At 46.8% G+C, this 71300-nt stretch overlaps 2 protein-coding genes across 5 annotated transcripts; one reads left to right on the forward strand and one right to left on the reverse strand.

Moving 5' to 3' along the window:
* Positions 1–9015: 9015 nt before the first annotated feature.
* On the reverse strand, positions 9016–12733 carry LOC134407754 (interferon-inducible GTPase 5-like). Of its 4 annotated transcripts, none has more exons than XM_063139691.1 (2): positions 12646–12733; positions 9016–11310 (listed from the first exon to the last, which is right to left on the reverse strand). In XM_063139691.1, the coding sequence occupies exon 2, from the start codon at positions 11295–11297 to the stop codon at positions 10074–10076; it is 1224 nt and encodes a 407-aa protein (XP_062995761.1). In that variant the 5' UTR covers positions 11298–11310; positions 12646–12733; the 3' UTR covers positions 9016–10073. The 4 variants fall into 4 exon arrangements, with proteins under 4 accessions (XP_062995761.1, XP_062995762.1, XP_062995763.1 ...); XM_063139692.1 differs by having other exon boundaries at positions 9016–11327; positions 12646–12720; XM_063139693.1 differs by having other exon boundaries at positions 9016–11307; positions 12646–12713.
* Positions 12734–19393: 6660 nt separating this feature from the next.
* Positions 19394–35944, forward strand: LOC134408279 (heat shock cognate 71 kDa protein-like). Its single transcript, XM_063140502.1, has 9 exons — positions 19394–19525; positions 26099–26308; positions 27231–27436; positions 27911–28063; positions 28773–29328; positions 30836–31038; positions 32105–32303; positions 33301–33533; positions 35502–35944. The coding sequence occupies exons 2-9, from the start codon at positions 26104–26106 to the stop codon at positions 35679–35681; spliced, it is 1935 nt and encodes a 644-aa protein (XP_062996572.1). The 5' UTR covers positions 19394–19525; positions 26099–26103; the 3' UTR covers positions 35682–35944.
* The last annotated feature ends 35356 nt before the right edge of the window (positions 35945–71300 follow it).

Consider the following 71300-nt stretch of genomic DNA (forward strand, 5'->3'; position numbering starts at 1 on the left):
CAATGGCGACAAGATTCTTCTTTACCAAATGCACCAAGATGTTTTACCAAATGCACCCCATGTTTTGGGCAATATCCTTTAGGTATGATTTTTACCAACCCTATGGTCAAAATCATACCGAAAGAATCTTCCCCCAAAACATGTTACAGTTCCTGGTGTGCATCTGGTAAAACTTCTCGGTAACATCTGGTGGGCAACTGGTAACACACCTTGGTGCCTTTGGCAAAGAACCTTGGCAAGAATTTATTACATTCCCATCAAGTTTGCTTTTTGGGGTGGGCGGTGATCAACAATATTTTCATTTGTTTCTTTATTTATTTTCACAGTGTCTTCTTCTCAGCGTCCATTTGTGCACCACTGATATGTGAAGGCACTGACAATTCTGGATGTACTAAACAAAATCCTGAAACTATCATCACTACCACTAGATTCCATCAGATTCCAACAAGAAGCAATGCACAAACTTGGATGCGTACATTCTCTTCACCATTGGAACCTGCTTGTTCACCTGCCTATTGTTCTGGTCCAGGCAATGGTGGTCGTGAGGAGGAGGAGGAGGAAATGCCACAGCCTACTTGCTCCCTGGCACTCTGCAAGTCAAGTGGTAGCAATGACGAGAAAGAGGATGAAGAGCAAGAACAGCTGGTGACCAAGGCAGTAAGAAGGTAGGGAGATCACCCACGGAGGGTGTCTTGCCTAAGGGTCCTCAAATACCTGGAGCTGGTACTGCTTCCAAGGATTCCCACCCTGTTAATACAAGAGGAGGAGCTCAAGCAAACAAGGTAGTCATGTTGACACAGAGTTTCCAACACCCTCTTGGAAAGGAATGAGTCATTGGCCTAGGTGGCCAGAATCCAGTATCAAGCTCTGCTTGTCCACCCATGTTTGTTCACTTTGTGATGGAAATTCAGGTCTTTGATTCCTGCTGGGAAGCAAGTATTGAAAGGAGAACATGGCAATCAAGGGGAAGGATTAAGCCCCCTCCTCCACCTGTTGATCCTCCGGGGGAAACCCAGTCCTCCTTTGCAAAGGAGAAACAACAGCCAGGTATTGAAAACATGTTGTGGAGGTGGGATATCTCTTTATTATTTATTTATTTATATCCCACCATTTTTCCTCCTTAAGGAACCCAAGGTAGCATACGTTATCCTCCTCCTCTCCATTTTATCCTCACAACAACAACCCTCTGAGGTAGGTTGGGCTGAGAGTCTGTGACTGGCCCAAAGTCACCCAGTGGGTTTCCATGGCCGAGTGGGGGGACTAGAACCTGGATCTCCTTCTCTCAGGCCAACATTCTAACCACTACACCACACTGGCTCTCCCTCTGTACCCTTCTCCCCACCCCTTTATTTATTTATTTATTGCATTTTTATACTGCCCAATAGCCAAAGCCAATGACAATTGGAAGGTCACTGCAAATTATGACGATCCAAGATGGAGGATAGATCATTTCAAGCAGTGGAATAGCATTTTCCCCAGTGGCATATGCAGGCCCGGCACCACCAGCTGTACTAGAGCAGATGTCAGGGCCCATCAGGGCTGACAACCAACTCTCCTACTGTCCCCCATTGGATACCTACCCAGCACAGGCACTGCCATCAGGGCTCCCAACCTGGTGCTGCTGCCACCGCCAGCAACAGTGCCATCATTCTCTCCTCCAGCGTTCTTATTCAGGAGGCAGTGCTTTTGAATGGGAGCCACAGTGGGCAGCTGCTATGTGAGGTTCCTCAACATGCAAAGCCCAACGTTGACACTGGGCCTTGCGTTTTGAAGAATCTAAGATGGCGGCTGCCTCTTGCGGATTGGAGCCAAGTAGCAGCTTCTCTCCTACCCCAAAGCATTACTGCTTCCTATTGGGTAAGCCTGGGAGGAGGAGTGAGTGACTGGTGGTAGCAGGGGTAGCAACAGCATCAAACAAGGAGCCATTGTGAAGGCAATAGGGTGGTAGAAAAGCTGGATGGGGACCATCATCAGCACTGTTCTGAGAGCACACTGAAGTCTGCCTCTGGCCCTGGAGGGAAAGGGCTGTAGCTCAGTGTTAGAGCGTTTGCTTTGCATGCAGACTGCCCCAGGTTCAATCCCTGGCATCTCCCGGTGGAGCTGGAAAAACTCCTGCTAAAACTCTGGAGAGCTGCTGCCAGTCAGTGTCGACAATACTGGACCAGATGGACCAAAGGTCTGACATAGAACAAGGAAGCTGCTCATGTTCCTGAGACTCGCCTGTCTAGCCCTTCGTGCGCTCTCAAAATATCCGCCTCTATCTCTGGGCTAGTTAATGACTGACTCCACGTCTTGCTTTTACAAGCGGGTGATATGTACATTGCACACACTTTTAATGACACGACGTGTTGGAAACCAGGAAGGCTGGCTCAATTTTCTCAAGAGGGGAAATTCTGTGCGGCGGAGGAGGGCGAATCCACACTCACCTCCAGAAGCGGGTGGTGCTGCTTTCTGCGCGCCCTGGACCAGCGCCGGTGCTCCTGTTTGCCCAGCCCTGCTCCATCCCTCCTTCCCCCACCTTCCAGATCCAATTTCTGAACCAGAAACAGAAGAAACCGGCCTTGTGGCATGCCCCTCCCCCACCACCTTTGTTCTAGATGGAAAAAAGCAGCCGTGACATCATGGCACAGCAAGCATTCACGGGAGTGGCATCTATAGAAGGCAAGAATCACGAAGGAGACTTTGGACTCATTTTGCATTTTCTGCAAACATTTGTTCACGGCAAACGTGAGAGCCTCCTCCTAGCTCATAAAAGCACCTGTATGAGCTATAAAAAATAAATTAAAATTCAGAGAACCAGGCTGCGGTAACATACCCATGGGTCTTAATAAATATGAAATCTATACTCTGTTTAAGAACAGGAAAACTCTTGTCTCCACCCTACTCTTTGAGTCAAGACCTAATTCTGGTCTACACCCCATGAGGGTGTACATTAGCAAATGTGCATCACATTCAAATGCAGGCAGAGTTTAGGGGTGTGAACTTGCATGTACCATGTATGCCTGCTTATTCAAATAGTTGTGAAATGCTCTCTACCTGTGTTCATATCTGATTTGTACCCAGGTACCAGAATTCAGGGTACAGTTCATGGGCTGAATGAACACACACAGAGTTATGTGAACTGATGAACCATATGTAAGGTTTAGGGTTAATGATCAGGTTAGAGTTTAGGACAGACAGCTCCCTGGGCAGGAGCCAGGGTCATGTAAGAGCCTAGCATGGCCAGACAGACTGAGTGGGACACCAGGATGGCTTGCATACTGACTTTTAGTGACTGGAATCACATCTCGGATGTAAATTAGGGTTAGGGTTAATGCTCATGTTATGGTTAGGGTTGAGGAGGGACATCTCCCTGGGCAGGACCCGGGTCCATGGAAGAGCCTAGCGGGGCCAGACAGACTGAGTGGGTCACCAGGATAGCTTGCCTTCCAACTTTTAATGAGTGGAGTCACATCTCAGTGGTAAATTAGGGTTATTATTTGCACACAGAATGTTGAATGCTGTGTGTGAATAATTGTACAAGTGTACAGATTGGCAATCTATGTACACAGTCTGTACATGCATTGCATGAGACCTGCAAACGTTCCTAATGATATTTGGAAAGTTGAAGTCATTCTTATATATTTGCAAGAGACAAGCAACATTGGATGGGAATTCTACCCACCCATCCACCCTGTTATCATCAAATGCCCAAGTTCTTCAAAAAGCAGCCAAAAGCAGCAATTTTCTAGCTATGAATATAGAAATCTTTCTTCTAACAGGACAGACTATTTGCCCATCTAGTCCAGTATTATTTCATTATTTCATATTACTTCACCTGCCACTTGGACCTTAGATGTTTGGGACTGAACCCGAGCAAAGAATGTATTCAACCACTGAGCTACACCCCCTTTCTGAGAGGTACTTTTGTATATCTGCTAGCCCCCCAATATCATGGCATCCACAAGTTGTGGTGGACAGCTCAATGAAAATGTCCACCCAGTGTGCGGCCACTGTAAAGAAGGCAAACTCCATGTTAGGCATTATAAGAAAAGGAATTGATAATAAAACAGCCAGTATCATACTGCCCTTATATAAATCTATGGTGCGACCACACTTAGAATACTGTGTACAGTTCTGGCACCACACCTATGGAGCTCGGAAAAGTGCAATTAAAATGATTAAGGGGCTGGGGCATCTCCCCTATGAGGGAAGGTTACATCAACTGGGATTGTTTAGCTTGGAAAAAAGGAGGCTGAGGGGACACATGACAGAGGTGTACAAAATAAGGCATGGACAAGGAGACATTTTTCTCCCTCTTTCAAAATACTAGAATCGGGTGACATCCCATTGAGCTGATTGGTGGGAGAACCAGGACAAATAAAAGGAGTGGTTGGCCACTGTGTGAACGGAGTGCTGGACTAGATGGACCCTTGGTCTGATCCAGCATCAAGGCACTTCTTATATTCTTATGTTCATAGCGATGTCAAGAATCCAAGAAAATGAGAAATAACAGCAACTTAAGGGGTGGATGGGAATTCTTCTTTCCCCAACAGCTGCATTAATACAACAACAACCATCTATGGAAAAGTCTGGGGAAAATGAAAATCAGTTGGGAAAGCCTAGGGGGAAATGAAAACCATTTGTTCTATGAAATACATTATTATTTATCTAGCTTTTAAATGTGTGTGATAATTTCAGACCAAGGTGTAATTTATGCATAACTACCCAAAGGCTGGTGGTTACAATGAGTAGGGGAAGGGGTGATAAAGTGAATTCCTAGGGTGACCATATGAAAAGGAGGACCGGGCTCATGTATCTTTAATGGTTGTTTTATGATGGTTTTAATTTTTGTGAACCGCCCAGAGAGCTTCGGCTATTGGGCGGTATAAAAATGTAATAAATAAATAAAATAAATAAATAAATAAATAAATAAAATGGTTGCAATTATCTTTAATTGTATCTTTAATAGAAAAGGGAATTTCAGCAGGTATCATTTGTATATATGGAGAACCTGGTGAAATTCCCTCTTCATCACAGCAGTTAAAGCTGCAGGAGCCCTGACCTCTTTTGTATCTGGTCAAGAGGGCAGGGCTCCTGCAGCTTTAACTGTTGGGATAAAGAAGGAATTTCACCAGCTTCTCCATATATACAAATGGCACCTGCTGAAATTCCCTTTTCAATGCAACTGTTAAAGATACAGGAGCCCTGTCCTCCTTTTCATATGGTCACCCTAATGTTGTACCCCCAGTTCCTTAAGGGAGGCTGGTGGTAGTGGCAAAGACCTCATTCTCACTGACATGCTACCCTTGTGTCAGGACTGTACCAGTTCGAACTATGGGAGGGTTATGTGTTATTTACTTAAAACATCCCTTCAGTTCAGAAATTCCAAGAACAGTTTACAATAACCAAATAAAAACTCAGTAAAACGTAACAGGGCAGTGCTTCGAGATAGGTACGGTCAACCGCACCCTAATTTGCCTGCAAGGTGTAAGTGTTGCAGATATCACATATCAACTAGATAGCTTGGTAAGTAGTGTCGGGGTGCGTCACAGGTAAATGGTGCATGTTGGTATCAATGACGTAGAGAAAAGGAGTCCTGAAGTCCTGGAAGCCAAATTTAGCTTGCTAGATCTTGTGGTCATGAGTGGAGATACCACCAAATTTTGTAATTATATTTATTTATTTATTTATTTATTTATTTATTTATTTATTTATTGCACTTATATTCCGCCTTTTTTCCTCCAAGGAACCCAAGGTGGCGTACATAATCCCCTTCTTCCGCTCCATTTTATTCTCACTACAACAATCCTGTGAGGTAGGTTGGGCTGAGAGTCTGTGACTGGCCCAAAGTCACCCAGTGAGCTTCCATGGCCGAGTGAGGACTAGAACCCGGATCTCCTGACTCCCAGTCCAACACCTTAGCCACTATACCACACTGGCTTTATTCATTAAATAGTATTAAATATTCTACAGATTTAGTTAGGGGTGAATCCTCTATGGTACACACATGGGGTTGGATCCCCTTGCACCACATCTATTCAGTTGTTCCCCAAGGTTATGGTGGGTACCTTGCAGTGGTGTGTTGCCTATCTGTTATTTCACTTAGTATATGATTTAAGGTTGTGTGAGAGAGTTTACTGGGGCTACAGCTTCAAAACACTGAAAAAAGTCCAATCAAAAGACAAAGAAATCAAAGTTACTAACTAGTATCCCAAGTTACTAAGTATCCCATTTTGCTTATTCCCCCCGCCCTCCAACATTGGGATTGGAGGATGCTTCACATCAGGTGATCACTTATCATGATTGGGCGTTGAATCTGTCAATCATCAAGGTGGGGAAAAAAGCACTTCCCCCTCCCGTTTTAGCCATTCTATAAAAATTAATAGCAAGCAAACCACATGATGAAAACTTCTGAAAATCGACACAAATGACCCCCAATCATCACTCTCTAAGCACAGTAAGTTTCAAGGATGTAGCTTGAAAAACAAAAAAAGTTATATGTGCTTAGTTTGTGCAATGCAATCCTATGGGAAAAAATTCCAAAATGGTGGGCAGAACTTTGCAACAAGCGGATCGCTCCGTGAGTGGATGGTCCGCTTCACAATGCTTCACCCCACCCCAACTCGCTTCTCCTCCGCCTTTAACGGAGGCGAATCAGGCCGCTCCTATGACCCGAAACGGAGTGGAGCACAGCCCTAATAATCCATTTGGGCAAAATTCTCCTACCGCTGGTCGTGAGACCTGCCTTATAGGCTCAGAGTCAAGAGATGGATCTGAGTTGCAGCTGGCTTTATGTTTACAGAAATAGGGTTAGCCATTGGGGTTTTTTTTTGTCCCAGAATGCCAGGTCTAATTCTATATCTGCAACACCTACCAGTGACTGGTTCAATCTGCACTCACCATTTTGAAACTGCCTAGAAGCTGCAGACCTCACGGCCACAAAAGCTGACCAAATTTTCAAACTTTTCCTGGTTTCCCCCACCTCTTCTCCCTGCCTCTTAAACCACCTAGCCTGTTGAAGAGAACTCAACCGCTTGCACGAACCTTTGCGCCTTTTTGGCTAGTCCTAACTTGGCATTGCCTAATGTGGATTTTGGATTCCCCACCCCTTGGATTTTAGATACCACTAAAATCACACTCACACACATACACACCCTTGTTGATTTCAGATCAACCCACCTTTCTGCAGCCATGTATATTTCGCCATGGCAGAGCTGTGACCGTTTTTATTAGTTGCCCATGTGTGATATTCATTATTAGTGCTTGCTCTTAAAACAACATTGCAAACCAAGTGCCTGCTCAGGTTGCATTGCCAAGAAGATGGGCAGTGCTTAAATATCTTCACAGGCATCTTAATTCAGCTCCTGTGCTAATTCCTTTCTAGTAAAGACGGGATTCAAGCCACTTTGGCCAGAATTTACATTTGCTAGATTGAGGTAGCTATTGGCACAGCATCCCCTGGCGATTAACTAAACACATTTCATTGGTAGTAAACAGGAAGGGCAGAGCTCCATCTAGTGGGTTCCAGAAGCACTTACAGTATATCCATCTGACCCACTTGAAGCCAAATCAACTCAATATAGAAAGTTTCAAAGAGGATTAGGCAACCTTTTTCTTCTCTTTTCACTGACACTAACGTTTTAAGTCCGCTGTAGAAAGAAGCTGCTTTCCTGTAGCTAAAATGTTTGGAACCTGCAACAAAAAGTTGCAGCGTGGAGTGCAGCTATTCAGAATTCCAGCCACTCCATTCCATTCTCTCCCCTCCCAGCTTTCTGTGCCCACCCCCACAACATTCGGTTAGCATTCCACGAACACTGAACATGTTCAGTACTCACTGGGCTGTTTGGGGGGGGGGTTGTTGTTTTTTTTGGGGGGGGGGGGCTTTGGGCTTGTTCTTTTGTATTTCTGCAAACCTCAGGACTCCACCAAGTCTGCTGATAATTTCTTTTTGTGGGGTGGTGCCACTTTCTGTTAACCATGGTTTGTTCTTTTAGCCATGAATTGTCTTGCAGACAAGCAAACAACCCATAGCTTTGTTTTCCCTACTCCTCCTTTAAAACGAAATAAAAAAGCGACATAACACTTAAGTGTGGAATTTCTATTTGTTATAGCTTGGAAATATTTTGGTAGAGCTACCAGATAAAATGGCTCCGGACCATCCCATCCAGCTCTCAGGGTTTCAATTTGCTGTACCTGTCTGAAGCAATGCCTAGAACCTGTATACTCGTTTGTAGTCTTCTAATGTTTCCCACATATGCTGTTCTCTTTTTTCTACTTCATAAGGAGCTACTTATGGATCCAATGAATAGGTTGCAGAGACAACAGATGTGGAAGAATAAACAATTTATTGAATACATACATCCTTCACTCTGGAAAATATAGAAGAGATATTTTGTCTTGCTAGTTAAATTAGGATTATCCTGCATTATTTCTTAGATACTGAAAGTGTTAGTTCATTAGGAAATCTAATCTTTAAAAAGCATAAGAATTGGTCGACATATAAGGTAACAGCCCACAAGGTATCTACTCATACAAGTAGTACGTCTGAAGAAGACTGCAGTGCCAATACCCATGATCAAAGTGTTCCATTTCTCTTTCCCTGAAGTAATATTCCAGTCTTCCATTAATAGCTCCCTCTGGTGGTAGCGTTAACAATAATTCCACTCATGTGAGTTTTTATTTATGAATACAGCATGATCCTGTTCACCAACAATGCAGCCTCAGATTCACGATGTGGCAACGTGGTCCCTGCTGAGATTATGCAAGTGAAAACAGAGAAGACTGTGTACAGTTCTGGTCACCACACCTTAAAAAAGGATATTATGGAGCTGGAAAAAGTGCAGAAAAGGGCAACTAAAATGATTAAGGGGCTGGAGCATCTCCCCTAGGAGGGAAGGTTACATTGTTCAGCTTGGAAAAAAGGAAGCTAAGAGGAGACATGATAGAGGTGTACAAAACTATGCATGGTATGGAGAATGTGGATAGGGAGATTTTTCTCCCTCTCTCAAAATACTAGAACCCGGGGTCATCCCATGAAGCTGATTGGTGGGAGATCCAGCACAAATAAAAGGATGGACTTCTTCACACAGCACATAGTGAAATTATGGAACTCACTACCACAGGATGTAGTGATATCCAGCAATTTGGATGGCATTAAAAGGGGGTTGGATAAATTCCTGGAGGCGAAGGCTCTCAATGGCTACTAGCCCTGATGGTTGTATGCTATTCTCCAGTATTCGAGACAGTAAGCCCGTGTGCACCAATTGCTGGGGAACATGGGTGGGAGGGTGCTGTTGCACCATGTCCTGCTTGTTGGTCTCTGGCCAATGGCTGGTTGGCCACTGTGTGAACAGAGTGCTGGACTAGATGGACCCTCAGTCAGATCCAGCATGGAAAGCTCATGAATTCTGACTGAGATTACAGTGAGGGCAAACAGTTAACCCCCCTCCCTCCATACCACAACCCTGTGCTGGCTCTCTGTGGGGGGAAAACACCAACAATCATCCAAGGGCAAAATAAGTGACAAATATGTCTACATTGGCCCGAAGTTACTACTCTAGAATGCAACACCTAAGTCTGCATTGTTCTGCTGCCATGGCAGGGTTCCAAAGGGTTCATACGGGCCACCGTCCATAAGATTCTTGTAACTTATTCTCCTGCATCTTCCATCAATAATGGAGTGAGGATCCTTCTCCCCACTGTTTAATCCCACTACATCAAAGAGAAATTCTGAGAACGTTCTCAGTTCTTGTAGCACCATTCTTTGAAGGCCTCTCCCAAGGAACGATCTCAGCGTTCACTAGTGGAATGTTAACACGAGGAGCATACGGAGGCTTATGAGTGCAGTTTTCCCCATCCTGGTGCCGTCCAGATATGCTGGACTGCAAGTCCCATCAGCTATGTTGGCTGGCAGTGATGGGAGCTGAGGACCAAGACATCTGGAAGGCACCAGGTCGGGGAAGTCTATATTAATACCTTTTCCTGGCTAGCTGGACCAAGAGAATGGGAAAGAGAAGCAAGATGAGCATAAAACAGAGAGAGCTTTGGTCAATTATCCATAGGCACCCTTAGATGGCTTTCTTGGCTTATCCTCAGTCATAGATGAATCCAGGTTCTGGAGGGTAGCAGAGGGAGCCTTGGTCCTCATCCTCCAAACCGTAGGCTCTTTCTAGGACTCTCTGGGCATCTTGTGCAAAGCTATCCAGGGCAGTATGCAGCAGGTAATAGGCGGCTGTGAAAGAGATGGCCCCAGCTACCATGTTATCGAAAAGGGGCACCTTGTTCTTCACCAGCCGGGCGGCCACCTGCCCATAGAGGGCAGCTTGGCCCAGGATGGCCTGGACAGCATTCTCCGAGAAATCCTTGCCTAATGTTGAGCACACCTGGTTTTTCAGTACACCATGGGACTTGGAGGCCGTGATGGCCAAGGCCCCGAGAGAGTCATCGTCCAGGCCAAAACTCCGGCGGTAGGAGCCTAGGGTGTTCATGAGCATGGGGATGTTGAGCTGGAGAGGAAGGCCGGGCAAGGCCGAGACAACGCACGCCAGCAAGGCCTTCTTCCAGATGTGCTTGCGCAACGCATCTTTCTTCTTCTGCACAGCCACAGCGGTGACAGAGGGGAAAGAAAGCAGCAGAGCATGCCGCTTGTGGCTCTCCAGCTCTTCAGCCAAAGTGTCTTGCAAGCGCTGGAAGTCAAATCTGTGCAATTCAAAGCTGGAGACCAGGAAGACCTTGGGAGAATCCAGGCCTTCTTGCTTTAGTTGGCGGATGCAGTCTGCCTCTATCTCCCGCAGCACCTGAACCTCCTGGAAACGGGTTGGCCTTCGTCGCTGTGAAGCCCGCAAGTCCTGGTCCACCTTGGAACGGACAAAGTAGAAGCGCTTTCCCATGGCATGCACAGCATGGGCCAGCATAACATGGTTCTGCCGGAACCGCTCCGATGCCACAATGATGAAGAAGTCATATCTCTCAAATTCCATCTGCTGCAGGTAAGTCTTGGCTTGGAAGCACGGGGTGCCAATGCCTGGCAAGTCCCAAAGGCGGACGCTGGGCAGGCGAGGATGCTGGTAAGGCGTGGGTGAAACTGTGGTCTCAACTACGCCAGTAGGGGCAGCATGGCGGTCGCCATCGTTAAGCCCCAGCAGAGCATTGATGAAGGTGGACTTGCCAACACCTGAGTCACCTGTCACCGCAATCTCTAGCGTGGTGGTTTCCAGTGAATCCAGGAGTGACTGGACCTTACTGGATACCTCCAAGACCACATGGGATTGGATCACAGAGCCCATCTCTCTGAGGTCCATCTCCTGGATCTCCATGGTGGATGTTCTGCTAAAGGTGTTTATTTTCTGCAGAAGAAAAGAAGGAAATCAAGATTCTTTCTGGTCACATCTGCTAGCTCTTCTGGTCTCCTGCAAGACAGTGGCTAAACTGCTAAACCTCAATTCCCATCTAGAGCTTATAATAAGCGAAATCTGGAGCCAGATACAAAAAAGGGACAGGACCGCTGGAACTTCCATTAGTTGTACAGAAGGAATTTTAGCCAGTGCTGTTTGTCCTACATGGGGTAAGAAAAAGAGCACTTGGTAAAATTCCCTCCCCACAATTTATGAAGGTGTCCATTCAACTCTTTGTCAAGCTAGTGTGATCAGGACGTTGGACTAGATGGATCTGATCCAGGGAGGATCTTCTTATGTTTTTATGCAGATCACTTCCAACATGGAAGTAGTAGTTCATTTAAAACAGCACAGTCACTCCTTTCCAGGCAAGGCCACTAGTCACGGAGGCTACATATTACCTTTGGTATGGGAAGCTGTGTGCCTCTCAATACCAGTTGCTAAGGACCATGACTGGAAGGAAGGAAGGATGACTGGAAGGAAGGCCACAAACTCATGGCCGGTTTGTGGTTTCCCCATAAACATCTGGTTGGCCACTCTGGGAGCACTAGATCGACCTTTGGTCTGCTCCAGAATGGCTCTTCTTCTGATCTCATGTTTTCAAGGTTCTAAACCAAGAGAGGACATTGTGTGAAGAGGGCCAGCCATTTAAGGAAAAAATATATATTTATTAAGCTCAATACATTTCAAACAGTTGTTCTTCCTCAGGGGAATTTTGGAACAAGACATTTTGAGCTGATACCTGCACACCATTGCAATTTATTTCAGAAACACGCTGGGCTTAATTTTTTTTCTTAAACCCCCCCACAACTTCTTGGTCCACCTGGGTGTGCCTTTCCTTCCTGACCCTGTGATTAGCATCCCTTTTTTGTCTTTCCTGCGCCTCTTCAAACCAGCCCTTAAAAGTACCACATCCTACCCACCTTTCCATCTGGCCATCCGAGGCTTCCGTATTCGACGTCACATTTCACATAAATACACAACAGTATCCGGAATCAGTAAAACGAAACTGGCAGGGTGCTATTCTTAACCTTAATTATGTTTATGAGTTAGTTTTTTTTCAATTTACGCCGCATTCAAAGCCGCGTACAAGCATAAAACTCCAGAATAATGAAAGGAAATCAATTCAACTAGGTAGCATTACAGAAGTAAATCAGCAAGTTACAGAGGCTGCAAAACAGGAATCAGCAATAACTACTGAATGCCCCCAGAGAACAAAAGAAGCATTTCCCCCTCTTTCCCTCCAGCTTTGCACTCTCCCTATACTCACAGAGTTTCCTAAATTAATTCTGATGGGGAAGCAGCAAAGTAGAAAACAGCAAAGGAATGGAGGAGGCGCTTTCCATCGGTTGTAGGAGGAAAGGAAAAAGAAACCATCCCTTGAAAAGTGGGTGGAGCTGCCAAGCAGGAAATGTGTTGGTTGGGAAATGTGTTGGTTGGTTAGCCTGACAATATAGCAGCCAATGGTGACATCGTATGTAAATAAGAACAAATGCTGGGCTAATCCTGAGTGGCTAAGCATTATTCACCCTTTCTGGCCCGTGTCACAGCCTGCCACAAAAGAAGCACTCAGGATCCAGAAAATGTTGCCCTTTGAAAGGGGATTCCCACAGGCGGGGAGGTTTTAAAGCAACTTTTCCAACTGCACAAATGCCCTGTCAGACACACACACACACACACACACACACACACACACACCACCCAAGCCAAACACATTATTTCTCTTTCATGACTGGAGAGATTATCACCGACACTCGTAGCACCTTAAACTTAAAGACAGTTTGACAGGGCCGTACGGAACTCCAGGAAGGACGACAGACCAAGAGACGTACACCACTGATTGTGTCACGTACAGCCCCCAACTGAAACCACTGCAACAGATCATCAGTGAACTCCAATCCATCAGCACAGACACTTCTCTCTCACAAGCCTTGGGAGGCAGACCAGTCCTGGCCTACAGACAGCCTCTTAACCTGAAGAAGATGCTAACCAGCAACAGTACACAGGACAAAGACACAGACAGAGGGACCAGACCATGCAATAGACCCAAGGGCCAACTCTGCCCCTGCATCTATTCAGGCAACACTGTCACAGGACCCAACAACATCAGTCACAACATCAAGGGCTCTTTCACCTGCATCCTTACATAATTTGTGTTACATACCATCCCTGACTTTGTCTATTGTAAAGTTCTTAATAAACACATAGAATCATAGAATAGCAGAGTTGGAAGGGGCCTACAAGGCCATCGAGTCCAACCCCCTGCTCAATGCAGGAATCCACCCTAAAGCATCCCTGACAGAGGGTTGTCCAGCTGCCTCTTGAAGGCCTCTAGTGTGGGAGAGCCCACAACCTCCCTAGGTAACTGATTCCACCGTCGCACTGCTCTAACAGTTAGGAAGTTTTTCCTGATATCCAGCCGGAATCTGGCTCCCTTTAACTTGAGCCCGTTATTCACATAATAACACGTCTTATTTTTTTCCTCACTTTTTTCAACAGCACATTATCAGATTTCCAACTGCACATTTTCCCCCCAACTGCATATTTTGTGTCCAATTGCACACTAAAAACCCCCACAAAAAATTGGATTCCCAGGGAGGCTCAGCCAATCAAGGGAGGGAGAAAACGACACATACCTTCGTTGCTTGCTAGGTTGCCTTTTGTAAATTGCTGTGAAAGCTTTATGAACATAAGAAGAGCCCTGCTGGATCAGACCAAGGGTCCATCTAGTCCAGCACTCAGTTCACACAGTGGCCAACCAGCTGTCCACCAGGGACCAACAAAGCAGGAGATTCACAACATCATCAAAATGACCTGCAAACTTCTGTGAGTGACCAGTCAAAAGCATGCTATAAATCATTCATTTAGAGAAGCTCTATATCTAAATCCAACCCCATGTGTGTACCATAGAGGATTCACCCCTAACTAAATCTGTAGAATATTTAATACTATTTAATAAATAAAGCCAGTGTGGTATAGTGGCTAAGGTGTTGGACTGGGAGTCGGGAGATCTGGGTTCTAGTCCCCACTCAGCCATGGAAATCCACTGGGTGACTTTGGGCCAGTCACTGACTCTCAGCCCAACCTACCTCACAGGGTTGTTGTGAGGATAACATGGGGAGGAGGAAGATTATGTATGCCGCCTTGGGTTCCTTGGAGGAAAAAAGGTGGGGTTTAAAAGTTATAAATAAATAATAGATGGCAATTTTTAGCCTGGCTCACAAATAGATGACACTTTTCCTTAGATGCAGCTATTTGAAAAGCTTCACCTGTTTAATTTCTGCCTTTCTAGATGCTGTTTAAACGTCAGCACCATTATTATTATTATTATTTATTTATATAGCACCATCAATGTACATGGTGCTGTACAGAATAAAACAGTAAATAGCAAGGCCCTGCCGCATAGGCTTACAATCTAATAAAATCATAGTAAAACAATAAGGAGGGGAAGAGAATGCCAACAGGCACAGGGTAGGGTAAGCAGGTACAGGGTAGGGTAAAACTAACAGTATAAAGTCCGCACAACATCAAGTTTTAAAAGCTTTAGGAAAAAGAAAAGTTTTTAGCTGAGCTTTAAAAGCTGCGATTGAACTTGTAGTTCTCAAATGTTCTGGAAGAGCGTTCCAGGCGTAAGGGGCAGCAGCAGAAAATGGACGAAGCCGAGCACCACTGTTTGCCTCTGAATCCAGTTGTAATGGGTGTTTAACTGCAACTCTGAATAAAGCTGGGGAGGTTATGAGACATGCGTATAGATATACAAGACACAAGATACAACATTTTTGTGCCTCATTTACTGATCCTTTTGCCACTGCAATTAATAGGCAAGAAAGGAGATCTTGAACGTTATCTGGAAGTGTAAACTGGTCTCACCCCTACTGACTTTAGTGCCAATAATGACACATATGCTGGTAGGGCAGCCCTTTGAGTGCAAATGTGGAATGGTATCGGTTTACATCAGCTGAGAAGGTCAGGGGAGGTGAACCAAGGCCACTTTACTTTATTGGGCATCTCTGAGGCTAGGACACATCTTTTGGATGCTAGAGATAATACCAGCTTTGGGGGCCGAACGACATGTGACCTTAGAAACACGCAAAATTGTTCCAGCTTGCCCACTGTTTGCCATCTGAAAGCGTTGTTTATGGGGGGGAACCAGATGGTTGTTTTCAGCAGAAAAACAGTGTGGGCCCAGTTTGGTCCAGGAACACGTTCCGGATTGAAGTCCTGCGACCAGCTTTCTTTCCCTCCTCCAAAATAAAAGCACATTAAGCACACTTGGAAGTGAAAGAGCAAAACAACAGAATGTCTAGAGGCGAACTCCTTTTTCTCCAAAGTGATACACACAGACGGAGATTGCCATCTTTTGCCTGAATCAACTGCTTCATAGTATGGCCAGACCTAATAAGGAAGGCAGCAAACTGAGAGGTGTTGTTCTTGTGCAATGATGGGATACGCTGAGTGAGGCACAAATTGTAATCCCAGAAATCCCCCAATATCAGCGTTTCACAAGCTAGGATCTGAGTTAATTTTTTAAAAGTGTTGGTCTAGCTCTGGGCTCTGTAAATTCATTTTTAAGAGCCATTCAGATAATTTCCCTTTGTTCTGCCTTCTTTTTGTGTTCTTTGTAAAATCTAAAACATCCCTAAAAAACCCTCAAACATAATAAATCAGATGCACTAGTTTTGAGCATTACGTGCAGCAATTTTAATGTATGACAATAAACTTGAGTTTGCTCCAAAAATTCCCCCAACTTCCTTTTATTTTAGGGATATCCCATCTCTCCCCACCCGCATCAGCATTTATGGATTCCATCAATATATTTCAGGCCCAAAAGTGTTTCATGGCCACTGTTCTAGTCATATTGCTAGTCTTAATAGCAATCTCTTTTTCTGGATCCATTTCGATTTGGCTTCAAGCCTAGTCTTGGAGAAGAATCTGCCTTGGTCATCCTGTGAGATAACTAGGGATGTGCTCTGCTTCTAATCGGACCGTAGAAGCAGGAGCGGAGCGGGGGGCTTCGCCTGCCCTTAAGGCGGAGGCGAAGAGGATTGGGGGGCCGGCGGAACGTGGCGAAGAGGATCGAGGTGAAGGCGGATCCTTCGCCTCAATCCGGAGCTCTGCCGGAAAGGTAAGTGGGGTTTACCGGGCCCTGCCGCTGTTGCTCATGCGGCGACGGCGGCAAGGCCCGGTAATCCCCCTCCCTGCCCTCCTCTCCCTTACCTGCCTCGTCCACGGTCCATCGGCGTCTTCAATTGAGCCCGCGGTTCCACCAGGAAGCCTGGGCCGCCCAGACTTCCTGGTGGAACCGCGGGCTCAATTGAAGACGCCGACGGACCACGGATGGAGGCAGGTAAGGCCCCCCTCTCCCTTGGTCCCTTACCGGGCTCTGCCGCCGTCGCATGGGCGGTGATGGCGGCAGGGCCCGGTAACCCCCCCTCCAAGCTCGGAGTGGAGTGGGCATAGGCGGAGTGGGGGCGGGGCGGAGCGGCCCGATCCGAAAATCGCGGATCTGAAAGTGAAGCGGAGCGGAGTGTCCGTGCACACCCCTAGAGATAACTTATGTTGAGAGAGAGACGGGGCGGGGGGGTTGTAACTCTGTTGGTTCTTTTGGACCTATCTGCAGCTCAAAACTCAAAATAGCAAAGTGATGATCCAACTGAAGCAGAGCCTGCAAACCTATACAAACTTACCCCCACTGAACTCTGTTGGACTGAACTTTAGAGTTGGCATGGCTATGATTAGGCTGTTAGGGAATAATGTTGAGGAAAAGAACATCATGGCCTACTCCTCTGCCTTTAAGTGCAGCTCTGGGAGCAGAAATCAGCAGTCAAACCGCTCACAGCATAGAGATAAGCATTATCAATGGCTAAAGTCTGCAGATCAAGTTGTTCTGAAAAATGCAGGGGGCGGGGCAGTAAAAAAAAAGTTGGCTACACCAATTTCCTCATAGAATCATAGAATAGCAGAGTTGGAAGGGGCCTACAAGGCCATTGAGTCCAACCCCCTGCTCAATGCAGGAATCCACCCTAAAGCATCCCTGACAGAGGGTTGTCCAGCTGCCTCTTGAAGGCCTCTAGTGTGGGAGAGCCCACCACCTCCCTAGGTAACTGATTCCACCGTCGCACTGCTCTAACAGTCAGGAGGTTTTTCCTAATGTCCAGCCGGAATCTGGCTTCCTTTAACTTGAGCCCGTTATTCCGTGTCCTGCACTCTGGGAGGATCGAGAAGAGATCCTGGCCCTCCTCTGTGTGACAACCTTTTAAGTATTTAAAGACTGCTATCATGTCTCCCCCTCAATCTTCTCTTCTCCAGGCTAAACATGCCCAGTTCTTTCAGTCTCTCTTCAGAGGGCTTTGTTTCTAGACCCCTGATCATCCTGGTTGCCCTCTTCTGAACACGCTCCAGCTTGTCTGCATCCTTCTTGAATTGTGGAGCCCAGAACTGGACACAATACTCTAGATGAGGCCTAACCAGGGCCGAATAGAGAGGAACCAGTACCTCATGTGATTTGGAAGCTATACTTCTATTAATGCAGCCCAAAATAGCATTTGCCTTTCTTGCAGCCATATCGCACTGTTGGCTCATATTCAGCTTGCGATCTACAACAATTCCAAGATCTTTCTCGTTCGTGATCACCTCCATCGTGATCACCCATTAGAGTAGATTAAATGTTCTTCCATTTGCCCTTTCACTCACTATCCTTCCTAAGTGAATGCAACACGGAACCCTAAATAAAAGAGCATAATGTTTTTAAGTTTATTTAGCCAATTTTAATAAAATGCAATTTGTTGTGTATAATGCCCAGGGTCTGATTAATCATCTACTGTGGCTTTGCCCTCACTGACAGCAAAAGGGAGCAACCCTCCTCTAATACCTCATGTGTTTGGAGCAGCCTAAGTATGCTACTCCAGGCACTCTGCACATGTTCAGATACCTTCCCTTCACAGATTCAAAAGCTTCAGACCTACTTCTGCAACACTGTTCCAAGAGTTAACCACCAAATCTTTCACCTCTCCAGCTATCTAACTTTATCCACCCCTCCTCCCATTGAAGTTAATGGAACTTCCCCCCCCCCCAAAAAAATTAAGCTTCATACAAGCTGCCGCCTCTCTCAGCTTTCTATTGCTTTCAACGGGCAAACCAGCTACTCTTGTCCTTATAACATCAGTGTTTTCCATCTAACTGGCATAAAATGTTCACGCATTTTTGCTACCTCTCCAAGCACCTGAGGACACTATTTCAAACACGTATTTAGCACCTACAAGCTGGATACAGGACCTAGCATGGAGGACAGGTTAATCTGGAAAGGGCCTTCTGTGGCTGAGTTCAGAAGACACATTCATCAACAGTTGTTTCCCATTCTGTTCCAATTACCACCACCACCCCCAGTTGATTAGCGTGTCGTCCGAACTCAGCCTGTAACTACTATAGAGAAAAACCAAAAAGCTACATCTGCTAATGCAGTTTAAAGGGATGTCGGCTTTCGCCCTGATCTGCCAAATTTCGGACGGATTGAACAAACGCCCCATTTAAAGCCGTCAGTATCAGCGCCGGTCTCCCATCCCGTGTCCTTTTGTGCCACACCTGCCCTTTCCCCCAAAATAATCACCCCAGCGGAGTAAAATTAGAACATGAGCCCATGGCTGCCTAGGGAAGGACGCGTCGGTCGAGAGATGTATTTATAGCGCCCGCGTGGGAGTGGGCCCCTTCGCCGCGTACACGGGAAGGGCGGGCAGGCGGGTGAGCGGGCGGGCGCGCCCCGGCGCCCCCTCCCCTTCTTGAAAGTTCCAGGCGCGCCTCAAACCCGTCCAGACCAGCGAATGGCAACAGCTGGCGCTCGACCCCACCCTCCTCTCCCCAAGGCCACGCCCCTCCCCCTTTGACAGACAGCCCGATCCGGAGCCGGATTGGACGAGGGCAGCAGCCAAATCGAGAAGCTTCTGCAAAGTGTCAGCGCCCTTAGCGGGGTGGGGAGCGGAAAAAAGCACTAGCCAGGGAAGAGGAGGAGGGGCCGCCTAGTTGGTGGGTCGTATAAAGTCTGGGACAGGCGGGCGAATGTGCAAAAGCTTTCCAATTGCACGGTGTATTTTATTCCCTCCTCCATATATTTCTACTATTCCAAAAAAAAGGAAGTCGGCTGCACTGACGAACAGGTACCCTTTGCAGGCGTTGCGTTCAGCAGAAAGAATCGAAGTGGCTGCTACTGCGTAGTTGGGATTGTTTGGCGTCCAGACGAGGGCGGGTTCCATCCGATCCCGCTGCGGATCCCAGTCGATCGTTCTCTTTGGAGGGCTCCAACGCGTGGCGCGTTCCCTGCAAAGCTGCGCTCGCCCCTCAAAAGAGCTGCGTGGGTTTTGCTCGCCTTTTTCACGGAACCGTGGCGGGGCTGTAAGCCGAACCCCCGGGGGTCCCGCCGAACGGCGGAGCTCATCTCGAGCAGCGGCGACGCAAGAGCGTCTCTGAGCGTAATGCAGAGTGCTTTCCTTTCGCCGCGCAGCCGCACGTGTGGGGCTGAGGAGTAAAAAAACAAACTCAAAACTGTATAGGGCGGAAAGAGAGGGCGTGACTGGATCCCGGTACCTAGTAGGTTTGGAAACCTGTCGTTGGGTTTGTCAGCTTAAAAGGCTTCGGGGATTTTGGGGTCCGCGGTGGGGCTGGGGAAAAGGTTGCGCGGGTTCTTGCGAGACACGCTAAACTTGGAGATCTTGCTTCAGGTGGGTGAGATCGGGTTGCAAAACCTGTCCTAGTTATGTGCGCAGTTTCTTGCTATGCGCTATTGAGTTTTATGGGATTCGACCCGCAACATGACGCAGGTAAAGACCGAAATAGACTTTACGTTAAATCCGTGTCACTACATAAGAGTAGGTGCAGCAGGGTTCTTAAAAACGCTTCCCAATTACCCACCCTTTACCTGCTAGGACCCCAATCCAGATTGGGGGCCCTGCATCTACTCTAGAATTATTATTATTATTATTATTTTAAAAAAGTAGCTGCTTGATACGGATCTAAAGTAATGTCTATATTGGCGCTGAGCGTGCGTGGGATCAGGGTCTGTCGCGAGTTGTCGGCGATTCAGTAGTGAAGGGGAGGGGTTGTAGAGCGCATCCCGGACTCCTGGGTCCCCAGAGTGGCTTGTGCTTGTCTAAACTCTGGAAATGTCGTTTTCCCTTGCTGCCAACGAGGCTGTTTAATTGGCCATATCGAAATAAAGGCCAGAGTAGCCTTTGCCCTGGAAAATTACTATCAGATGCCCCCTGTCTAAACGCTCGTGTCTGACAAGTCCAGCGACGACTTTTGCACGGCGGATGATTTGTGTGTTGCAATGCTGTAACCCTTTCCTGCTGCTCTGCTGGGAACAGCTGCTAGCGAAGTTCAAAAGAGAAAGGAGGGAAGGAGAGTGTGTGAGATCGTGGTGCATATCATAGATGTCATCTTAGTCCCTTTTATTTATGGAGATTCTTATTTTTATTTGATTATATCCTGTTCTACCCTATGGGGTCAGAGTGGATAACGTCCCCCCCAACTCCCAAATATTTGATTCTTAGCGCTGTCTAAAGACAGGACCATTTTCGCCCAAAGCGTTTATATTATTTTAAACATCTCATAAAAAAAATTTCACTAGATGTTTTGCAGTTATGATAAAAAAAAATTGTAAATAAAACCTACAATATAAAACGCAAGATGAGAAAGTAAAGAGCTAAAAACCTGTTGATCCATAAACAGCTACCTGTTAGCAGGTACATTTTTTACAATGGATTTTTATGTATTAGTTATTACTTGTGTTGTTCCTGCTACTGTGTTCATAGAGTGGATTCTCACAATTCACTTAACTGCAAAGTAGGGCATTCTAAGAGTAGTTTATTTACTTATTTGTTACATTTATAAACTGCCCAATAGCTGAAGCACTCAGTTGCCAGCTGATGAAGAAAAACCCTGCTCTTGTGTGTCTAAAGGCAGTGGAAATCAGGCAGGTGAAATCATGGCACAGATAGGTATTGATTTGTTATCCTTTGCTGATGTCTGCAAATGAAGCTCTTCCTTATGGCATAGCTACACAGGGTGACTGGGGAAGTTGGTAACTTGAGTTCCAGAACCAGGAGGTGGAAGTTTGAATTTTGAATCAATTATAAATTTAGAATGTATTTATATTGGGGAAGGCTTGACGAGGCTTCAAAGGTGGAGTATTTTGCTTCAGCAGCTGTGGTTGTTGCTCTGACTTTGCTCCCTTTCGGGGTGGATGGGAAACCAGGTGTGTTGGTAGGTTGCCTTTCTGGGTATTGATGGAGGAGCAGATGAAGTTGACTCTCCTGGGAATGTAGATGTATGTTATCTTCCTGGAGGAAAAGTACTTGGAATCATATAATAGTAGAGTTGGAAGGGGCCTATAAGGCCATCGAGTCCAACCCCCTGCTGAGTGCAGGAATCCACCTTAAAGCATCCCTGACAGATGGTTGTCCAGCTGCCTCTTGAAGGCCTCTACTGTGGGAGAGACCACGACCTCCCTGGGTCATTGGTTCCATTGTCGTACTGCTCTAACAGTCAGGGAGTTTTTCCTGCTATCTAGCCGGAATCTTCCTCCCTGCCCCACCCCCACACAGTGAATGGGTTTAAAGCATGGATGAGCAATTTATGGCCTTCCAGCTGTTTTGGCCTACAACTCCCATCAGCACTAGCCAGCCTAGCCAAAGGTGAGGGATTATGGGAGTTGCAGTCCAACAATTTCTAGAGCATCCCAAGTTACCCACCCTTGAATATTCAACCTTTCCCATCTTGGTGTCCTCCAGATGTGTCAGACTACAATGCCCAGTCACACAGGATGATGGGAGTTGTAGTCCTACAGATCTGGAGAGCACCAGATTGGGGAAGGTTGAATTAGATTTTCCCCTACTCTTTCCGTAAAGTCTGCTGGGTATGTTCTGTGCTGGGCTGTTGCCTCTAATGGGGGTGGAAGAGGGTTGTCTTTCATTTTTACTAAGTTTAGGGTTCAATCCTATGCATATTTAGACAGGGAAGGGAAGTCTAGTCAGCCTGAAAGAGTCCCTGGGTGATTTACAGATCAATTTTAAAAAAAAATCAAGACAGTCTCTGCCCTTTTAACATGATATAATTACCTTCTGCAGAAAGATCTGTTTGCATACATCTGTTCCCCACTGCTATTTACCTTCACAATATGCCCATGAGGTAGGTCAAGCTGAGAGAGTGTCATCCCATGATCATGATAGCTGAGTGGGGATTTGAACCTGGGTCTTCCCCCCCCCCCCCCCCGCGCGCCCCCGTCCTACTCTTACCACCGCGCCATGTGTTCTGGGAAACAGATCTGCCAGGATTTTTGTCCCACAACTTAAAAGCCTCCCTGCTTCTCTCCTCCCCAATATGTCAGATGTGTGCAGAACGGTTGTGGTTACTCAAAGGTCAGGGCAAGGCACTCTTAACTATGTTCAGAGGCACTTGCATATTCTGGAGCTGACATTCATTGGCTTTTGGGGCTTTTGGGGGCAGTGCTGTTCAGTCTAAACCCTGCTTCTTTCCCCTATGCGGTTTGAGATCTTAGTGAAGGGGTGAGGGGGTGATTAAAGTGTTAGCAAAATTAGAAGGGGCTTTCAGATGACAGAGCCCCTGTACAAGGTCCTAGGTTCAATCCCCACCTTCTCCAGATAGGACCATGAAAGGATCCTGCCTGAAACCCTGGAGAGCTGCTGCCAGCCAGTGTCAACAGTACTGGGCTAAATGGACCCTGATGTGGGATGGGATTAGGCATCTAGGATATCTGGGTTCCCTAGAAAACTGGGGTGGAGGTAACATCTAGCCGTTGGCTTTATAGGGAGGGCAGGGTTGGCCCTGGAAGCGGAGGCTCTGGGTGTCCTGGACTACAACCCCCATCGTCCCCAGCCAGCAAGGCCAATAGTCATGATAGAGCAGGGAGGTTGTCGTTCAATGCGTCTCGAGATGGGCACTAGGTTTGTGGGGAAAGGCTGCCTTAAAGCCGAGGGAGCGGGAGGCGTTTTGCAGAGCCTCCTCAGCGGCAGACCGTGGCGGTTTTCTTGGCTCGCTTGCTGCAGTCTTCCGATCCGCCTAAGCCGCAGTCTCAGAGCCCTCCCAGCTGTGGAGTTCTAGAAGGATCTTCACTGGCTCGGAAGAGAGACACAGAGAGAGAAGAATGTACAGCCGCAGCCGATCCACCCCCCCAAGCAGCTGTTTGCACTCCTTCCGTGCCCTTTGGCTATTCCTGATATGGGGCAGAGCTGGGCACAGCACAAAGTCTAGCAGGAGGGGTTGGTGTGTGTGTGTGTGTGTGTGTGTGTGTGTGTGTGTGTGTTTTAAGAATCCTATCTTGGCGACAAGCGGTGCCGTTCTCTGAGCTTGCAAATAAGATACAGTATTCCGTCTCCCTTCCGAGTTCTCCTTTCTTAGACCCACCCCTTGGCTTCCACCTCCAGGACTGGGTGTAGTTTGAAAGCCAGCGCTTGGCCCCAGGACTTGATAAGCCAATTTCTCTGTGCTTTGCCTTAACGGACGGCCACCTGGCTGCAACGCTAGGCGATAAAGGTGCCACGGTTCCTTTGACAAAGGGTGTAGCATAGGGAATACACACACGCAGCAATCTCTCCAGCTACTGGCGTTTTTGTTGTAGTTAATTTGGTTTTTAGCAGCTAGGCTCGCTTTTTCCTTTAATTTTTAACTTGCGTGCCTTTTAGCTTTCTCGGTTCCGAAAAGGTTTGTCCGGAAGCTACAACTCTCCCGCAGCTGGGACTATTCTGCACCTGCAAGTTAGAGAGAAGTGTTCTCGAACATGTGCTGAGTTCTTCAGCATTTCTAGTCTTTTGCATCTTCGGGTTTGAGAGGCTTCCAAGTTTCCAGCTGAAATTCATTGTTCCTTTACCGCTTCTAGCTTAACCTGTGCTAGGTGCTGTACAAAGCATAACAGCCATGGCTGGGGGGGAAATGGGGTATCCTGGCAAGTTTTTTTTCCCCAGCCCTACAAGATCTTTACTGCCTTCAATCTGCTTTCAATCTGTGGGACCCAAACCTGTTCTATGTTGTAGCGCTGACATAAAACGTCATGTCAATGCTTAGACTTTTTAGGCTCTGTAGAATAGCTTGCTATTACCTTGCTCTGAGTTGAACAGGATGCTTTTCGATAGCCTGGTATACAGGGCATAGCCTAGGATTCTCTGAACTCCCTCAGTCTACCTTTCCCTTGCAATGGGTCTAATATGTAGCAGTAGGTTGTATGATTTGCATTCTTCAAGAGACCTACATTGTACTTGCAGTGCAATGTCCGCTTGGCGCCTAAAGGAACCTAATGCTTATTGCTTAATCCTGCTTTGGGGGAATAAGCCATAAGCATTATATGTGAGCAGGAGCAGTAACTTGGATTCCAGTGTTTTGGGCTGGCTCATGGAAAGTTTTTGTTTGGTGATGCTTAAGGGATTTGGCTTTTTCCAAAGGTTTCTTCGCATCTGGGGGTGCTATTCCAAAAGTTTCCAGTAGGGGGCCCCAAGCCAAGCAAATATTTTGCACACATAGCAAGCAGGGTCTCTGTCTGCACAAGAACTGAAATTGTGACCTGCTTTGCATTTATTTATTTATTTACCTCTTTCCGTTGCCCTTTTCTAGAAGAATGTGCTAAATCCGCCCCCCGCCCCCCATTCCAAAATATCTCTGCCTGAATGGCTTTTTAAACAAAATGAATGGCAGGTTCAGCTAGGGTGACCGTGTGAAAAGGAAGACAGGGCTCTTGTATTTTTAACAGTTGCATTGTATTGAAAAGGGGATTTCAGCAGGTGTCATTTGTATGCATGCAGCACCTGGTGAAATTCCCTCTTTGTCACAACAGTTAAAGCTGCAGGAGCCCTGCCCTCTTGATCAGATACAAAAGACAGCAGGGCTCCTGCAGCTTTAACTGTTGGGATGAAGAGGGGATTTCACCAGGTGCTGCATGCATAGAAATAACACCTGCAGAAATTCCCTTTTCTATGCAACTGTTAAAGATACAGGAGCCCTGTCCTCCTTTCCATATGGTCACCCTAAGTACAGCGGCCCAATCTGGATTGGATCCAGAGGGTGAGGGCAGTGCTAGGGGGCTTTAACCCTTTGCCTCCTGCGTTGTGGCCATTCCTTATCCTCCTTATGCTCTCAGGAGTTTTTAATCTTTCGGTTTCCAAGCCCCTGTTTTTACACTGCGGTTAGCTTTCATTGGGATTTTGACTTGTGTTACACATTTTAGTTTTTCATATTAAGTGTGCGTTTTATAAAAAGGTTGGTTCTTATATTGATTCTCCCAGCACTTTAACATTTTACCATCTTAGTCTTTTAACTTTGCTGTTTTAAATCTGTATTTTAAATCTCTGCACTGCTGTTCGGTTTTATTCCGGCCGTCCTTTTATACTGTGTTATAGCGTGGCTTTAAGTTTTATACTTTAAATTGTACTTTATGGCTTTAATTTTTGTGAACCGCCCAGAGAGCTTTGGCTATTGGGCAGTATAGAAAAGCAATAAATAATAATTTAAAAATATTCTATGGTGTTAAGTTTTGTTTTGTGCACTGCCCAGACTGCTTCGGCTGTTGGGCGGCATAGAAATGTAATAATAAACAAAAGAAGGTGCTCTGCAAAACCCAAAGTATGCGCTGTCTCTCTGGGTGAAAGTAGGGGCCACGTAACCAGAACATGACGGCGTCCTTTCTGCTGCCGTTGTATTAACACTGAGCATGTGTCCTGTTGCAGCCAAGATGTCCAAGGGTCCAGCTGTAGGCATTGATCTGGGGACCACTTACTCCTGCGTAGGCGTCTTCCAACATGGCAAGGTGGAGATCATTGCCAACGACCAGGGCAACCGCACCACCCCCAGCTACGTGGCCTTCACCGACACGGAGCGCCTCATCGGCGATGCTGCCAAGAACCAGGTGGCCATGAATCCCACCAACACTGTCTTCGGTAAGGATTGGTCTTGCCTCGCCATCCAGGGAGCGCTGGCTCCGTTCTGAGCCCAGGCTGAGAAGGGCAGGCTACGCCCCAGGTGCTCCTTCCCTGGAGAGGGGCTGCCTTTAGACTTGTGCGTGGTGTTCACAGCTAAGACTTCAGTAGCTGACAGTAGGAGCTGTCGCTAAAGCGTCTGTTCTGCATTAGAGGAATTGTATGTAAACTCCCGGTGGCCCTAATGCAAGGGGCGGGGAATCTCTTTCCACCCGAGTGGCTGAACTCCATTTCGGAGAAGCTCTTGGATGCTGCCTTCCAGGGGTGGAACAGGGCTGAAAATGGAAGGGGTGTGGCCAAAGGCAGAAGGGGTGGAGTCAAAAAATACAAAACATAACAGCCTACTGTAGCTTAAAGCCCTTGCTGCTGGCAAGTCAGCCTTAGGTGAGGCATTTCAGCCTTTTAGAATGGCGGGGCAGGGAGGAAACTGCCCCAAATCAAGGAAGCAACTGAATTGTCATCGGTTGGGGGAAAGGGGTGAGGCCATGGGTTGGTAGCAGTAGGGGGCTCTGTGCCCCAGGGGAGCAGGGGGCTCTGTGCCCCAGCAGGGGATGCCACTGCCTGCTTGCTCCCTGACTCTCTGTGGCAAGCAAGCAAGTGGTGGCAGTGATGAGAAAGAAGCTGAGGAACAAGAGCAGCTGGGGACAATGGTGGTGAGAAGGTGGACTCATGGAAGGAGGGGGTCCATTGAGGGTATCTTTCCCAAGGTTCTCAAAAAAACCCTGGAGCCTGCACTTCCTGGGCAGAGTTACACCACACAAAGGGAGGAACTGTGGGTGCCTGCCTCTTGTGCAAGCAATCCGATCCTACTGGTTTTAAGGCCGGCTGCTCCTCCCGAGAGAGCCTCATTACTGTTCCCTTTCTCTCCTTTTCTTTAACCCAGACGCCAAGCGCCTCATTGGCCGCCGTTACGACGATCCTGTGGTGCACTCCGACATGAAGCACTGGCCCTTCCACGTGATCAACGACGGGGGTCGCCCCAAGGTGCAGGTGGAGTACAAGGGCGAGACCAAGTCCTTCTACGCGGAGGAGATCTCCTCGATGGTTCTCACCAAGATGAAGGAGATCGCCGAGGCCTACCTAGGCAAGGTGGGTCACTGGTGGTGTGACGGAGGAAGGACATGCAGGAGCAAAGCTCTGGGCTTTTTTGATTAGCAGGGATAGCGACATCATCCGCCACCCACCTCAGGTTCCATCTGAGCTGATCTGCAGACCTCATAGTAATATATATAATAATAATAGTACCTGGGAGGAAACACGTTGTTATGAGAGAGCCAGTGTGGTGTAGTGTTTAAGAGTGTTGGACTGGGAGTCTGGAGATCCAGTTTCTAGTCCTCACTTGAGACTGGGCTATCTGTACTTCCTATGTAGTCCTTCTAGGTCACTGCAATCCTCACCAAAGGCTGTCCTCATTGTGCCACATCCCGCAGGTGTCCATCTGTCAGCAACCTGTGAGACCAAGGTGTCAATATGGCACCCCCGTTTCTTTTTCCTCCCCCAAACGTGATGGGATTGAGGAGTGGGGACTCCCCCTGACTGTGTTTCTCCATCTTTCCCTCACAGAACATTGCCAACGCGGTCATTACAGTCCCGGCCTACTTCAACGACTCCCAGCGACAGGCCACCAAGGACGCGGGCACCATCTCAGGCCTCAATGTCCTCCGCATCATCAATGAGCCCACGGCGGCGGCCATAGCCTACGGGCTGGATAAGAAGGTGAGGAGGAAGACTAGCCTCTTAACGCTGGCTGGCTTCGGTTGAGGTTTAAGACAGTGAATTTGAAGGGTGGGGAAGGCAGTAAGCACATACACTATATTGTGAGGGGGTAAACCAGCCTTTCTCAGCTAACACGCTGCTGTTGTTTTGGGCTACCACTCCCCATGTTCCTAACAGTTGGCCGGGCTGGTTGGAGGTTGATGGGAGCTAAAATCCAAAATGTGGAGAGCATAAACTTTCTCAGCGCCTTCATAAAACAGTTCCCAGTTAGGCAAAGAACCTAAGTGCAGGTCTATAGAGTCAGGGTGACTTCAGGAGTAGCATTTATGCCAGGGATGAGGAACCTTTGGCCCATGGGCCGGTTTGGCCCACCAAGTTGGCCCGCGGGGCCTCACTTGTGGCCCCTCCCCCAAGCTCCACCCTGCCAGGTCTCATGGGGAGAAGAGTCTCTGCTGTTACCTCCAGTCAGTCAGTGGGGATCTCCCTTGCTGCTGTCTCCCCTTCCCAATTGACCCTGATCACAGAGGTCTGGGTCATCCAGCCCCACCCACCAAATTTTTATTCCTGTCCCCTCATGCAGACCAAGATTCAGTTCACAGTTAGAGCTGGCATCTTGTGCTAATTTGCATTGGCCCATTTGGGTAGAGGACATGGAAGTCCCTCCAAGCTAGGGCGCATTTCCTAAATAGCTGGGCTGTCCTCTCTGCAGGTGGGCGGTGAGCGCAACGTCTTGATCTTTGACCTGGGTGGCGGCACCTTTGATGTCTCCATCCTGACCATCGAGGACGGCATCTTCGAGGTGAAGTCAACAGCTGGGGACACGCACTTGGGGGGCGAGGATTTTGACAACCGCATGGTGAACCACTTTGTGTCGGAGTTCAAGCGCAAGCACAAGAAAGACATCACGGACAACAAGCGGGCGGTCCGGCGCCTGCGCACGGCCTGTGAGCGGGCCAAGCGCACCCTCAGCTCCTCCACCCAGGCGTCCATCGAGATCGACTCTCTCTATGAGGGCATTGACTTCTACACGTCCATCACCCGGGCCCGCTTTGAGGAGCTGAATGCCGATCTCTTCCGAGGGACCCTGGAGCCCGTGGAGAAAGCCTTGCGGGACGCCAAGCTGGATAAGGCCCAGGTGCATGACATCGTGCTGGTTGGTGGCTCGACCCGCATCCCCAAGATCCAGAAGCTTCTGCAGGACTTCTTCAATGGCAGGGAGCTCAACAAGAGCATCAACCCGGATGAAGCGGTGGCTTACGGAGCAGGTAAAGGGCCTCATTCAAAGGTAGAATCCCATACAAGCAATGGATCAGAGTAAGAGAGAAGCAACCAAGAAGCTGCCTTCTACTGAGTTAGACCCTTGGTCCATCTAGCCTAGTATTGTTGACACTGACTGGCAGCAGCTCTCCAGGGTTTCAGGTGGGATTCTTTTCCTCACCCTACCTGGAAAAGCCAGAGATCAAACCTGGGACCTTTTCTATCACACTGAGCTTGTAGCCCCTCTCCTGTCTGTTCTTCAGAAAGGCAAGCTCAGAACAGTAAGCCCCACCCCCTCACATTGGAAAGGGGGGGATCACCCAGATGAAGGCAAAGCTCCATCTGTAAAGTTTACGCAGGAAAGGGTGCCTTGGGTTCCGTTGACTTGCAATAACACACAGTATGCCGAACTTAGAAGTCCGTCCTACAGTGTTTGGCTAGAGACATGTTCTAAATGTTTGTCCAAGTAGCTGTAGCCACTGTCCCATTCCATGCCATAGAATCATAGAATAGCAGAGTTGGAAGGGGCCTACAAGGCCATCGAGTCCAACCCCCCCCCCCCCCGCTCAATGCAGGAATCCACCTTAAAGCATACCTAACAGATGGTTGTCCAGCTGCTTCTTGAATGCCTTTAGTGTGGGAGAGCCAACCACCTCCTTAGGCAACTGGTTCCATTGTCGTACTGCTCTAACAGTCAGGAAGTATCCCCAAAAGAATCAAGGGGACAGACAATGGATAGGGGGTGCTATTCTTTCCAAGTTGGGGCAGTGCCCTCCAGGCATTTTGAATTACGCACTCATCCGTCCCAGACAGCATTGGTCAGGGATTATGGGAGTTACAGTACAAACCACCTGGAAGCTTACAAGTCACCTACAGAGTGTTGAAGATGGCATGAGAAAAGTGCTACTGTCCTGTACCACTTTTGCTCCTCATATATACATGCATCCGTATTATCTTTATCCAGCCTTGAGACACGGGTCTATTCAGCCCGGAGATGGACAATGGGTTTAGAAGAACTGTGTATGCACATCTTTTGACCTATTGTTGCATCTGTTGTTGTTTTTTTAAATGCCATAGATGGGGGATATTTTCTTTTTTTTAGTCCCCACCGGGGGGTGGGCGGAGTGGTGCATGAATTTCAGGGAGAAAATGTGGCTGGATGGCAAGGTTTAAAGCTGCCCTACCCTGTGTGTGGCAGTCCCAATCTGGATCAGGACCCTGCATGCTTAGACAAAAGTAAGCAAAACAGTGCAGATCCGGGGCATGCTATGCATTTAATGCAGTGTGGAGTTTAGCCTTGAGAAATGAAATGTGGGGTGTCAGCAGCGGCGGAGGGTTGTCATGTGTGGGGCAGTGGGAAAGGGGGCTTCCTGGAAGGATCTGTTTGTTGGCCATTTGGTTGTGGGTTGGGGAGTATAGGATACTGGGCATCAAAGGACCTGATCCGGCAGGATTTCTCATACAAGGCGCCTGTTTCACTTTTCTGCTCCTTGACATATCGCATTGTTCCACCAGCTGTCCAGGCTGCCATCCTGTGTGGGGACAAGTCCGAGAACGTGCAGGACCTGCTGCTTTTGGATGTCACCCCCTTGTCCCTGGGTATTGAGACGGCTGGTGGGGTGATGACGGCCCTTATCAAGCGCAACACCACCATCCCCACCAAGCAGACCCAGACCTTCACGACTTACTCGGACAACCAGCCTGGAGTCCTCATCCAAGTAAGTGGAGGCAGTCTTTAGCTAAGCAGGTGTGTGTATTTGTGCAGGCACGTGTGCACCATGGTAATGCAGGAGAGGGATGTTTGCTAGCAGTGTCACTTGTCTCAGCAGCTGCGTTTGCCTCCCACCTCCATCACAATCTCTCCTTGGGTGCATTTCTTCCAGCCAGACTTGCAAAGCTTCTCCACACACAAGAAAAATCCTGTAGCCTTACCAGGGCTTTCGTCCTCTGCAGACTTCCCACAATCACAATGTGCGCCTTTACACGCAGCCATGTGATATTGAAATGAAAAGTTCCCTTCTCAGAAACGCTCCATTAAGTATATTGAAACTGTGCCACCTAGTGACAGAACGCCAAGTTTACACACTGAGCGTTCCTGCGGTTTCCCAGATAATACTGCAGTATCTCTGTTTTGTTTGGGTTTTTTAAAGCGAGATTTCAAGGGGGCGTAGTGTGATGGACCTGCACACTTCTGTGACTGACCAATCATGAGCATGCAATTAATCGCTCGTTTAGAGAAGTGCCTGGTCTTATAGACTAGCTGGAAGACCAACAGCGGGGGGCGGGGGGAAGGGTTTAGACCCCCTCCTGCCTATCATTTTCCTGCTTTATTGCTGTGCAGCAGAACTGAGTTCTAGCTTAGATGTGCTGCCCTTTGGAACTGAGAGAAGGATCTGGATGACTTCTTTCCCCAATATACACTTGCTTTCAAAGTGCAGGGAGTCTGCATCCCCAAGGGAACAGGTGAGGAGGGGAATACCTTCCTGTCTATAGAAAACTAGCATATCAAAGTAGAATCCATCCAGGCCTCCTTTTGCCTGACATGCTCATTCTCTACATGCAGGGAGACAAGTCCTACTTGCCCAGGAAATATGAATAAGATGCAATGTTTTGGGAGGGGGAAGTATGTCGGAGCGAAAACCAAACTTTGTGTGTATTCCAAATGCTGCAGTGTTTTGAGATAAAATGGGCAACCCAGGTTTGTTTGGGCAGTTCTCAAGTTGTGCTTTCTAACCTGTTGATGGGTTTGATTTCTCTTCTCCCCCCCTCCCCCGGCCACCCCAGGTGTATGAAGGAGAGCGTGCCATGACCAAAGACAATAATTTGCTGGGCAAGTTTGAGTTGACAGGGATCCCTCCCGCTCCTCGGGGCGTCCCCCAGATCGAGGTGACCTTTGATATTGATGCCAATGGCATCCTCAATGTCTCCGCGGTGGACAAGAGCACTGGCAAGGAGAACAAGATCACGATCACCAACGATAAAGGTGAGCACGTCTGGAGAACGGGATGCAGCCCTCGCGTCTTGCCTGCTGCGGGCACGGCCCTGTGTCTGTGCGCTTGGTGCAGGAGGGCACCTTATGAATAACCTAAAAGGAGGAAATGCATCGCAAAAAATGAGGCTATTAATTTTCCTTTAACATCTGCATATGTTAAAGGTGTAGATGCAAATTTAGAAATTATCACTATTACTACTATTATAAATAAGAATTGTTTATTGTGTACGAAGGAGAGTGTGCCATGACCAAAGACAATAATTTGCTGGAAATACCACATTACACCAGTTCTAAAATCCCTTCACTAGCTGCCAATTAGTTTCCAGGCGAAGTATAAAGTATTGTTTATCACCTTTAAAGCCCTACATGGTTTGGGTCCAGGCTACCTGCGGGATCGCCTTCTCCTGTACAATCCTCCCTGCACACTCAGGTCCTCTGGGAAGAATCTACTTCAGTCAAACAAAACCAGGCTGATGGATATTACCCAGAGGACCTTCTCTTCTGCTGCTCCCAGACTGTGGAATGGCCTGCTGGAGGAGATTTGTCAACTTGATAGTCTTTTAGCATTTAAGAAAGCTATAAAGACTGAGATCTTCCAGCAGGCCTATCCAGTGGAATTTTAGGATGCTTTTGGGATGTTTTAGGATGTTTTAACAATGTATACTGTGTTTTTAATCAGTATTTAGTGTATTTTATACTTACCGTTGTTCCCCGCCTCGATCAAAATGGAGAGGCGGGTAAGAAATACATTTATTATTAGTGTTATTGTTACTGTCAATATTATTAGTCAATATTATCATAGTGCAGAAGAATGACCAGGGTAATTGGGTGCTAACTGTGAATGGGCAACAGTTCCTGCCACTCTTTATATTTAAGCCGGACTTGGACTGGACAGCTTTCCATTAGAGAACTGTGTTTTAAAAAAGGAAAGGGCAAACGGCCACCCTAGCTTGGAGGTGACTTCGATTGCTCTCCCTTTCTGCCACAGGTCGGCTTAGCAAGGAGGAGATTGAGCGCATGGTCCAAGAGGCGGAGCAGTACAAGGCCGAGGACGAAGTCCAGCGGGAAAAGATTGCGGCCAAGAACTCCCTGGAGTCTCTGGCCTTCAACATGAAGAGCACGGCGGAGGATGAGAAGCTCAAGGACAAGCTGTCCCCAGAGGATAAGCAAAAGATCCTGGACAAGTGCAATGAGGTCATTTCCTGGCTGGACAGGAACCAGGTGAGTTTGGCATGGTTGTGGGGGGTAGCGTGGCCGTCCGGGACTGTTCTTATTTCCAAATGGGAGATAACTTTGAAAAGGTGAAGGTCCGTGCTCCTGCACGGAGACCACGTGGCAAGCCTCGAAGCTACACGTAATGGCAGAGAAGCGAGGCTTTACTTGATTTTGGGTCACCAGCAATAACGTGCCCCTTTTTTTGCTTTATCATACATGTTGGGTGGATAGCCAGGTAAAGCTTCATTTGCCGCCGCTGAGACTTCTTCACCTCATGGCTACTTCCCAGGGTTTCCTGGGCATAGCTCTAAGAATCTAACTATCTATAGTTCTGCCGTTCAATAGATCGATTTGTGCCTCCCTCTTCCAAAATAGCTACCGTTCCTTGAGAAGAGGAAACGTCTCAACCTAGTCTGTCTAAAGTACAGATAGACTTCTAGAGTTGGTCCTTGAACGGCAGGGTCTTTGTGTTTTGCCCAGCTGTTCCACTAGGGGGCAGCTGAGGCCTCCCAAAGATGGACCTCGACTCTGGTCTGGTGTCTGAAAAAACAGAACTTCTCCCCTCTTGCAGATCTGCTGGAATTTTGCCTCTGCGAAGCCTGGTGTATTGTAGAGAGAGAGAGAACTGTTTTAATCAGTAGTTAGAGACATATTGTAGGCAACCAGGATGCCCTGGTTTTGCAAGGAGCTCCACCTTGTGCATAATATGGTAGCTCCCATTTGAATCTCCAGAATCTGGTATCTCTTCAAAGGTAGCACGTCATTTCAAGGTGGCCTGAGTTCAAGAGCTATAAAAACAATTGCTCAAGTACTTGAGGGTTGGCGGTCCACTGTTAAGAAGTGTAGAATTGCAAAAAAGTATGTCAAGAAATACTTTTGTAAGCCTCCGTGAGAGCCTTTTTTGGCTGAATGATGGCATAAAAATCCTTAAATAAATAAAATAAAAATTAAAAAAAATAAGTCACAGTAGCAGATATGAAGCAGGGCCTAATGGCGATGCCTCCTCTCAAGAGAACCTTGGAAACTGTTGTCCTGTGAGAGAAGATTAGGGGATCTGTAGCAGACTACCCACACAAACAATTCCCAGGATTCTTTGGAGGAGGGCAGGAGCCATGCTAGTTATGCTGGGAAGCAGCTGATACATCTGCTGTGTGGATGTGCTCTCACTTCTAGAAGCCAGTACTGGCCATACCCACCATGGCAGCCATTTTATGAATGAGGAAGTCTCCTTCTGGCAGCCATTTTGTGAGAGCACGCACGGCACATTCAAAATTCCAAATATGCCCACCGACTCAAAGAGGTCAGGGACTCTTAGATTAGGAACCTGGGTTCAAGCCATCATTCAAAAGGTTGTTAAAAAGATATTGTTGTAGATACAGAGGGCAGGAACAGCCATGTTCAACGCTCTGTTGTCCATGGAGGAAGGGCAGAATTAAAAAAAAGTAATTTGTGAAAGGAGTTTTCTACTCCCAACTATAATTTGCAGAGGAAGGGGTGTCACTACTACAATTCCCCTTCAGCTGAGCAATAAAGAAATGCTGTATTTCAAGGTAAACCCATCTTAATTTGGGCATATCTTGGAACAAAGCATTTATTTTTCAAGGATCCTGATACATATTCTGTCTTTTGGGGGGCAGGGGGTTGGCCTACAATTCCCAAGAGCCCTAGCAAGCACAGCCAATAGGGAGGATTGATGGGAGTAGTAGGCCCAAAGTCTGTAGGCCTGCATACAGAGAAAGTGGAGGGTCTAATCCAGGAACTGAGAAGTCCTTCCTAAACTCCATGGGTCGAGCCAACGCTAGCCTAATCCTAACGCTTCCTCCGCAAGCGTAACTGAAGTGGCCCGTTGAGCCAACAAAACCCTTTGGTTGAGTCCTCTCCCTTGAGATTGGAACCAGGGTGGTGGCAGAAGGTCTTCTGTCACGTGACCTCAATGCGCTGCCTCTGACTGTTCTTCTTCTTCTCTCCCTCTAGATGGCAGAAAAAGATGAGTATGAACACCAACAGAAGGAGCTTCAGAACATCTGCAACCCCATCATAACCAAGCTCTACCAGGGGGCTGGAGGCATGCCAGGGGGGATGCCTGGGGGCTTCCCAGGAGCTGGAGGGGCTGGGGGTGGCTCTTCAGGACCCACCATTGAGGAAGTGGATTGAGAGACCTCCTTCCTCTAAACCCTGCATTTGGGGCAGGATACAAGTTGTCTTCAGAGCTGCCTTTGAATTTGCTTCACCTTCTTCTGCCCCTTTTCCTCCCCATGAGCCTTTGCACTAATGGGGTGTTCCCTTTTCCTCTTTGCCCCCTGCTCCCCCCACACTTCCTTTTCTGCTCTTGTTACGGAGTTGGGCATGTCTCCTTTTTTGCCAAATTGAGACTTTTATGTGGTCCTCACTTAAATAAATTATTGCACTTTTTGTCATCCTGCTGCCTTGGTGCCAGCCTGATTTGTGTCGGTATGTGTGTTTTAGGGGATGCTACAAAAGGTTCTAGTCCACAGAAAATTCTACTTGCCTGCCCCATAACCGGTATTTAGTTAGTTATGGCATGTCAACTCTTTATAAAGGCATTATAGGGGGAGAATGATTGAGGTTTATCCCCCCCTCCTGCTTCTCATCCTACAAAGATTTTCATATTTGGTCGCTTGCAGAAAATGGTTACTCTCCATAGGCGAGTGTATATACATTAGCCTGATTTTACGGATTAATATTTCTGGTTTTGCCCTTGAACAAGATGGTGAGGGGAGTGAGTGCAAACGGAAATGGTAAAACTAACTAGAAGTTTACATGGTACAAAGTTCCAGTCCAAGCCATCTTGAGACCAACAGATTGGGGATACTGGTCTTCGACGACCTTCAACCAGCAGATGAAAAATAATAATTTAGCAGATGAAAAATAATAACTTTGCAGTCTGTACATAGTGCCCCTGCCATTCCCAAAAGAAATGTACTTATTACCAGCCTCCTTGGTACCTTTAATGGTACCAAGAAAAAGGTACCTCTTAAGTCATCTGTGTTGACCTTCAAGAAGTCTCTTCCTGATGGTGAAAGGATCTTCTTGGAAGGGAGAGTCATACTGATCCTCAAGCCGAAGTAGATCAACATTCTTTGAATTTGTGGGTATTCTGGATCATGTGTGATCTAGACTGGTATTGAGTTGCTTGCAATTTCATTACCTAGCTCCAGATCTTCAGGCCAACAAACTGATGAGACTCTGGTTTTCTCCACTGTTTGTGATCTGTCCACATGTTGCACTATTAGCTAGACATGTTCAACACTGGAAAACAGGGAAGGAACTCCTAGTAGGCTCTGGAAGACGCTAGCCAATAGTTCTCATGCTCTCTCGTGACTGGTCCATGAGAAGAACCGTCCTCTTAGTTCAGTGCTGATCATAGAAGAAGGCAGAATATTCCGTCTCTTGCCACTCTGGAGCAAGTTGAACTAGCATAAAATGCTCCAGTTGTGCTAATTGACTCAACCACTTCGCTGGTCCAAACACCCTCACTTTCTAAGGTTGCTTTAACAGATCTATGCTGTTAAAGCAACTAGCTACTGATAAGGATCCATCCTTACCCCTTTGACTAAAATCACTGGAGTGGACAATTCTATTTTTGGGTAGGAGGTCTGTTGAGCTCCAAACGTTGATGGTGTGGGTTAGAATTATTAGTAATAATGATACACCAGTCTGGATCAAAATGTGCACAACATGTTTACATTGTCTTTGTTTCCTCGTTGAATAAGCGAAGATGGAATCTGGAGAGTGTTCCATGCTTACCTGAACAAGGTAGGCAAACATCATGATGGTGGCTCAGATGGATTTCTAGTGCTGTTGGAATCAGTACAGATAGTGCAACTTAGTTTCGTTGCCTGTGTGCTGGATCCTCTCCCAGTCTGAAAGCTGCGTGTGAACCAGTTTCAGGCACGCCCCCAAACACTGGCCTTTAATTCTGTTGTTGTTGGGGGTTTTTTTCATTTTTTTATTAGTTTTCCACATTAATTAGACATACAACAATACAATAAAGAAAACATCAAACAACTACTACATACATGTTGAATAAATGTTGAGTACATATGTATTGAGTAAATATTAACTATAAAATATCATACCATAACATAATCATTCTTAACATAAAAGTGCACCCTCCACCTCGGGATCTATTCCTGATTCCAAAATCTTATAGTTTCTTCTGCTGGCGGTTTCCCACTTCCCTTAGTAAACACAAATATTAGGAACTGTTTCCAGATTCCTTCAAACTCATTTATTTTAGTTATACCTTTTCTCCACTTAATATTACAAGTCAGTTTATCATTAATAGCTATATCCCATACTTCTTTATACCATTCTTCAATAAGGTATTCCCCTTGAATCTTCCAGTTCCTAGCTACCATCAATCGTGCTGCAGTCAGCAAACTCGATATCAACTCTTTAGTTTCTTTTCCACATTTTATATCTTCAAATAGTGACAGTAATGCAATCTTTGGTGTTTGTTCTATTTTCATTCCCACTATTTCTTCAATTTCAAAAAACACCATCTTCCATAATCTTTGTACATATTTGCATTCCCACCACATATGTAAATACGTTCCTTTTTCCCCACAACCTCTCCAACAATTTGCTGAATGCTGATCATTTATCTTATTCAATCTAATCGGGGTTAGGTACCACCTCCACAAAATTTTAAAATAATTCTCTTTTATTCTTAGTTCTGTTGTTAAAACAAGTCATTCTGCTTTGCCCTTTGATTAACCTTCAGCCTGCCTGTGATCCATAAGAGCTGTGGCTGAACTGAGGACTTCATCATGATTAGGCAGAAAGAAAATCATCTTTAAAGTCTGAGAAACAAACGGGAGATCACATTGCTTCTAATCCAAAACAATCACAGTTAAAGCATCTTAATTCCATTTCACAGAAGCTCTCAGGGGCTGCCTTCCAACAGGTGTGGACAGGGCAAAGGTAAAAACGGCAAGGCCCAAGATACCAGCATAAAGTATTTACTGCCAGTAACTGAATGCATCTCTACATTAAGGGAAATTGCGTTATTTACCCGAGGCTTTTGTGCTTCCTGGTTCTTTGGCACGATCGTTATAGGCTGCATTATACAAAAGGAGAGGTGCAACAAGGGGTTTGAATTGAATACTTCCCCTCTGTTCAGTTCCATTAAGTTCTACTGATACAGCTCCATCTAGTGGCAGGAGAGCCTGCTATTTCCCAGCTATTGGCGCATTAAAAGTTCGTTTTATCCTAGAATTTCTGGAGGATTCTACAGGAAACATCCTGGTTGTTGACAATGTTATGAAATCGAGCCAAAAACTTCTGTGAGTGCCCAATCATGAGTATACAATACCTCAGTAGTTTAGAGGAGCCCAATGCCTTTTACAATGGTAAGAAACCTGGAAACGACCAAGCAACAGGTGGTTGGGGTGAAACGTGGGGGGGGGGCATCCAAAGAACCCTAGATTTGGCCCTTTAGGCCTCAGGTTCTCCACCTTGAGCTTAGCTATCGAATGAGTCTATATCCTGTACGCCACTCAAGTGCAGTTTCTGGGAAGCGACAGTGGGAGAGGGCGGATGTCTCCTTGCCTTGTTCACGGGCTTCCTGAGAGCATCTAGTTGGCCCCTGGGACACACACTGCTGGACTAGAGGAACCTGGCCTGATCCACTAGGACTGTTACGATGATGGAGCCACTGTGCCCTTCACTAGTTCAGTAGAAGGGGGGATTTGGGGAGGTACAGCTTGTCAGCTTTTCAGATTTCCCCATTCCTGGACATGCTTTTTCTTTTCTAAATCTAGCTTTGCAATCTTCAGGACTAGAAACATATGAGAGAGGGGGAGTTTTAAAGAAAAAAAATGTTAAGGCTTTCTGGGTACTCGATTCTGTAGGGTGACCATATGAAAAGGAAGCCAGGGCTCCTGTATCTTCAACAGTTGCATAGAAAAGGAATTTCAGCAGGTGTCGTTTGTATATATGGAAAACCTGGTGAAATTTCCTCTTCATCACAGCAGTTAAAGCTGCAGGTGCCCTGCCCTCTTTTAAATCTGGTCACTCTAGTATAGCTCCTGCAGCTTTAACTGTTGTGATGAAGAGGGAATTTCACCAGGTTCCCCGTATATACAAATGACTCCTGCTGAAATTCCCTTTTTTATGCAACTGTTAAAGATACAGGAGCCCTGTCCTCCTTTTCATATGGCCACCCTAGATTCTGTGTCTGTTCACTCCAGGTTTTCTGAGTTTGCATAGCGAAATTGACAAATTCAGGATGTGCAATGTGCCGGAAGTCTTGCTCACAATAGGAGCGAAGAAAAAACTCAGCAAGAGAGAGTGGCAACTGTGTGTGTTTGGGGGCGGGGGGAGACAGGTGAGTGAAAGCAGCATACCAGTGCAAGAGTTTCCTCTTAGCACAGCGTGCAGTGGCATGGCGAAACTGCTGCTCTTGGCCCAACCAGAACGCCGATTGCAAAACCTGCTGCAACGTGGCTGTGTTGGCTTTTTAAACAGCTCTTTCAAAGACTCTGCTAGGTTGTTGCTGTTGGCCTGAGCGTAGTTGGCCTTGATGTAGAATGAGGGACTTTAACTTAGTTGGTCAGGCACCCTTTGCATGTGCCCCCATGGATAGCATGTGGGTTGAGACTCCTTTAGTCTGGGGCAGCGGTCACTTGATGGCTGGTCATTCTTGCCCGTCAGCGTGCAAAAGAAAATTCAGATCGCCTTGGTATGTGATTCGACGTGCTCAGGAGCAAGTGAAATGACACGTCTTGCCTCTTCTGCCTCCTTTCCCTGGCAGAGGTGACCCCCAGAGTGCCAATGCAAGGGAAATCAGGGCTCCTGCACCTTTAATTAATAGTTGTGTAGAAGAGGAAATTTCCGCTCTTCTATACAACCATTAATTAAAGGTACAAGAGCCCTGACCTCTTTTGCATTAGCCCACCCAAGCTATCAACTATAACATCAAACAGTACAGAAGGCACCTCAGCACTTGGAGCCATCTAGCCCTGGCCCTGTGGTAAGTCAAGATGAAATAGTCATGGCTTTCCCCCAGAGGTCCAGCCAGCTGCAGAGTACAAACTCCAACTGATTAGGTTGTTTTCCAGTGTTGTGTCTATCTACGCCAGAAATAGTGTGGGACAGCTGCCTGCAACGGGGTGGGAGTTAAATGAATGCCATGTGTCAATCAAAGCTGCCCCCTTTTTTCCATGTGTCAAACTTTTACTTGGTTAACTTGGGTCCAAACAGCCATTCCTTTTCAGACCCTATGCAGCTAGGAGTCCTGTTCTCCTGTGAGTCCTGCAAAGAAACCACGGTTTACAGGTTTTCTGCCCAAAAAGCCTCGATGCAACTTGGAAATCTATTTATTTTGAATCTTTCCTGATTCTCAGCTAAAAACATCTCGCAGAGCGGCTGTTACATCGGTAAAATACGGCAGTCCCTGCCTACCAGCTTGCAATCTAAAAAGACACAATATGCAAGGAAAAGAGAATGGGGAGGGAAGAGGAAAAAAATTAACTCTTAACATAAAATCATAGAATAGTAGAGCTGGAACGGGCATATAAGGCCATCAAGTCCACCCCCCTGCTCTTTTAGCAGTCCTAGTGGATCCCCCCTCTGATCTCCCTCTGTACAGCCAGCCGGAATGGCATGATTTATTTATCACCACGTGCAATTTACAGACTGTACAAAGCTTACATTAACCCTAAGGTGGGTGGGGAAGAAAACTTGTGACTGTTTATATAGAACTGAGGTATGCCCCAATATTAGGGCACCAAGGTCCTACACAAACACATTATAAAGAATGATAATCACAGCAGAGAAGTAAAACATCTCAATGAGTCAATACGTAATGTCAGGAAAAGGCTTGCATAGCTCCATATAATTAAGCTGTAGGACTCCCTGCTACAGGATGCATCTGAGGTTGGGGATTTTGCAAGTGTTAAAAAGAGGAACTGGACGTTTATCTCAGAAAACGTAGGAAGGTGCTAAGCTGGGAAGCTCCCTGTGCACGTCCTGAGCGAGGTAACACCCTAGAAGACAGCATCAAGATTCAAAACTATCTTGACAGGCTGGAATATCCTACCCTGAAACCAACACAATGAAATCCAACAGTGATAAGCGTACAGTGCCATGCATAAGTATTCATTCCTCCCCTTTGACTTTTCCACATTTTGTTGTGTTACAGCCTGGCATTAAAATGGGGCTGATTGTCATATATATATATATATATATATATATATATATATATATATATATATATATATATGACAATTAGGTTGGCACAAAAGTTAAGTAAACAAAAGTTGGAGGACCAGCATGATGTAGTGGCTAAAGTGTTGGACTGGGAGTCGGGAGATCCAGGTTCTAGCCCCCACTCAGCCATGGAAACCCACTGGGTGACTTTGGGCCAGCCACAGACTCTCAGCCCAACCTACTTCATAGGGTGGTGGTTGTGAGGATAAAATGGAGAGGAGGAGGATTATGTACACTGCCTTTGCTCCTTGGAGGAAAAAAGGCCGGATGTAAATGCAATAAGATAAATAAATAAAAACAATCTGGCATTTGTTGGTTTCACCACCCTACTGACATTGGAGCCATAAGCGTCCACTGGCATTGTGGCATGTGGACTACTAATCCAGTGGTCTTCAGCTGGGGGGCTGTGACCCAAAAGTGGGTTATGATATCTATCCAGACGAGTTGTGGCAAAGCTTTTGCCACCATGTTGGGCATGTAGAAAACTGTGACAGTGAGTCCCATGTTTCAGGTTGGGATTCTGAGGTGGGCCACAAGCCTCCACTGGACCAGTTGAAGACCACTGGGCTAGACAGATTAGAAGTTGGAAAGCAGAGTGGCATAATGGTTGAAGCAAACAAAATAAGCTGAGGTGGGGTGGAAAGAGAGCCAAACATTATTGAATTTCATATTTCGAACTGAATGAGTGAGCTTCATCTATTTGTTTCCATGTAGGCCATGCAACGCAGAGAGATTTCAACCACATAAATTATCCATTATCTGTCTTGTGGTCAACAACGTTTTTCATATTGAACTAGCGAGCCAAATATTTTGCTGTGGTCAAGATTCCTGATCAGGGTTAGAACGTGGCTCCTCACCACACATCCTGTGATATAGGGTGACCATATTTGGGAAACCAAAAAAGAGGACACCTAGTGTGTGTGGGGGGGAAGCAGCTTTCTGAGTCCTGCAGAAAGTACGTTATTCCCCCGCCACCTTAAAGAACCCGATTGGAGTGGAGGAAGAGAAAGGATTTCATTCTGCACCACCACCATCAACTCCTTTTCTATAATGTCCAGGAATGACCCACTTTCCCCTTTAAGACCTCAATTGGAGCTCGGGGTGGGGGAATGATGTGCCTCAAGAAAGCATGTCATTCCCTCCTGCCATGCTAATGGTAGCCTTAAAGGGGAAGGTGTGTCATTCCAGGACATTATTGAAAATTATAGAAAATCCCCCCTGACACCATGGAAAGAACAAAAACCAGGACAAATCCGGGGAAATCCTGACAGTTGGTCACCCTATCCTGTGAGGAGGAAGTAAAAGGCGCTGACTGTTTATTGCTGTATGGCAACAGGAGTTGTCTGCAGGCGTTCTGACTCAGGCAGAGCCTGGCCATTGTTGGCCCCCCATTTCAGCTTCACTTTCATGATTCTGGTTATATTTCTCCGACACAGCCTGCATGCTGGGGCTGAAATGGGACGTTCTCTTCCCACATGAATCCTCATTCACATTTCACAGAGAGGGATGGTGCAAGTCCAGCTAATAGGCACCCATAGGCCTGGCTTTCCACTTGATCTTTCATTGAATCTCCATGCTGTTAGTCATTCCCCTGTGGGTAGGTATGCAGGTTGCAAATCAGGTTGCATTTAATTTTTCTTTGTGAGAAATTCTGTTGCTGTTTGTTTATTTTGTTATATTTCTATATCGCCCAACAGCCAAATCTCTCTGGGCAGTTCCCAGCAATTAATACCATAAAATACAACAGGAGAGTAAGCTCTGTTGAACTCAGTGGGATTTACTTTTGTGGAGTGAGGAGATTTAAGCACTGCAATGTACAACGCTTTAATAAAGGGCTAAATCATGGCAATGCATGTCATGCCTCTTTTAAACACATGTTTTGACAATGTCCAGCAGCTGCTTCTTTTTGGGAGGAGGTTATTACGCAGAAGAAAATTGTACTGGAACAGTCTTTAATATTTACTGACTCACACAGTCTTTTAAATTATTTATCTGCTTCATGGAGAGTAACACATGATCAGCATAAATGGATTCTCGGTGCCCTTTTTTATTTTAGTTTTATTATTATAAAAAATAAAGATCATTGCATTATACAAATGTAAAATCAGAGGCAAGTACTAAAGGAACCTAACAGTAGTAATCACCCTCTGCACCCTTTTTGACAACTAAAAGATATTACAACACTGGAAGGATTAACACCTCCTATAACGCAATGGATTAAGAACCTTACGATACTTTCGATATTTGAAAGGCTGGCATATCGATGACATCATCTTCAGATAGATACTGATTCAGGAATTTAGTCCACTTTTGTTGCAGTCGAACAAAATGGCCCATTACGGATGCTGTTGGGTACATTATTGGCTACCAAGCCAGGTTTAAGGTTTTGATATCAGTGTACAAACTAAATAACTTGGGACCAGGATACCTGACAGAGTATCGTTCTCACTTACCATTCTCACCAATCATTGTGGTCGTAGGAGGGCATGCTCCTTGTACTTCCCCGTGGCCTGATTGGAATCCACCAGGAGAAGAGCCTTTAGCATAGTGGCTCCCTGTGGAACGCTGTGACCCTGGAGATCATAGAAGCATAGAATAGTATAGCTGGAAGGGGTCTATAAGGCCATTCAGTCCAAAGACCCTGCTCAATGCAGCAATCCACCCTAAAGCATCCCTGACAGATGGTTGTCCAGCTGCCTCTTGAATGCCTCTAGTGTGGGAGAGCCCACAACCTCCCTAGGTAACTGGTTCCATTGTCATACTGCTCTAACAGTCAGGAAGTTTTTCCTGATGTCAGGCAGGTGCCAACCCTAGGCTCCTCCTGAAAACAACTCTGTTTCGAGAAGCCTTCCTCAACTGACCAGCCACTGTTTTTCTGGTTCCTGCATTTTTAAATTGAACAATTTTAATTTGCTTTTTAAATCTTTCTTTTACTGTTTATACCTATGTTCACCACTCTGGAATCTGTGTTAGAGAATTGAGTGGTATATAAATATTGTAAAAAATAATTATGATGATGATGATAATAATAATAACAATAACATTAGATCTACATAAATACAAAGCCCCAACTTCCTTAAAAATGGCAACTCTCATGAAGTTGCTGGGTGGTTCTGGTAAGTCCGAGAAGCTCTCATGGCTTGGCAGGCGAGAGCAGCAGCTCGCCATCAGCTGGAATGATCCAAAGTGGTCCAAAGCACTTTGGACCTGGTCTGACCTGCCTTGGACCAATCCAGCCCCAGTCTGGATTTGGACCGATCCGCAGCAAATCGCCCTGCTTCAGTTCGGGATTCAGACCTGGAACCGCAGTAGCGCACAGTCCTACTACATACGCGTAGGCAGTTTTACTGACAGGGTGATTTACGAACTTTTCCATGCATGCTTGCATGGAGCCAGTGTCCATAGCTCCGTTAGAGTTCGGACTGAAACCCGGAGGAGATTCACCACCCTACTGACATGAGCGCCACCAGCCTCCACTGCATGCTAGCCTGTGAATTGGGCATCCCAGGCTATGTTAGTAACTGTAAGTTTTGAACGAAGCGATGGCGTTTCCCCCAGATGAGTCAGTACAAAGGAGTCAAGGATCTGACCTCAATTTGTTCTCCTTTTAACCCATCTAGTCCATGAAGACAAAAGGGCTCAATCCAGCTTCACTTCTCCTGCAGCACGTGGGGATCAAATTCCTTCCTATTAGCATTCTCAATGAAGTATCTGTTCCAGGACTGTCATTAAGGAAGTCATCTAGACTTAACTGAATGATGCTATTAAAAATAAATCAGTGCCAACTCCTTCTACTAACAGTTGTTGTTGTTATTTAATAGGCTGGTTTTCCACACCCTGTCATCTTCCAGATGGGTGGGACTACACCTCCCATCACCAGCGTGGCTGGTGGCTGTGCTGACTGAGGAGTGATGGGAGTTGTAGTCCGGCCCATCTGGAAGGCAGCAGGTTGCGGAGGGCTGCTCTCTCTGGACCATTGAGGCAGGCTGGCAATCCTGCTTACTAGAGTTTGACCAGTACTTCTGAGTTGGGGGGGTGTCTTTATGGTGGCACTTTGGCCACATGTCCCTTAAAAACACCACAGCATCGCAGCTACAGGGTGGGAACAGTTCATCCCCATGGCAGGAGGGAGAGCGGGCTGTCTGGTGGCCAATGGGTTTGTGGATCCCGCTCCCTGCCCTCTGCCCTGCCTTCCCACATTCCAGGCGACCTACCACGGGCCTTGATCCACCCCCGGAATGCCCTCAGAATCAGCACAAAGCAAGGTGACCACCAACAGACAGTTGAAATATGGTGGTGACCTCAGATAAGTCCGGGGCTTTTTCAATGCACAGTTCTGGGGGAAAGCCCCGTGGTAGCTACGAGTCGGCTACTGTGTCGTGTAACCAACGCGGCGCCACTGCGCAGCCACCTCGGGGCGAATAGGGCATCTAGACAGCCCCTACATGCTTTTGATAGCCACAAAGCTTTGTTGTCTAGAGGAAGATGGTCATGTTCCTGCTCCCCACTCCACCCAGCAACTTACATGGTGCGTGTTTTGACACAGCTTTTTGCCTCCAAGCAAGGAGAAATTGCTCTGCTGAGTATCATATGATTTTCCCTCCCTTTGGCATCTCTCTCTGTGTAAGGAGCAATATTCTTTCTTCATACATTCCATCGGAGCTGCAACTGCTTATGGCTCCCACTTGACCTTGCCAACGAAACAGGCTATTGAAAACTCTCTCACACACCCTGCTTACTGGGAGGTTTTGGTCTGTCGTGGGGGAAGAGTTTTTGGAGAGGGAGGGAGGGCCTTTTTTGGTTACATGAGGCCTAAAGTTGGTTATTCGGGGATGCCCGTGAGAAAACTGGTGAGATTGTCGTCAACACAACACCGGAGCCGGGGGAGGGGGAGCATGTTTCAATCTGCAGCGCTGCATGAGAGGGAAGCCAAAGCTTAAATTTAGCTAAGCCCAAGATGCACCAGGTCTTAGCCCAAGAACTTAGCCCATGCTGGAGAGTGTCTTTGAACAGTGGAGCCTGGTGACTCCGATGTCAGTGGGGCAGTGAATCCGTTCCGGCTTCCAGTCAGAACTCTGAAAGAGCTAGAGTTCAGGATTCGGATCTGGAACCAAAGCGGTGCACAGCCCTATTATATACATGTGAACAATTTTATTAACAGGGTGTTTTACTAACTTTTCCATGTATGCTTGTAATGAAGTTAGTATCCATAGCTCCTTTAGAGGGAGGAGGGATGGCTTTAAATCATATATATTCATTGAAAACTCATTTGCTGAATGTTGATGGGGAGGCAGGGCATGGAATGGAGTATGGAGTAACTTGAAAAAGGGTATGGCCGGCTGGAAGCCTGAATAGGATCCTTCCACACTGAGACATTTTGTTGCAGGTCCCACTTGTTGTTTTGAATTGCTGTATCCAGAGTAAAAGGGTGCAATCTGGCCTGCATACACCCCAAGCGTCTTGCAGCCGTTGCCACCCCCACCAGTCCAACCCACTCAGTTTCGTAATCGACTTAGAACTGGTGGCGGCGGAGGAGGAGGGTTGTATTTCTTGGCAGGACTTGGGAATGCCATGGTGGGAGGCGTATGCCAGCAGCCTAAAGGCCACAGCAAGAGTCTGCAGGGTGTAAACACCGGGGAGGGGGCAAGAGAAGAAGGCTGGGGAGGGGTTAAATCTGTGATAATGGGCTGGGGAATGACACACACACACACACACACCCCAACTGGAGACAAAGGAAGCCTGTGTAGTAGCAAGATCTAGAAGGGGAGGATCTTCCTCCAAATGGCTATTATTATTATTATTATTATTATTATTTATTTATTTATTTATTTATTTATATAGCACCATCGATGCACATGGTGCTGTACAGAGTAAAACAGTAAATAGCAAGGCCCTGCCGCATAGGCTTACATTCTAATAAAATCATAGTAAAGCAATAAGGAGGGGAAGAGAATGCAAACAGGCACTGGGCAGGGTAAACAGGCACAGGGTAGGGTAAAACTAACAGTATAACAGTATAACTAACAGTCTAAAGTCCGAGCAACATCAAGTTTTAAAAGCTTTAGGAAAAAGAAAAGTATAAGACCAAAGCTCTCCTTGCAGAACTCTCCTGGGCAAAGCACCCAGATCTGGATCGGTTTTGGAAAAATGCACTTCCTGCTCTTTGGAGTGACGATCTGCGAAGTTGGGTGGATCCACCCCTGGAATGCAACTGGCTCAGGCAGAGTGAGTCAGCAATGAAAAACAGGCCTTATAGTCACTTGGATTCCCTTCATTCTACACTAAGGATCCACCTAGGAGAATTTTAGACCAATTAGGGACCGGTGATGCTCACAATCATTGGCGAGTGGTGCGTCCCGTCGGTGCCACCTGACAATTACAAAGACCACGTGGCTCTAGAAAAGGGCACTGGCATTTCTCCCAGCGTTTGTGCCATGTGTGGAAGTTGTTAAACGGCTGTCAATAAACGCTTCTGCAAGCCGGAATGTTTGTGTCCTTCCTCATTTTTCAGTCGTTGAGCATTATGGCTCTGGTACAAGTACAGAGCAAAATGTCTAATTCCTCACGTTCTAAATCTGCGGGTGGAAATACCTACTTGCAAACTTGCTCTGCGCTGGTGGCACATTATGGACTAGTGGACTGAATAAGGCCTTAGCTAGACCTAAGGTTTATCCCAGGATCGTCCCTGCCTGCTCCCGGGATATCCTGTGTGTCATTTACATGAACAGGGATGACCCTGGGCCGGGACCATCCCGGGATAAACCTTAGGTCTAGCTAAGGCCTAAGTTGATCTGTGGGAGGCCTGTTAGGGTATGAATGGCTTTGTCCTTTGACCAGGGGCAGACTAGATGGCCTTGTGTGCCCACCCTACTCTATGATTCCAAAACTGGCACAGCTTGCTTTCCTGAATAAATGGCAGAAAGGAATGCCCTTGCTTAAGTGCCCCCCAAAGCATGCCACGGGGCATGGTGCTAGTCTCTATTACCCTATTTCTTCGATTCTAAGACACACTTTTTTCCCATATAAACATCTCTAAAAATGGGGTGCGTCTTAGAATCGCAGGTGTGTCTTAGGGTTTTTTTTCCCTGTTGATGGTATTGAAATTAGTGTGCATCTTACAATTGATGGCGTCTTACAATTGAAGAAATACAGTATTTTCAAATCCCCCCCCCTTTGTTTTTCTGGTATGGCTCCTGCATGCAAGCAGGTGAGCAAAGAGCCAGATGGTTAAGCATGGAGAATTCAGTGATGGAATAAAGCTTCACCTGTTGAATTTCTGCCAGTGTTAAAAGCTCAGGATTCTTGTCTGGGGGTGGCAGGAGGGCAGAGGGAGCAGGCAAGTGGCAAGGCTATTCTACCCCCAGCCTGGAGGAATGCTTTAGTCATCACCACATCCATTTGCATTGCTTAAACAGTCATTACCCCTCCCTCCTATCTTAGCACTCTGCCTCCTTGCCATGTGCCCTAAAGTGTCCCAAAGTCAACCTGAGTGGCTGGCCCTGGATCCACTGATGGGCCTGTCAATCTCCAGCAGACGCTGGGAAGTCCAGGCACACCCAGTCTAAGCAGAAAATAGACTCTGTGCTCCAGGACCAGTAAGTCTCCGTCACAACTGGACGCCGAGAGAATACAAGCGTCCCAACTCTATTGTTCCAATGAGCCAGGCCCCACCCTGCTCTTTGGCTCGGAACACAGAATAGGAGCCTGCACACCTCCAGGTTCCAACTACTAGATCACACAGCCTTCCAAGAACTTGAAAGAGAGCTCAGGATGAATCCTATTTCTCCCCTCCATCCTGGGCCCTGCAGTCCCCTGGCCTCAGCAGGGGGAGAGGGTGAAGTTTAAATTTCCCCATCCCTGTGCACTGAGATCTATATGGGTGGGGGATAGCGTATACCCATCTGGACATGTATTTGTAAAATGTATGCATGCGTGTTTGGACCCTCACTGCAAGCAGAAATCGTGTCTGCCAAAATTCGCTGCTTTGCTTTTGCTTTTCCAAATATGGAAAATTCCAAAGAGGATGAGTGGGGAGGCAGAGGAGTGAAGCAAGGACAGGCATACCTTCTAATCACAAAGAACCCTTTATCAGGGGGGCTCTATAATCACTGTACTTATGTGGAGCAACTTGACTCTTATAAAATCCTTTGCTCAAGGCTGCTCTCTGCTCCTTTTGCCTCAGCTGAGAGCAGTAATGTGTTATATAGGGTGACCATATGAAAAGGAGGACAGGGCTTCTGTATCTTTAACAGTTGTATTGAAAAGGAAATTTCAGCAGGTGTCTTTTGTATATATGGGGAACCTGGTGAAATTTCCTTTTCATCACAACAGTTAAATTTGCAGGTGCCCTGCCCTCTTTAAATCTGGTCACTCTAGTATAGCTCCTGCAGCTTTAACTGCTGTGATGAAGAGGGAATTTCACCAGGTTCCCCATATATACAAATGATACCTGCTAAAATTCCTTTTTCTATGCAACTGTTAAAGATACAGGAGCCCTGTCCTCCTCTTCATATCATCACCCTATGTTAAAGAGCATATAGAAGGATAAGCCCTGCTAGAAAAGAATCAGCATGGCTTCTTCAAAAGAGGTGGAGTTTTCTTATGTTCTTAGCTTTGTGTCAGGGGAATTCCATAGCTTTGGACTGACTCCTCTTTCCTGGTTCTTTATCTTTCCAACCAATCTTCCTTCTACTAACTCCCTGGTCCTATTCTATTCTATTCTAAATAAAAACTATGACACTTATAGTTATTTATTTATTTATTTATTTATTTATTTATTTATTGCATTTATATCCCACCTTTTTTCCTGCAAGGAACCCAAGGTGACATACATAATCCTTCTCCTCTCCACTTTATCCTCACCACAACAATCCTGTGAGGTGGGTTGGGCTGAGAGTCTGTGACTGGCCCAAAGTCACCCACTGGATTTCCATGACCAAGTGGGGGGACTAGAACCCAGATCGCCCAACTCCCAGTCCAACACTCTAACCACTACACCCCACTATTTCCTGCTTTTTATCCCACATTCATAGTGATTTGATTCAAGGTGTAGATCTGGCCTCTCTCCCTCTCTCTCTGCCTCTCTCTCTCCTTCACCCATGCTTTCCTTCCCATCCCAACCAGATCGACTGGATTCCTGAGGCCTGAGACATGCGCCTTCCCATCCATCCATTGGGATGCTCCAAAGGACTCCTTCTGCAAATGCCAGCGGTGACTCACGTTGATACTGGGTGGGTCCCGTCCAACGTGTGCTAGTGGCGCAAATGTTTTCGCTCATGTGCCAAACAACCTTAATTATCACTGTTCACTTTCCATCCATTGAGAAAGAGGTGGATCCCAGCTTAAGACCTAAACAGCCCTTTGTTTAGGGCTGGTCCCTATGGAAGGGGAGGCTTGGGTGGGTGTATTTAGAAGGTTATTTAAAAGCATTGTCAAGTAGCTGGCCTACAGACAGGGGTTCAGGACACAGAGGAGGAACCTAGAAGTGTGTCAAGATGGCCAAGGCATTGGCAGTTTTACTGCTATCCACGCTCCTCACCCAAGGTAAACATAAAATAGATTGTCGTTGTTAGTATTAGTATTATTAGTATTTATTCCCTTGAAGTTTCTTGGACATTTTGCCCTATGGGGAATATCCAAATTTGCTTGTAATGTTATTTATTTATTTATTTTGGTTGGCAGAACCTTTTGCTTCATCAAAACCCATTTCTAGGGTGACCCTATGGAAAGGAGGACCGGGCTCCTGTATCTTTAACAGTTGTATTAAGGGAATTTCAGCATGCAGCACCTGGACACCTCTGCATTTCAGACTTACTGTATAATCCTAGGCATGACTACTCAGATGCAAGCAGGACTTACTACCAGTTATAGAAAGGAATTCTAAGATTTGGACTGCGAGCCTTACCTGGAAATAAGCCCCACATTAACTCAGTGGGGCTTACTGCTGAGTAAACATGCAAAGGATTGTGCTCTGCATCTGTAATGGCGGTGTGCCCACAGTCTTTCTTTCGGGGAGGGATCCTTTTAATAGCTCTTGGCTCTGCAGCAATTAGCAGCTGACCTTGTTTAGTTTCAGCTTTGAAAAGCTTCCCCTGCAATTCCTACATAGCAAACTTCTTGAAGGATGAAGAGCAGCCTTGGCTGTTTTGTTCATTTTCTGGCCTGTTGGTAGCCCGAGGTATGAGAATCAAGGCTAAGAGGAAAATACCTAACGGTGATTTCCCAGGGGAAAGTCAGACCAGCTTGGGGCAACTTGATGGTATTACTCCCCGCCCCCCTGTAGGGAAGTATGTTAGGAAAATAAATGCATTCCCTCACTTTCGAAGCAAGTAGCTTTCCACCCCAGGTGTATACTTTGTAGCAGAACATAAATGCTATTGGTCTGTATCAGCACCCAGGAGATGAAAGAGTTTATTAGGCTGACCATATGAAAAGGACGACAGGGCTCCTGTATCTTTAACAGTTGTATTGAAAGGGGGATTTCAGCAGGTGTCATTCGTATGCATGCAGCACATGGTGAAATCCCCTCTTCATCAAAGCAGTTAAAGCTGCAGGAGCCCTGTCCTCTTGTGTTTCTAGCAGGGCTCCTGCAGCTTTAACTGTTGTGATGAAGAGGGAAATTCACCAGGTGCTGTATGCATACAAATGACACCAGCTGAAATTCCCTTCTCTATACAACTGTTAAAAATACAGGAGCCCTGTCCTCCTTTTCCTATGGTCACCCTAGTTTAATTTACCTGGGGACCTGTCGGTATCGGTGATCAACATGTTACAGACAATAAAAGGTGAAGGTTTTCACAACATGGAGCTAAGCGTGATCACCAGTTGCTTCAGATCAAAGAGCCTCATCAAGGGGCAACTACAAGGCCTGGTTAACAAGTTGGCAATCTCTAGCTGTGCATGATGGAGCTGTGTGGCCTCCAGCATACTATTAGAATAGCTGATGTTCCCAAGACAAGATTGGCCTAATGATGAACTATCTACATGGTACAGCCCATCCTAGCTAAACTCAGTTTCCTCCACATCTCCAGCTGATGGCATGGAGCAGTTCCACCTTGAGACAGGCTCGTCCCAAACTAGGACATAAATGCTCAGTTGTTGCTGCTGCTGCTGCCTCCACCTCCTCCTAGGACTTTGAATTTGCCAAACACTTTAAGCTGGAAGGAAATGAATTTGCAAACAAATCTCTCTTCTTGTCCTTGGATTCCTGGTTCCTGGAATATCTGAGCACCAGGCTGGCTAATAATATGTGAAGTGTTTCAGCAGTGTAGACAATGCATCCCACAAAAGAGTCATGCGTCCCCCCCACCAACACCCCCCCCACACCTTTTTAGCATCCTGGCTTTAATTCTTTTTTTAAAAAAAAAACTGCAAAGGAAGTTTCTGGTCTTCATGATTCTTGGCCTCATATTGCAGAGAAAACGCTGTAAGTGTGGTGAGAAGAATGCAAATGGTTTAGAGCAGCCTTCCTCAACCTGGGGCGCTCCAGATGTGTAGGACTACAACTCCCACAATGCCCCAGCCAGCTGGCTGGGGCATTCTGGGAGTTGTAGTCCAACACATCTGGAGCGCCCCAGGTTGAGGAAGGCTGGTTTAGAGGCAAAGAGAGAAATAAAAAGGGGCCGGCTCTCATCAGGTTTTCAGTTCCGAAAAGTTCTCAAGCTGCATGCTCACATTCACCTTAATGCACATGAGCTCTTCAACATCATTTTACAGTCCAATCTTGGATGTGCTTACTTCGAAATAAGTCCAGCTGTGTTCAGTAGGACTTATAGCTTAATTATGAGCTTCATCCCACATACCCGTTTCCTTCAAATTATCCCCATAGCATAAAGCTGTTATTGTTGTTGTTGTTAGCTAAATTACACCCTGGGTGGCGGTGCTCCTAAGATCCTTTGCATACCAGGAAAAGGGTTTAAGGGGGGGAATGTAAAAAAATCATTAAAAAATCAACGGATAACCCAATCCGATTCAAATTTGGTATGCTGAAAGCCCTCCTTAATATCTATTACAGTGTCGGTTTTGACGTCTTTAGCTTTAAAACTTACGCAGATGTAAGCATTTGTTTAATTTGAAGATTAAAAACTCATCCTTCTGCGCCCCCAGTGGCCGCTCAGAGAAGGACAAGGAAGCATGTTAAAATTAGCCTTGGGATTATGGGGGAGTAAGAAGCCTCGCTCTTTCCGCGATTCTATTTTCAGCGCTTCTTTTAGGGAAAGTAGCGCAATCACAGCAGGATGCATCGGAGTACTTCACAATAAAAGCAGATTATCAAGTAGAAAACATCTGAGTCCTTTGCATGTAATTCCCAGTGAATGCACAGTATAACTCTGTTGTGATGAAGCTCTATACCCCAATACTCACAGTCCAAGTGGGTTTCAAGTTCTGTGAAAGGGTGATTCCCACCCCACAACAACAGGGGATCAAGAAGCAGCAGTAAAAAAAAAAATCCTTTTCTTTATGGCTGATATCAGTAATTTTTCTGCATGAAACATTGTGCAAATGGATCTGAGTGACTAGTTATTCTGGATTAAACTAGGTGGAGTGAAATAGCGTTGGCTTGTGTATTTAGAAATGATTTTGTCTTCTCTCTCTCTTTCTCTCTCTCTCTCTCTCTCTCATATTGTAATAGTAATTCCAGAATAAGGATCTTACAGGGTTAAGCTCTTTGTCTATATTTGCCAATGCTAGTTTGGTATCTGTTGCATTATAATTATTTTTAATAACGTGCAAACTGAATTAATTACGCAAAGCAGAACCATGGGAATGATGTTCACAGCACGTAATTAAAAGATTCAAATGCAGCACGGATGTGAATGTGGCCTTTAGGGAAGAGCTGGTGGCATAACCCTGATCTGACTCTGCCTCCTTACGTAGAATCCAACTGGAGTCCTTCTTAGAGTAGACCCATTGAAATGAATGGGACTTAGGTCAGTCATGGCTAAATTAATTTCTATCAAATTTCAAAACAGTGACATTTTATAATAATAACAATTATAACTGTTATGCAGTTGTGTGCCTAGGGGAAATCCTTATCATTTGTGATTACCAACCGCTGCCTTCGTGTTCATTGGCTAAATTAATTTCTATTCTTAACAGTCTACTAGCATTCAAGAAAGCTATAAAGACTGATCTCTTCCAGTAGGCCTATCCAGTGGAATTTTAGGATGCTTTTAGGATTTTTTTTTAGGATGTTTTAACAATGTATACTATGTTTTTAATCAGTATTTTGTGTATTTTATCATTTATTGTTGTTCCTCGTCTTGATCAGAAAGGAGAGGTGGGTAAGAAATAAATTATTATTATTATTATTATTATTATTATTATTATTATTATTATTTCTGTGGGTCTACTCTAATTAGGACTTTAGTTGAATTCTACCCCTTGTTTCCTCTGAGTGTTCTGTGGTTTTAGTGGCTGAGCAATATGCAGGTGATATCCAACAGGTACAGCGTTCAATAGAGATGTTGGGGGAAAGGTGCACTTGTTCAATATTTACCTGCCATGTAGATGACAAAGGTTCAGGAGCCCCATCAGGAAAGCAGCAAACTTAATTTTGGCTCATTTCTCTTTGTTTTCTCCCAGTCTTCTGCCTGCAGTGCAACACATGCCATGGAGAGTATGATTGCGTTGGAGAGAACGTGACATGTGAAGAGCCTTCAGCCAGCTGTACAACATCCATCCGCAAAGCTTATGTCTGTAAGTATCACTTGCATCAACAGAGACAGGCATTTCCTTTTTCTTTCAATAAACGAACAAACAAATATAGTGGCGGTTATGTTCATCCGTTAGAAGAAGATGAAATATAAAACCAAAACCAATATCCTAATTCCTCTATTAGGACTGAGTAAAAATTCACCAACCAGTAAGCTAGCTTTCAAGCTTCACAGAACTCTTGCTCCCATTAGCGTTCCCCCTGTCCCTCAACTCCCATGGACAGGGGAAGGGGTTGACAGTGGATCAAAGTGTCTTGACAGTCTTGATCAAAGTGCGGCCATGGCAGGCTTTTGAGCAGTGACCTGCTTGGCCTGACCCTACTCATGAGGAATGAGACAGGGTCATTTGCTTTTGCAAATGTTCATGTGAAGGAACAGAACTATCTTCCATTTTTATTTTTGGTTTGGGGGCATTATGGGGTTAAACCTTGTGTGTGCACTTGTCAGTATCTGCCACAAGGTCAAACATTTAGTTAGAGATTATAGGAACCAGGATATCTGTGGAGGAAGAAGAAGAAAAAGGTTTGCAGGAGGTTCAACTGAAGGTCAGGGGAATTGTTTAGGAGAAGGTATTTAGGGCGGAGGTGAATGAGAAACTATCTTTCTGATTGGTTGGAGTTGTGAAGGAAAATGACTAATTTTGAAATATAAAAAAAAACTAAGGAAGAAATAGAGAGAAAGAAATAATTTCTACCTGGTGGCAGCAGAAAAGGCCACCGGAAGGGAAGGGGGCGGAAGGAGTAGAGTAACACTACTTTGCCTGTTCTCTCTTCAACTTTTGGAGTAGGGAGTTGCTGGTATGAGACAATCCTATTTGATTCTCCACGACATCCTTAACATATAGCGTAAGAGGTGCACTTCCTGTTTTAATACAGTAAGGAGAATCCAGAACTCAGGTATCAGCACAGTTGGCGAAACATTGCACCAATATTTCTGCTTCTTTTCTCTTTCCAGCTTTCCTGGAATTCCAGTCGGTGAGGAAGGGCTGCGCCCCGCAGCTGTACCCACTGGAATCGGTTTCCTTGAGTTCACACCTCATGTCTCTTTCATATCAGGCACGTTACTGTGCCGAAGACGGTTGCAACAATGAGACGTACTTTAGTGAGTCCCGGTCGCTGCCAGTTGAAGTGAAATTTGATTTGTTTTTGGCACGGAGGGCTCTACTCAGGCAAAACACGGGAGGGAGGGAGGAAGACATGCCTTCTTCCAGTCACTGGCCGTTGTTAAAGCCAGCTATTGAAAGCTACGAGCTAATCTCTTTAACAAAGGGAGAGTACTGAAGTTTGTCAGGACGGTTTATAAGTCCAGGGCTCTCTGACCAGGTATGCATCAGACATCCTACACCAATAGAAAACCCCATTCATAGAAATGTCAAGAATCATTGAGTAGGAGGGGACCCTGAAAGGTCATCTAATCCAACCCCAATGCTGTAAAAGTATGATAGTGCTAAACCAGGAGTGAGCAACTTCAGGAGGTGCAGGAGGCATTTTTGCCCCTCCCGATAGGCCAAACCACCACCCCTCGCAGTGCTGAAAAAAATAAAAACTTCAAGCAGCACTCAGAGAAACTATGGAATACCCAAAAGGCCAAAATTAACTTGTTTGCAAGCTTGCTTTGACCCTTTTAGTGCTCTGCAGTAGCTACAGAGGGTTCAGAACGGCCACTCAGAACACCTCTTTTTTTAATTTAAACAATTGGGGGGGCAGCAGAGCGGAGGGCAGCAGGATCCGCATGTGGCATGTTGCCCACTTCTGTACTAACTTAATTTCAAGAAGATCAAGTGGGTTAGCTTATAACTTTATTATCTGCCCATTCAATACACAGATGTAAAAATCTGCCAGGGAATTATTTTTCACTGTGCCCTGATCGCCAGGGTCTCCAGGGATTGTTAGTACGATGCAATTCTCCTTGATCTACACCACTGACAGAGGAGGCGTAGATCTTTGCCAGGCTCATCTGTCCTCCCTTCCCACCCGCCTACTGACCCTCTTTTATCTCCCCTTCCCCCAGTCTCCCATCCAGCCCCTGCCAATCACATGCGGTGCCACACTTGTGCCACCCAAGGTGTCTGGTGCCCCGAAGCTTCTCGCACTCAGATCAGCTGTACCGGGGATCAGGACCAGTGCGTGGACCTTGACATCACTGGAAAACTGGGTAAGTTGGGAAGGCTGGCCGCGAGAAGCCCGGGGATAGCAGGGATTAGTGTTGGGGGTGGAGATGCAATGGGGAGGAATTGGTCACAGAGGCCTGGGTTGGAGAGCTTCTTCCGCTCTCCCCCCCCCCGCCTTCTTCCGCCGAGCTCTCCGACCTGGCCGGCACTGAAGAGACAGAGGAAGAGGCGGAGGAGGAGGCGGCTGGGGAATCCGGCCGCGATGTCCTGTCACCGCCCACCTCCCCACCGGCCGGGTCGGAGAGCTCAGCGGAAGAAGGCGGGGGGGAGAGCGGAAGAAGCTATCCAACCCGGCTGGCTCTTCCGCCGGCAGCAGGAGGCCGGCGGCGGCAGGACGCGGCCGGATTCCCCAGCCGCCTCCTCCTCCGCCTCTTCCTCCGTCTCTTCAGGGCACGAACTACACAGTCGTTTTGGGGGCACACTGGGGGCGCATGCAAGCGCCCTCACAACGACGTGTAGATTCCCTACAGGGCTGAGTTTTGCAGACATTGCCATAGCCCCTAAAACAAACCCATCGTCACTTTTGTCCCCTGTTCAGGGGCGTTGCTCAAAAGGGCAGCCTTGCATTTATTGCATTCCAGGGGAAAGGAGGAGAATATCCGAAGGCCAATGCTGCCTGGCTTGTTGCGCTGAGCTTCACGAAACCACCGTGATGCAGTGCAGTAAGACTGGGGTGCATCTTTGTTGCCAGGGCAGTGTGGCCATATCCAGAGCAGGGGCGTTCTTCACGTGGTCCTCTGTGGTTGGCCATGGGGTGACACAGCATCCTTACAGATGAGGCGGCATGGCTGGGTTTGAGGGCCCTTGGGCAATGCACTCAGGGTGACCATATGGAAAGGAGGACATGCCTCCTGTACCTTTAACCATTGTAGAGAAAGGGGGATTTTGGCAGGTGCCATTTGTGTGCATGCAGCCAGCGTGGCATAGTGGCTAAAGTGTTGGACTGGGAGCCGGGAGATCTGGGTTCTTGTCCCCACTCGGCCATGGAAACCCACTGGGTGACTTTGGGCCAGTCGCAGACTCTCAGCCCAACCCACCTCACAGGGTCGTCGTTGTGAGGATAAAATGGAGAGGAGGATTGTGTACGCCCTCTTGGGTTCCTTGGAGGGGGAAAAACAGGATATAAATGGAATAATAAATAAAATAAATTCGTTCTTCATCACAACAGTTAAAACTGCAGGAACCCTGCCCTCTTTTGTATCTGGCCCTGTCTTCCTTTCCATATGGTCACCCTAAACACACCTTCAATGGGCCTGCTTCCTTCTCCCCATGTTCGTCCCCAGCCGCTCTTGCTCCTTCGCCTCTTTCTCAACATTGCTACAACCTGCTGGCTTGACAGGCCGAGGGCCTGGGAACAAACAGCCAGTGGAACATAGGAACGTAGAAAGCTGCCTTCTACCGAGTCAGATCCTAGGTTCATCTAGCCCAGTATTGTCAACACTGACTGGCAGCAGGGTTTCTGGCAGGATTTCTTTCTTTGCCCTATCTAGAGAAGCCGGGGATCGAACCTGGATGACATGCCGAGCGTGTGCTCCATACCACTGCACAGTGGCCCCTGCTCCTCTTCCCCCTCGTCCTCACCACCGTTATCAGGCCCAGAGTGAGAGGCAGGCAAACAAGCAGGTTGCAATGGTGAGAAGGAGGAGCAAGTCCCGGGCGCTCTTGTCAGAGGGCCCATGCTGGGGTGTGGGCCCTTGACAAATGCCCTACCGTGCCCACCTTTGACACAGGGCCTGAACCTGCATAGATCAACCCCTGTGACACAGCACTGGATTAGAAGACAAAGTCAGCAGGCAGGGGAGAGAGGAAGGGTGTTGCGGTGGGTTGTGTGGCTACAGCCCCGCTCTATCCTCTCTCCTGCCTACAGGTCAATATTCCAATCTGAAGATGAAGGGATGCACCAATTTGCGCAGCTGCGAGGACACCTTGAGCTTCTACTCTGACAGCCGGACCATCCGCGCCGGCTGCTGCGACACGCCCCTCTGCAACACCTTCGTCCCAGGTAACCGCCCAGCTTGATAACAAGGTGATGGGTTGGATCTCACTAACCCTTTCAATTTCAGTTTTGTGGGTCCCCCTCCCTACCGTGGTAAGCGTTTCTCAATCCTTAGTGCATTTCCCCAGCCAGCCAAATGGGGAGGCAGGAGGACTCCGCAAACCATCAGGCAATCTCCTCCGGCCTGCCTCTTTTTTCTTTCAATAGGGCCATTGTCCACATCCTGTCCCTGGGGCCAAAGTTGTCATGACATCCACTGCATGAAACTCGTTGATGTGCAATGCTTCGCTGTTGTTGCACGAGCCATGGGGGGAGCTGGAATAACCTTGGGACTGTGGGGAAAAGGGGAGCGTGACTCTTTCTCGCCCTTCCACGGTCCCAACATAAATTGCCACTCCAAAGCTGCTGTTTGCGTAACCTTTGGTTAACGGGTGTGGGTCTTTCCCCCCCCCTCCCTGTTGCTGGGAAAGGAAAGATCCAGAAAAATCTTGAGCTGCTAGTCTTAGACGCTGTTTGGGAACAGGTTGGGCCTGTTCAGACAACACGCTAAACCGTGGTTAGGCCGCCAACCCTTCTGCAGTAAATAGTTAGTAAGCGTGTTTAAACTGTGGTTATGTAACCTTTATGGTTAGGAATATTTCACATGACACACTAAGTCATGGTTCACACAACATGCTAAACTATAACGTTTAGCCCAAAATGCTTAACCACTGTGGCTTAGCATGTCGTCTGAACAGGGTCGTTCTTTTTCCCTTTCTCATGCAATCTCAGGTCTTTCCAGCCTTTGCTGTTCTTTGCCAGCTCACTTTTCTATGGCTTTCAGCCAATCCTAATCAATTGGGTGTTATGCTGTGTACTGCTGTTGCCCTTTTGAGTGTGTATGTGTATAAACACAGAGAGACAGAGACAGATCAACACAACTTTTGGGAGCTCTCCTGGGAGTGGGGTGGCTATGGTGACCATCTTCACAAGCACATGTACTTCAAAATCTACCACTATCCATTGATCTCATGACTTGGGGCCTGTCTACACGTCGTACTAAAGGCGCATGCATGCGCCCCCAGTACGCCCCCAAAACGATGGTGTAGACTGCAGCCCAGAAGAGACGGAGGAGGAGGAGGAGGCTGGGGAATCTGGCTGCGTCCTTGCCGCCGCCGCCTCCCCACCGGCCTCCTGCTGCCAGGGTAAGAGTGAGCCGGGTCGGAGAGCTCGGCGGAAGCGGACACCGAGCTCTCAGACCCGGGTCGCTCTTACCCTGGCAGCAGGAGGCCGGCGGGGAGGCGGCGGCGGCAAGGACGCGGCCGGTTCCCCAGCGGCCTCCTCGCCGCCTCCCCGCTGGCCTCCTGCTGCCGGGGTAAGAGCGAGCCGGGTCAAGGAGCTCGGCGGAAGCGGAAGCTGAGCTCTCAGACCCGGGTCGCTCTTACCCCGGCAGCAGGAGGCCAGCGGGGAGGCGGCGGCAAGGACGCAGCCGGATTCCCCAGCCGCCTCCTCCTCCGTCTCTTCTGGGCTGCAGTCTACACCATCGTTTTGGGGGCGTACTGGGGGCGCATGCATGCGCCTTCAGTACGACGTGTAGACAGGCCCTTGCTCTGCCCTACTGCTGTTCAAACAGCTGCTTGGTTGGTTCTCTTGGGGTTCTCTTCCTTGACCAGACTTTGACAGCACCCACTCTGAACCTCCACCTAAAATACCATCTGCTCAGAAACCTGTCAAGGGGTTGATTCCTGACACCAGTGAGGGCTGACTTCCTCCCCTTATTCATTTCTCCTACCAGTGTTCCAGTAAGAAGAAGCGGGGGCCCTATGAGGAGGGTACATGGCTTTAAGAGATCATGGCAGGACCTACACACTACTTTAAAATGGTTTATAACAGTAGTGACAAATGCTGGGGCCCAGATCTCACTGCATATACAGTTTTCAAAATGTTTTCAATGGGCCCATTCAGAAGACACCTTAAACTATGGCTTTAACCATGGTGGTTAAGCCAGAAAGCCAAGCCAAGTTCAGAAGATACCTTAAACCATGGCTTTAACCACATTGCATAAGGGTTTTTGCTTTATTCACCATGGTTAAAGCTTTGGTTTAACGTGTCTTCTGAACACAGTCTGGCTTTCTGTCTTAACCACCATGGTTAAAGCCATGGTTTAAGCTGTCTTCTGAACAGGGCCACCATGTCATATCCTGCTTGGTGTAGATCTGCACCAGGTTGGCTTGCCCAAGCTAAACGTGGACCAGATATTCTGCCACAGAGACGTCTCAAGGTTGGTTTCTCCCACCTTTCAGCTCTCCACTTGCAAAGCCAGCCAACCAACGGGCTGGAGTGCTACAGCTGTGTGGATGAGGACAGCTCTGGGTCTGGCTGCTCCAACGAAACCATGTCCAAGCTGCAATGCACGGGCATCCATACCATGTGCTTGGAAGGGATTGGCAACAGCCGCAAAGGTGAGTGTTGGGTTTCAAGGCTCGCTCTGTACCAGGGTGAGGAACCTTTTCCCTCGACATCACACCAATCGAAACCTGTCGGGCTCTGCATTCTACCTGAGGGTGGAGCCAAAGCTGGCTAGGGCTTGCAGAACGGATGGAGTCTGCAAAATACACCAAACTCTGCATGAAACTCTGGAGGCGGTCCTCGCTCTGCATCAGGGATGATGAAGCTCATTCAGCTTGAGGGAAACTCTTGAGGGGCAGATTCCAGTGGTGGGTGGGACGAAAGCCAAAAGGGGGCAGGACCAAAATATCAAAGACACCCATATATTTTAGCTGAAAGCTCTTATAGCTGTTAGAGACTGATGTCAGAAAAAATGAGCCTTTGACATACTAAGCACTCAGTGCTTCACTCAGGGTGAATGAATATGGCAGGTTTGCTTTCTCCCACATCAAATCTTTTTAAATCTCAAGCTGTTTTTGTCCTGAATATGGGAAGATGTATTTTATTTATTTATTTGTTTATTTATTTTTATACCACCCAATAGCCGAAGCTGTGCATTTTGTGTGTGCATTTTTGAAAATAACAGCAACAACGACATGACAAAATCCCCATCCATCCCTATTTATTTATTACATTTTTATACCGCCCAATAGCCGAAGCTCTCTGGGCGGTTCACAAAAATTAAAACCACAATAAAACAACCAACAGGTTAAAAGCACAATTACAAAATACAGTATAAAAAGCACAACCAGGATAAAACCACGCAGCAAAATGGATATAAGATTAAAATACAGAGTTAGAACAGTAAAATTTAAATTTAAGTTAAAATTAAGTGTTAAAATACTCAGAGAATAAAAAGGTCTTCAGCTGGCGACGAAAGCAGTACAGTGTAGGCACCAGGAACCTACTTGGAACCTAGTAGGTGGTTGTTGTTAACATTTATATACCGCCCCGTAGCTGAAGCACTCTGTGTGATTTACAAAGATTAAAACACTGAACATTAAAACCAATATACTAAATTTAAAACCATAACAAGCATAAAAGCAGATTAGATAATATCCATTTAAAACAACTATTCTGGTTCAGTTAAAAACTCAACCTATGCTGTCAAATGCCTGGGAGAAGAGAAAAGTCTTGACCTGGCGCCGAAAAGTTAACCATGTTGGCGTCAGGCGGACCTCGTCAGGGAGATCGTTCCATAGGTTCACAGGATGGAGCTTCACCTCGCCTTCTAGAAAGGCCAGAGTTCAAACTCACCCATGGCCAGTGACCTGGCAGCTTTTTAGGGATGCAATTAACTTTGACAGCTTCTCATTTGTTTTTGTTTTCTCTGTCCGCAGCTGGTAAGGATTTGGGCCTGTTGACCTTTAAAGGCTGCGCCTCGCCGGCCATGTGCCAAAGTTCTCTCTTAGCCTTGGTGCAAGAGCTGGACAGCCCCGAAGTCCGGTGTTGCCAAGACAACCTCTGCAATGACCGCATTGTGGACGGCGTGATGACGGCACCCAGAGTCGCTGCTGATAGTGCAGTTCCTTCCGAGGCACCGGAGTGTGTCACGACCACCCCATCAGGTGTGACACCAGATGCTGACTGTGTCTACATGGAAGAGGAGGAAGATGGCAGCGTGGTGATTGTACACGTCCCGTCTGGAAGTGGAGCCACAACTTCTGGGAGCCACGTGGATAAGACCACAGCCTACACTGCTAACGGGAAGGAAAGCAGTGAGAATTTAGCCGCTGAGGGCTACACTGTGTCACCTCACCATGACCACTCAGCTCCAGGTGAGCACACGGTCAACAATGCCGCCTCCCCTACAGGTGTTACAGACTCTGAGCATATTGCAGGAGGTGGTTCCTCCGTGACCACGAATCTGGACAAGAGCAATTCGGGAGCCGCCACCAACTCTTCTGGCAATGACGGCAATGTTGCTGTACTGGTCCCCATCATAGTTCCCAAAAAGAACAACACGGCCACCACCACCACTTCCTCCTCAGAAATGAGAACCAGGGAAGAGGGCTTGGCAGCTCCCAACAATGACAATGAGTTGGACGACGCAGAATGCGAGGCAGAAGAGGAGGGCGACAGCACCGGGCAGCACTTCAAGGTTGCTAAGGAGGACGACCGTGAAGGTTCTGTCTCCACCAACCCTGCTGATGGAACCCATAACGCTGGTGTCTTCACTGCAGAGGAACACGGATCCACTCCCTCTCCTGCCACAGGAAACACCAACACCGTCCACAGCCAGGCAATCGCCAATGATGTGGCCAACACCATTTCTCCTAGCCCTTACATTACGCCCAAAGATAATGAGTCTTTCATCATCGATGGCAAGACTGAAGCCGATGCCTCTGGTACCACCCGTGGCCCTTCTGGAGCAGTCCTCACTTCTGGAGCAGGGACTGGTGCCTCGCAACCTAAAAACAAGATTCCATGCAAGCGGCCAGGGTCTCAAGGCCGACCAGGTGTGAACCTGTTGTCTTCATCTGAAGGTGGCAACCAGCCCACAGAAGAGCGCATCACTAGGAATGCTACAACCATCTTGTTTAGCAACAAGAAGAATCCGGAACCCAAAGGCGATGGAAAAGTCAACCTTCGTAGCGGGTCCTTTGGCTTTGTTGCCAACCTGGGTCTCTTCTCTCTCACTCTCCTCATCTCCGCTCTCTTACATTGAACCCCCAGAGATGGTGGGATGCATTGTGAGATTTTTGGAACCTAGGAGCCCAGATTTCCATCTCTGCTCTTGATCAAGCCCTGCTTCCTTTCATGAAAGAACTTTTGAACCCATGTGGAGGTTCTCGTATCTAAAGAATTTGTTAGGGTACAAGTGTGAGGCGTGTAATCAAGATGCTAGCGTAAATTTGGGATATTTGGGGTTGGCATGAGAGTATGTATGCATGTGTGAACATGAATTAAATGTAAACATAAATGAATGAGTGGTATTTTGCCCCCTACTGGTAGGAAAAGTGATCACTTCCAAGCACTATACTGGTCTTTGCTGAAAGGAGAGTCTTCTTATCATTCAACCTATGCTAGGAACACCTCCCCTACCATTTTCAGGAGATGGTGCAACCAGTGGTGTATAGATTAAATGTAACTAGGGCAGTTAACTTTTTACTAGGGCTGTGCTCTGCTTCTCTTCGGTTTGGAGAAGCAGTAGCGAGGCAGCCTGATTCGCCTCCGGAAAAAGTGGCGGCGAAGAGAGTCGGGGGGGCTGCAGATTGAGGCAAAGAGAATCGCCTCAATCCAGAGCTCCGGACGCAGATAAGGGGGGGAGGTGACTCATCTGGCGCTGACGCCGCAGTCCCTGCAGCGATGGCGATGGCGCCAGGTAAGGGGGCAGGGAGGAGGGAGGGTTACCTGCATCCATCGCAGGCTTCAATTGAGGCTCCGGTTGAAGCCGGATGAGGCCTCTTCTGGCTTCAAGCCGGGGCCTCAATTGAAGTTCGCAATGGACGCAGGTAAGGGGGTGGTGGGGTTGGCCTACGTGGGACTGCTGGCGCCACCGTCCATGCGGCAATGATGGTGGCAGAGCCAGGTAAGGGGGCAGGGAGGAGGGAGGCTTACCTGCATCCGTCACGGTCCATCACGGGCTTCAATTGAGGCCCCGGTTGAAGCCGGAAATGAAGGCCGAGGCCTCTTCCGGCTTTAAGCTGGGGCCTCTATTGAAGCCCACGACAACGGACACAGGTAAGGGGGTGGGGGTAGCTTACCTAGCGCCACCACCGCCGCAATCCATGCGGCGACGGCGGTGAAGCGGGATCTCGCTCCGCAGAGCAGAGCGGGGAACGGGCGGATCGGCCCAAAGAGGATCGGGCCGGATTCGGATTTTCCAGATCGGGCCATGAAGCAGATCGGGGGGGGGGGTGTCCGTGCATAGCCCTACTTTTTAAATACATGTAGATTTATTTTTGGTGATGCTGCTAGCCATATGCATGGGTACAGCAACACATGTTGCATAGAGTTGTAAACTTTGTCCATTTGCAACAAAAGATTAATGCACTGTAAAAATTACACTGGCAATTTGTAGTAAGGAACTGCATAAATTTACAAACATATGCTGTATTTATTGTAAAATCTGCACTGGGATATTTATTTATTTTTCAATTATATCTAATATATATTCCAAATACAAGGAGTAAAGTGCTGGATGAAAAACTCCTGGAAGCTAAATACCTTTAGTGCTTCTTCAAGCTCAGAAAGGAAAAACTGGTCTCCAATAGTCATCTAGACATTGTGGTGGTTATAAACAAAATGGAGCAATTTGGAACAGAGAGTAACACACTCCAAAATAGTGGGCACACATACTGGGATTAAAGAAAAAAGCAATGATTGTACAAATCCCAAAGGTGACAAATATAGAATCATAGAATAGTAAAGTTGGAAGGGGCCTCTAAGGCCATTGAGTCCAAGCCCCTGCTCATTGCAGGAATCTACCTTAAAGCATCCCTGACAATTGGCTGTCCAGCTGCATCTTGAATGCCTCCAGTGTGGGAGAGCCAATGACCTAACTAGGTCACTGGTTCCATTGTCATACTGCTCTAACACTCAGGAAGTTTTCTGATGTCCAGCTGGAATCTGGCTCCCTGTGAGCCCGTTGTTCTGTGTCCTGCACTTTGGGAGGATCGAGAAGAGATCCTGGCCCTCCTCTGTGTGACAACCTTTCAAGTATTGGAAGAGTGCTCTCATGTCTCCCCTCAATCTTCTCTTCTCCAGGCTAAACATGCCCAGTTCTTTCAGTCTCTCTTCATAGGGCTTTGTTTCCAGAACCCTGATCATCCTTTTGTCTATAAGCCAGGGAATTGGGCTGTTTTCTCAGGATTTTCCTTGAGCTACATGCTGACTGAACCCAAAATTGATGCCAGAACGTTTTTCACCTCAGAGTCCTTTTCCCTAACTGAAGTGAAAGCTAAATATTACTGCTTTATATTACCCCTGGTTCTCTCTCTTCACTTTCTTCCACCTGATAGTGTCTCAGGTTAGACTGGAAGCTTTGAGGCTGGGGGCTGCTGTGAAAGGTGGCATATAAGGCCTGAAATAAATAAAATATAAATTAAAATTCTTGGGTCAGATTCCTCCGACTTTTTTTTTTTTGGTTTTATATTTATTTTTAAAGCAGCCTTCCCCAACCTGGAATACTCCAGGGCCGGATCTACACTATTGCTTTAAAGCGTTTTAAAGCAGTAGTGTAGATCCAGCCCAGATGTGTCAGATTACAACCACTATGATCCCCAGCCATCATGGGCCTATTGGCTGTACATGATGGGACTTAAAGTCCAAAACAACAGGTGGATACCAGCTGTACAAATGACACTATCAAACCATAATAGCAAAAGTTTGCACTAGGAAGTGGTCTCTGTTCAGGATTTCAGCATCTCCATTTTATTCCCCCTCCCCCATCCCATTTTCTATCTCCCCTCCACATACACACACCTTCCCCCGACTAAAATATATATATTCAGCATTCTTTGCCCACTAAGCTTGCTTAGTTCTCAGAGAGTTTTTCCCCCTTATTCTTATTTGCGGGGGGGGGGGGGGACTTCTGTAAATCTTGGGAGTTTCCAGAATAGCTACAGAAGCTCTCCCCCATGAAGATTGGAATTAGTATATATATGATCATTAGCTGGGAAATGCAAGTTCTCAAATGTAACATGTAACTTTTTGCTCCCTTCGGAAAAATCTTGTCGTAAGTCTGGTGGTTGTGATTCAAAACTGGTTTTTCGACCTCCGTTTTCGCTTCCATTCCGCCCGCCCACCACTCCCCACTTGATTCAGAGTTGATTTTGTTGCCATGTATGGAGTTGATCTCGCCCCTGTGTTTTTTCTTATTCCCCACCCTTCCGTTTCCTGGTTCTTTGCAGCACCCCCTATATGCTGTGCAAAAGAGGGGGGTGGGAAATGTCAATAAATATATATATTCTTGTTGCTAATCTCGTGTCTTTAATTTTGGGGAGCATTGATCCATTTCCAGCTAAGAAGGGGCTATAGCTCAATGACAGAGCACATGGTTTGCATGAAGAAGGCCTGGGAGTCGATCCCTGTCATCTCCAGCTAAAAGAATTGGGTACCCAATAATAGGAAAGAATGTTGCCTGAGAACCTGGAGAGATCCTGCCACATAGGGCTCCATCACACGTAATTTCCCACCCTGCTTTGTCTCCACGATTTTTACCTCCAATGCTCTTTCTCTTGTTTGCTCTCCCACTCCACCCCGCCCCTTCTCTTTCTGCCTCCAGTTTATTCGTTGCTCCTCCCCCCTTTAACAAGACAGGTCCTGTCAGATGAGTACTTCAACCAGACCACCTTTCTGCCTGGCAAAAATGGAACGACCCTTTAGTCTGGCTCATTGGGAGCAATGAGGGAGTACGATCCTGTCTCTGTAGAGATTTCAGCATTGTACAATTAAAAAAAAAACCTTTTCAAGGCTGGGATGCAAGGTTTGGGTTTTATATTGAGGCTTGGAGCCCGCTACAGGAAGAGATTGCTTTCCCTTGCCAGGACCTGATGCAATCCATTCAAGCCAACAGCAAGGCTCCCATCACAGCACACACACCCAACGAAAGAAAACACGCTTAGGGGAAATAATCCAGACTTTAGGTGTTCTAGGAAAAGACAGAAAAGGCTGGGGAAGAGGCAAGGTGTCAGCAGGACAAGAATGGTGTCATGTGAGTACTGTGCTGCAAATCTGCACACCAGACATGGTGGGAGTGCACTAAATCACTGGTGTGATGGAGCTTTCAGAGTAGACAATACTGGCCTGGCTCGCCCTTCTCACCGGAACCCCTCAGCCATCTTCTTACAGTATGGTGAGCGCTGAAGAGCTGCACCCAGAGAAATAGCTCTGAAATCCTCCATATCAAAACAAATGCCTCTTTCTCAAGGAACCGAAGATCTTGCGAAAGGACAGGTGGGTTTATGGCACAGTGCTCTTGCCGTGGGCCTAATATTATTATTATTATTTATTTATTTATATAGCACCATCAATGGACATGGTGCTGTACAGAGTTGAACAATAAAATAGCAAAATCATAATAAAACAATAAGGAGAAGAGAATGCATCAAACAGGCACAGGGTAGAGTAAAACTAACAGTATAAAAGTCAGATCAAAATCAAGTTTTAAAAGCTTTAGAAAAAAGAAAAGTTTTTAGCTGAGCTTTAAAAGCTGCGATTGAACTTGTAGTTCTCAAATGTTCTGGAAGAGCGTTCCAGGCATAAGGGGCAGCGGAAGAAAATGGACGAAGCCGAGCAAGGGAAGTAGAGACCCTTGGGCAGGTGAGAAACATGGCATTAGAGGAGCGAAGAGCACGAGCGGGGCAATAGTGTGAGATGAGAGAGGAATCTGTTAATATGGACAGATACCTCTTTAAAGCTTCATTTCCAACTTTGATATCCTAAAATACCTTGTTAATTATCTGGTACTGGACAGGATATTCAATTTCCCCTATAATCAAGAATCAGTACTCATTAAAAAAAAAAAAAAAGGCAACCTACACACAACAACCCTGCAATTAAATTGATTGCATGCTGATTTTGCAGATCATCAAAACAGATATTGCAAACATTGTGGGCATCAATCAAAGTATCGCCCATGGTAGGTGTTGTTGAAAACTTAAAAACAAAAACAAAGGCAGTCGTGTTGGTGATAAGCAAAATAACTGTGCAATGATTTCCTACAACTGATGTGAAATAGTCACCCATTTGTGGTGTAGAGTCCAGACATCTTCTGTTGGGAAAACATTGACTCTCCTATCTTGGGTTGCGCTGTGTTTGTACAACGCTTTCCAATTGTGCAATCTTATTATTGCTGTCATCTGTATCTTCCTGCTTCTATGTACCTTGAGTACTAAGGATTGCTACACGAAATATTATTTGGTTTATTAAGGTCACAGATGAAAGCACATTTTTATACGAAATAAAGATACAACTGATTAAGAGTAATTAGATAAAAATGGTACATTTTAAAATGGGCCCAACTTATTCCACCACCACCCCTCATCAGCATTGAAATAAGAAACAAGTTGTAACCTTCTCAGTAATATAGAATGAGTCATCTTTCAAACAGAACATCACCAGGTCTGCAGAAGGTTGTCTTTGGAGGTGTCATGTCTAACCCTCCTGCCCCTGTTTTGGGAGAAGATGTTTCAGGTAATCAATCAGAATCAGATTCAGAACTAGAAGACATAGTGCCAGACACCAGCCAGCCTGTACCAGTGGGGGTGGAAGCTCTCACGGGCAATTCCCCAGCTGGGAGTCAGCCCTCTCTAGAGCTTATCTCCTCATGGCCAAATCCTACACACTCATTGGGAAGTGAGGTTTCTTCTGGAGGTGAGCATCCCAACAAGCTAGCTGATGCTAGGGTCCGCCAGAAGCTCAAAATCATGGGGTGGAAGGAAGGAGTGAGAAAGTCAGTTCAATTACGCCAGAACCTGCCTCCACACCAGGCTCTCTGAAGTTACGGGCATTTGGGAAGTGCCTTCCTATTCTTCTTGAGCAGACAAATGTCCCTCTTGGGGACATTTCCAAAAGGTTAGACTCTCTTCAGGTAGAAGAGACTTTTGTTGCTTAATAAAAGCTTTGTGGATTACTTAGCAAGCCTTGTTATTTGCCTCCCATCGAAAGCAGGAATGTTCCGAGAAACACGACAGGAGACTCCTTAGTAAGAGGAATTTTACCTGTGGAAAATCTTCTTTCCTGTTGCGAAATTTCTCCATTGTGATGTCATCTGCATTTCCCCACTTCTGTGTTCGTTAAATAATAAGGATTGTCACACGAAATAATAAGATTTCTTTCCATAATGTGGGGGTAAAATTAGGAAGGCTTTGTAGTCTGCTGGTGTTTCTGTGAGTTTAATTTATTTATAACTTCAAGGATGTTTCCTCCTGCCATGGAATGATCTTAAATTAGTGAGGAGGAATTCCAGCTGGAACTCTGATTGAACTATAGACTTTTTGCTTTCATCTAGCAAATTCACAAGACAGCTCCCCCACCCACCATTCACAGAAATAATGTGAGAAGGGGGTCCACCCACCCCACCCACCTGGAGACCACCCCACCCACCTAGGGACCACCCATGCATTCAGAACACATTAAGAGGAGCTGTACTCATCTTTTGTTGTAAAAAAAAAGGACATTTTGATTCAGACAAACTTTTAATTTTTAAGCTGCTCTCTTTTGCTGAAGTCAGTTTGACTGGGAAATCATGTGAACCCCTTTGACAGTGCTATTTGAGAGTGCAA

This window comes from Elgaria multicarinata, chromosome 13, assembly GCF_023053635.1.
Source record: "Elgaria multicarinata webbii isolate HBS135686 ecotype San Diego chromosome 13, rElgMul1.1.pri, whole genome shotgun sequence".
NCBI classification, from domain to species: Eukaryota; Metazoa; Chordata; class Lepidosauria; order Squamata; family Anguidae; genus Elgaria; species Elgaria multicarinata.

What these genes read in the sequence shown, in the direction of transcription:
- LOC134407754 (XM_063139691.1), bottom strand. Translation starts at nt 11,297, where the DNA reads ATGGAGATCCAGGAGATGGACCTCAGAGAGATGGGCTCTGTGATCCAA.
- LOC134408279 (XM_063140502.1), top strand. Translation starts at nt 26,104, where the DNA reads ATGTCCAAGGGTCCAGCTGTAGGCATTGATCTGGGGACCACTTACTCC. An exon ending in AGCGGTGGCTTACGGAGCAG is followed by an intron (nt 29,329 to 30,835) that starts GTAAAGGGCCTC and finishes TTGTTCCACCAG; the next exon opens with CTGTCCAGGCTGCCATCCTG. An exon ending in AGCCTGGAGTCCTCATCCAA is followed by an intron (nt 31,039 to 32,104) that starts GTAAGTGGAGGC and finishes CGGCCACCCCAG; the next exon opens with GTGTATGAAGGAGAGCGTGC.